General features: G+C 36.2%; 4 protein-coding genes, 1 long non-coding RNA gene and 2 pseudogenes across 10 annotated transcripts; 1 reads left to right on the top strand and 6 right to left on the bottom strand.

Moving 5' to 3' along the window:
• Nucleotides 1–6,458: 6,458 nt before the first annotated feature.
• Nucleotides 6,459–10,441, bottom strand: LOC147496368 (polyadenylate-binding protein 2-like; annotated as a pseudogene). Its single transcript, XR_015194712.1, has 6 exons — nucleotides 9,989–10,441; nucleotides 9,553–9,840; nucleotides 7,907–8,689; nucleotides 7,736–7,813; nucleotides 7,559–7,648; nucleotides 6,459–6,868 (listed from the first exon to the last, which is right to left on the bottom strand). The product of XR_015194712.1 is annotated as a polyadenylate-binding protein 2-like (transcript).
• A 775-nt stretch (nucleotides 10,442–11,216) lies between these two features.
• Nucleotides 11,217–25,342, bottom strand: LOC147496367 (ADP-ribosylation factor GTPase-activating protein AGD3-like). Its single transcript, XM_086559380.1, has 19 exons — nucleotides 25,009–25,342; nucleotides 23,881–23,957; nucleotides 22,582–22,682; nucleotides 21,981–22,051; nucleotides 21,695–21,757; nucleotides 21,328–21,372; nucleotides 20,847–20,912; nucleotides 20,716–20,763; nucleotides 20,517–20,612; nucleotides 20,388–20,429; nucleotides 19,372–19,587; nucleotides 19,171–19,302; nucleotides 18,845–19,075; nucleotides 18,623–18,709; nucleotides 16,867–17,202; nucleotides 14,281–14,420; nucleotides 14,104–14,197; nucleotides 12,509–13,011; nucleotides 11,217–11,721 (listed from the first exon to the last, which is right to left on the bottom strand). Exons 1-19 carry the CDS (start codon nucleotides 25,051–25,053, stop codon nucleotides 11,607–11,609), a joined length of 2,508 nt encoding a protein of 835 aa, XP_086415506.1. The 5' UTR covers nucleotides 25,054–25,342; the 3' UTR covers nucleotides 11,217–11,606.
• Nucleotides 25,343–27,535: 2,193 nt separating this feature from the next.
• LOC147496366 (transcription initiation factor TFIID subunit 7-like) lies at nucleotides 27,536–29,234 on the top strand. 2 transcript variants are annotated; one of them, XM_086559376.1, is made up of 3 exons: nucleotides 27,536–27,737; nucleotides 27,894–28,668; nucleotides 28,846–29,234. In XM_086559376.1, the coding sequence occupies exon 2, from the start codon at nucleotides 27,915–27,917 to the stop codon at nucleotides 28,596–28,598; it is 684 nt and encodes a 227-aa protein (XP_086415502.1). In that variant the 5' UTR covers nucleotides 27,536–27,737; nucleotides 27,894–27,914; the 3' UTR covers nucleotides 28,599–28,668; nucleotides 28,846–29,234. The 2 variants fall into 2 exon arrangements, with proteins under 2 accessions (XP_086415502.1, XP_086415503.1); XM_086559377.1 differs by lacking the exon at nucleotides 27,536–27,737 and having other exon boundaries at nucleotides 27,753–28,059; nucleotides 28,153–28,668.
• A 2,449-nt stretch (nucleotides 29,235–31,683) lies between these two features.
• LOC147496365 (sialyltransferase-like protein 1) lies at nucleotides 31,684–34,052 on the bottom strand. Its single transcript, XM_086559379.1, has 4 exons — nucleotides 33,321–34,052; nucleotides 33,157–33,229; nucleotides 32,874–33,050; nucleotides 31,684–32,129 (listed from the first exon to the last, which is right to left on the bottom strand). Exons 1-4 carry the CDS (start codon nucleotides 33,362–33,364, stop codon nucleotides 32,118–32,120), a joined length of 306 nt encoding a protein of 101 aa, XP_086415505.1. The 5' UTR covers nucleotides 33,365–34,052; the 3' UTR covers nucleotides 31,684–32,117.
• A 149-nt stretch (nucleotides 34,053–34,201) lies between these two features.
• On the bottom strand, nucleotides 34,202–37,303 carry LOC147496364 (pentatricopeptide repeat-containing protein At1g10270 pseudogene; annotated as a pseudogene). The gene has a single exon (XR_015194711.1). The product of XR_015194711.1 is annotated as a pentatricopeptide repeat-containing protein At1g10270 pseudogene (transcript).
• A 15,321-nt stretch (nucleotides 37,304–52,624) lies between these two features.
• MGP2 (MALE GAMETOPHYTE DEFECTIVE 2) lies at nucleotides 52,625–57,928 on the bottom strand. Its single transcript, XM_086559374.1, has 11 exons — nucleotides 57,729–57,928; nucleotides 57,584–57,651; nucleotides 55,881–55,967; nucleotides 55,692–55,769; nucleotides 55,529–55,620; nucleotides 55,222–55,423; nucleotides 54,809–54,899; nucleotides 54,605–54,663; nucleotides 54,028–54,176; nucleotides 53,500–53,581; nucleotides 52,625–53,414 (listed from the first exon to the last, which is right to left on the bottom strand). The coding sequence occupies exons 1-11, from the start codon at nucleotides 57,844–57,846 to the stop codon at nucleotides 53,022–53,024; spliced, it is 1,419 nt and encodes a 472-aa protein (XP_086415500.1). The 5' UTR covers nucleotides 57,847–57,928; the 3' UTR covers nucleotides 52,625–53,021.
• A 2,893-nt stretch (nucleotides 57,929–60,821) lies between these two features.
• LOC147496362 (uncharacterized) lies at nucleotides 60,822–62,725 on the bottom strand. 3 transcript variants are annotated; one of them, XR_015194709.1, is made up of 3 exons: nucleotides 62,706–62,725; nucleotides 61,875–62,000; nucleotides 60,822–61,398 (listed from the first exon to the last, which is right to left on the bottom strand). It is a non-coding gene; the product is annotated as an uncharacterized LOC147496362 (long non-coding RNA). The 3 variants fall into 3 exon arrangements; XR_015194710.1 differs by lacking the exon at nucleotides 62,706–62,725 and adding an exon at nucleotides 62,389–62,407; XR_015194708.1 differs by lacking the exon at nucleotides 62,706–62,725 and having other exon boundaries at nucleotides 61,875–62,371.
• Between the last annotated feature and the right edge of the window lie 8,725 nt (nucleotides 62,726–71,450).

Here is a 71,450-nt window from a genome sequence, read left to right as displayed (position 1 = left end):
GTAACAGTAAGTGCCAAATGTTGATTCGCCATTTATAGCCTTCCAATTGTTTAGGAATTAGGACCACCAAAATCCACAATTACTATTTGAATTTTGAAGTCGTAACATAAATAAGCCCCAATTTTATCCTGGTAATAATGTGGGTCCGCCACTGATTAAAGGAGGATCTCTGAATTCCGTCTCTAGTTGGCTATATACGTATAATCTTTTCTTGAATTCTCATTCTGCAAGTTCCATTAATGAAATGCACGATACGTATAAAGATATATTCAATCGATGTTACCATTTGACCCCGCAAAATTCGAAAAGGAAGAACCGCGGAGATCCATGAAACTTTACATGTCATTTTAATTTCACCAAGCATTACAAAAATATTTCTGGTGGGTAAATCGAGAAACACTCGTTTCAATTGGAGGTTTTCACTCTCATAAAACAATAGGATTGGAACTCGGCAGACAACAGGACACATAACAGGAATCATTCAGGATAAGTTTGAATCAAATGATGTCAAAACAAAGTTAGGGGTCTCTTCCCTCCACCTTGGTGACAGGACTTGACTTGAGACCCGAAACCGTAGCAGTTCATTGGCTTAAGAGGTGGGATCAATGGCTAAATGTGATGTCTTTCTTCAATATGACCAAACCTCTTGAGACTTCAAACTTCCATCACGTTTGAAAGAATCTTCAAGTTTTTTTTTTGCTTGTAACGTGTAATTTAACAGGCTAACATCATGAAGGACAGAGTGCAACTGTGCAAGTTCCCAATGTAGAAATTCATAATCAGCAAAACAAAGCATTGCAATTTGGTAGTGAAATTAATTTACTTGGGACTTAAGTAATGGTTATAAGAACAAAATATATGAGATAAACTAATCTCAAATTTAATTCTTTTCGACTATTGGCCCGCCATAGTTAGGTCCATATATCGACCCCTCTTTCTCAACTCCTCAAGAAAGGGAATTCCCGAGGTTGCAAAGAAGATACCGCAATTCCAAATCCAAGATGTGCCCGCAAATTTCCTACTTGATGAATCTGAAAGAGATACCTAGTCTCAAGCAAAGGAAATAGATAAGATGAACTCGACCAAGTATCTCCATCTTCATATTTGTCTCATCATAGTTGAGTGTTGAAGGTGCAACTGTCTATCGATTTTTCACATGAATTAATTATGGTTTTTATTTTCTTAACAATATGGGAATGAAGTTTAATAATATAACCAGTTCTAATCGTAAAATGTTATGGTAGGTCGGGTTTGTTTTGAATGACATCCATGAATTCCCTTATTTGGTTTGCCTAAACAGTATTAGGCTCTTATTATATTTTGTTAGTTAATTATCATACCTCATTCTTGGCATCCCGAATTCAAACACTTTTATGTGTCTTCCCTCTATGAGGTATCTCAGATTCGCGAGTTGATTTGAAACCTTAATTATTGGGAGATTGCTTGCGCATTGTCCCTTTTACCTAGCCTTACTGATTTTCATCCACCCATCTGGTTGGATAGATGTGGGCAACATGAAGGCAAGGGTGTAGATACTCCACTTAATCCTGTAATTTATTCATCTTTTTAAAATTTATGTGTTTATTCTAGGCATCTGTGTGTGTGCGTGTGCGTGCATGCGTGCGTGAGTGCGTGTCGATAAGGCTGTGGGGCTATGGCTGTCGGTTTGCAGTGAATTACAACTTGTAAAGCACTTAAAAATTTCTGTTCAAAAAGGCCTATATAACTTTGTATAACGCTAGGGTAGTCTCTACCAGTTCCTCGAGCTCTCTGATAAGCAATACCTTAGAATTTGCAATAAACTTTTGACAATAAGAAAGAGCCCAATACCTTAAAACTCCTATAACCAAAATCCACTGAGCATATGCTCCTATGTTGCACGGGTACGACTGAGACACGACAGGGACACTCCGGAGACACGACATTTTTAGTTAAGAATTATGCTCCTATTGCACACAAACAAATGCAGAATAAACCACTTGCTATGTTAAGATTTCCTTCCCTTTGTCTTATGTAGAGGATTTCACCATCTCTCAAGAACAAATTTAAGTTTTTCCATGAAAATCTAAATTTTATCGACGTCCTGCTATTAGCATCAAACATATTTCAAATAAAAAACAAATATGTATGTATAAGCCATTTTATCCTATGTTTCATTACAACTCTTTGACTATATAATTTGTAATGGTTGAGTCAGCACAATATGATCTATCTGAATCTATACAATCGATTGTAATTCTTCTTTTTGTATGGTTCAACACAATCATCATGGGGGTAACACCGTGACACTGCAATACATTATAGAGTAAAAAATAATTTGCTACAAACGGGTTCGTAGCAATCTCATATAACGGGTTAGTAGGAATATGAAATTAAGGATGTCAATTTGGATGATTAGACCGAAACAGTATAAAAATTCACATGCGCGTCGCAGGATGAATCCACAGGAAGTTATAAATTTAGTTTAACCAGTGAAAACATGAAGATATCAATAGATGCCACAGGTCTATATAGTCAATCTGAGTTTTTAACCAATCCAAAATTAGAGTTACCAAGTTATCAAAAAAAATTGGTTGACGTGTAAGAGACCAAGTGCAAGTTAGAAGCAACTAAAAAAAATGTTGATCTCAGTGTGACGACTGCTTAAGTTGTCCATTTCCCAAAAAGAGAAACAAAAAACCGCGTAAAGGGAATTTATCCAGAAAAAATCCCAATTGTCATAAAAAGTTGATCCTTATTAGATCAATGTTCAACTTAATACCTTCTCAATATGAGTAATGAATATACATGCAATTTATTTTTTTAACATTTCAAAGAGTTATGCAAGACATTTTTGGGTATCTACGGCTAATAAAGGTAAATGCTGGAGCCGAGGTCCATCATTTATTTTTCATTTCATGTCATTTTTCAATATACAGTGTAATTTCTATCCACGATGGAATTCCCTAAAACAACAAAACTTCAAAACACCCCAACTATCCAACAGGAAGTCAAAACCACACCTTAATAAGTTTCTTAGACAAATGAGAAAAAAGACCATACCTACCTCGACTGCTTGCTTTATTCTCTCCTATACACAGACCACTTCAATAAGTTGGTATTGTATTCTACACTTCCTGAACTCTGAAGTTGAGAAACCATCTGTTCGTTGCCAGCTCTCAATATATTGCTATGAATCAGCATGAGTACCTAGGTGTAAAACATTTCAATATCTCCATAAATGGTGCCTTCATATTAAGATAGTGATTTGATCAAAAATAAAATGGAAAAAAGATTATAAAACCAAACAAACATGCCAAGCACTCACACAGTGTAATATACAATTTAAAATTAGTACACATGACATTTAATATTTAAAATGACGACTGAGATGTGATATACCTTGGGTATAACCTTCCTTTTCTTGTCAAGCTTCTCCTTCTTAGCCTTAACACACTCCGCCTCGGCAAGAAGTGTCATCCTCCTAGCAGTCTTAGCATATGGGTTCACATGCATGCACGTGGCGGAGACTGTTGGAAAGCAGAAGAGATCCTCAAGGGGCTCTACATATAGCTAAATTGAAACCAGACCTTGTATCTTACAACTATGTGATCAAAGGACCAATCCAGGAGGCCGTCTTCAATTCTGGGATTTTCGTTTTAATTTTGATTGACTCTTCTTAGTTTTCGCAGACTTTTCTTCTCTTTCTTTATCCGATACATGACCTTCTTGTGCACCTGCAAAGACAAATTCTTCTGTCTTTTCAGTGTTTCCTTGTTTCTCTTCTCTCCTTCCATATACAACACCAGAAATTCACTATCCAAACACAGGTCCTAAAACACATATCGAAGAAGAAAAAGTATCAATTAACTTGAGATCATCAATCGACTGGAGAAATTGTATGGATTCAACTACACTAAAGCAAAACCCTTTGCCTTTCAAAATTTGTTAAACATTAAGGATTGAGAAGAGATAGAAATCAATTTCTAGAAAAAGGAGAAGGAATATGTGAATTGCCAACACGATATTGGTCACAACCAAGTACCTTTAATTGAGGCTTTCCCTTTTCAAAATCAAGTCAGGTCTCCCTCTTGAATCAGGTCTCCCTTCTATGTAGGTGCGTGAGAGTCCAGAGCATACTCTACATTTTACACCTTGAATCCTTCTTTATAAGACTACAATTAACGGGTAAAGTGAAGTGCAAATGTAAACCACCAGTTCAGAGCCATTCCATGGAGGTTCCTCATTCTTATGTTTAAACTGATTAGTAATAACCTATTGGAACTGAGGCAGTATTCACCTACTTCAGGTTACAGCTTAAGAAAACAATATAATTTCTCTATAGCTTTTGACCACGATATAAAATTGCAACATTATTAAATCAAGTAGATTATGGAATCAATCCTTTCAATGTTGGGTCGTATACTCTGTAATACATATGTGCTTACATTGGTTGTCCTTACAAATATACACTGTTGTAGCATTACAAAATAAGTTCACATACAGTACAGAAGAGCATGTATATATGTGGACATTGTGGAACATAAAAAATGCTTCAGCATCAAAACAATTATACCTGACAGGCTTTCTGTTTTCTCAGTCAATTTATCCACTTTCATCTGCCGGATCCTGATCACAACCTTCTTCTTCTTCTTCTTCTTTGTAGGATCAAAGGAAGCAAGCTCCAACAAAGTGAATTGGTAAAAATATGTTAGTAAGATCGATAACATACCGAAGAGCAATGATCCTGAATGTTATTGTGATCATTGCTCTATCAAAATTCACTTCAGTATGTTCCTTTAATAATATCAAAATATTAGTTGTGATCATTGCTTTGTATCAGATTTATAGAAGACGGGTGGGGAATTGATTGGCAAAGGTCTATTGAGTTTGACAATTTTCCGTTTTTTTTTTGACTTTGTGAGAGAGTTTGGGGTTTTTGTTGGGGTTTACCTCTTCTCGTTAGTGGAGAAAGACCGGCACAAAAAAAGTAGATGAATTTTTTGGCTCCTGATTTCACGTAATTATCTCTCCCTATTTTATCGTAATTAGTTTTGCCCACGTGGACACTCTCAAAACTCTCCTCAATTGATATATACTAGCCAATTAGTCCGCTAGTGGCCGGACTTGCTACATTGATAGTTCACGATAACAACTACAATACAACATTACCTACTGTTACCTGCCATTAGTTGCATTACCTACCATTTGCAGAGTATTGACTGACCTTCCTCCTCGTAAGCCAATGTAAATGAATCCTTAGTTTTTCAATAGATTAGCTGGTAAATTGAATATCGGAGAGTGAGAGCGATTAAGGTTTTAATGGAGACAACAAAGGGTTTACAAATGCCATGACCACTGACCAACAATAAAAAACGATCATTTCACATGATTTTCGACATCAGTGTGTATAATTAGTTTCAAGTAATGAAAAATAGTATTTGAAATCATTCGGGCCATAGATAAATGCATTTTAAGATTTTAATTCAATGCAACGAAATACAGATATATAAACCATGAGAGTCAAATATAGAGTGGGGTGAGTGCTGTTCACTCCTTTGCACGTGAAAGCATGTGGAAATCTTAGTGAATAGTTGATGTATAGCTGTACAATAGTTGATGTATATTACAGGTTCGTCTGTGTTCATTATAGATTAAACAGTAAAGCTAAAAAAAAGAAATCGTGTACAAAGCTATTGAGACAAAGTGCAGAGACAGAAGGCACAAAAGAACGCCTAAGAAAAGACTAATATCATTTACATATACAGAGTAAGTAAAGTTAGAGCCACTGAAGTTCTTTATGTCTGGCAAGTTCTTTGTTGTAGATAGTGACAAAATGTCACAGTTGTCAGAGCAAGAGCAAGAAGAGATTTGTATGAATGATTACATTAAAGATAATTGAAGAAGTTCCTTGTACCAGACATTATAAAATCTAAAGTTTGTCTGGGGTTTAACTTGTAACCTTATGGTTCGACAAAGACCATGTTGCGCAACTTCATATTTGTATTGTAGAAGTTGAGCCATTACTTGATTTAGAAGTGTTTTGTAAGTAGCGGTAACACAGACTGGGCGATGGCTTGTGGCATATGCCCATTAATGTAATAGTTATGTGATATTGGTTGAGACTTGAGAGTCTAGCTTAATTCCCATAATTAAATGCAGATTCCGTATTTTTTTGCTTGGGTTTTGAGCAGCCAACATGACACCTTTGTCTCTTTATTCAGTCTTTTTTCACACTTCATGTACTAAATCATGTTGCTTTGAATTTTGAGGCACTTATACCAGACGTAACTTGTTGCAGACATCTAGGCCAAAATACAATCAGATCCTTGTGAAAAAGCCTGGTGGTGATGCCTTCTGGCCTTAACAGAGCATCCGGAACCATATTCTAAGGATCAAGGGATTGGATTCTGACGCTACGCTCACAGAATAAGTGTGGTTGATTGTGTATGCAATTGGTATCAATAGAAACTTCAGGATACAGCGCAATTATGTTGCATTTGAGACTCATCTCTTGAACAAATTTTACATCATTTTTGTCGGCCTCTTGCCAAGATATTAACTCAAGTGATAACATATAAGAGTTGGTAAAAACAATGCACGTATGGTAGAAAAAAAAAATACACAAAGTTTAAATTTTGTTTTCATACCCACACCCTTTTGGCAACTTCAGTTGCGGCAGCTAGACCAGCATTCCCCACTGTCAACATAACACCAGTCGACAGTATCACCTAAAATTGTCGCCTTTATGTGCTTGAATAAGACACTACGTCTCAAGGGCCGGCCTCGACGGGTTGACATTGAGGAAGGGGTCCCTTTTGTATATAAATCCAACAGTGATTTTCGATCATAACTTGTTTCATTTCCTTTGAGCCTTCTTTGCAAGAGCCTGACATCAAGAAAAAGGCTTTCAAAATAAGATCAACAGATGATCATACAACTACTATAAGTTACTTTTATTTATGGGCCATTTATTTTCCTTTTTGTTCTTGCTATAAAATCTAAAGTTTGTCTGGGGTTTAACTTGTAACCTTATGGTTCGACAAAGACCATGCTGCGCAATTATGACCAAGTAAACATTTAGGTTTCTCTACCCAAACTTGAAGCATAAGCAATATTTTGAATGGCATAAAAAATTCATAGAAAATGGGAAGGAATCACTACGTACATATAAGATATACCACCATTTTCCACGAAGCACTTAACATCTTCATTTGTGGAAGAATAATGACTATCCGTTTAATAAAGCATACATACAAAATTAGATTTAACTGCAATCACAATCATCTAGTAGGGCAGAGAAAGGCTCAGGTAAAATCTTTAGATACAATAGTATACTATTATTCAAGTTGTTCCTTGTTTTGCAGATCAGTCCAGCGCCTAAACTGGAAATTTCTCATACTAAACTTATTGCAAGAAAAAATAGGACACTAAGTGATCGAATTGTAGTGTATCTCCTGAATATAGTTCTAATGGTCATATCGTGACAATTTTCAAAATCCTAATAAAGAATGAACAACTATGAAAGCAGGTTATAATATGTTAAACATGCTACATAAATCTTGGGTTCCCTACATACCTGCAGCCTAGCCTTCCTCTCTTCTTTGCGCTGGGCCACAGCAACGTACAGAGGTTTTCGTCCAATCATTTTTCCATTCATTTCGTTCACCTAATAAGAAAATGCATACTTTTAAGAGCTCATAATGTATTATGTATGTATGTGTGTGTAAGTATGGTGGGATCAAAGACAACATACTGCTTTAGCAGCATCCTTAGGAGTAGAAAATGCAACAAAACCATAGCCCATGCTCTGCCCTTGCATATCGCGCTTGATCTGCAGAAAACCAAAGAAGGATGTGGTTACATACATCATAAGAAAAACGAATGAAATAACATGAAATAAATTTTCCATAACGCTAGGTCATACCGTGTGGGATGTTATCGTCCCAAATTGAGAAAACAGCTCCTTCAGTTTCTCATCACTAAAGTCATCATCAAGATTTTTCAAATATAAATTAGCACCCTGTAGTTTATCGACTTTACCACTGCTTTCTTGTTCAAATTTGGACTTCAACTCAGCCTTTCTTTCAGTCTTGCTCTTAGCCAGCCCAACGTACCAGACCTTATCATTATGACTGTATCCGTTCATTTTCTCAATTGCAGAAGCAGCATCAGCTGACTTCTCAAACTTAACAAAACCAAAACCTTTAGATTTTCCACTGTTCACATCCTTCATAACAGAGGCATGAGTAATGGTACCATAAGCACTAAAATTTTTCTTAAGGTCCTCATCAGTAAGTGTTTCAGAAAAATTCTTTACATATAGATTGGTATCTTTTTCGGATCCGTCTGCTCGATGTCTCTCTTGTTTACGGACGAAAAGACCAACAGAGATCTCTATATCATTCATCAACATTCCATCCAGACCTTTAATAGCATTTTGTGCAGCTTCCTCCTGCTCAAACTGCACATATCCATAACCTTTAGAGTGCCCATTCAAATCAGTGGCCACCTTGCATGAAAGAACCTTGCCAAATGTAGAAAAAGAAACATGCAAGTTCTTGTTATCTATTTCCGGGTCCAAATTCTTGATAAAGACATTAGCATGCATGTCCACTTTTGCGGATGCTAGGGTCTCGATGTGACAACATAATCCTGATGGGCTTCCCATTGAGAGGTGTGAAGTTCAATATCTCCATCGCAGATTTAGCTGCAATGTACAATTCAAATGATCAGACCGGAAAAGACCAACATAACTTCTAGTATGAGACCTTCATATATTGATTGATCTATCAAAAGAACATGTCGTCTTATAAAAAACAGAGAGAATATTAGATAGCAAGGTTGGGTAAGGAACAAAAGGTTAGTCCAACAATCAAACAATAATTAAAATAACCGCATATGGCAGAAACTCAATTTGGCAAACAGACTGCTCAAACCTTCAAAAGTGATTTATTGCGCACACCATCGAATTTATTCAATCAATTAAAACATAGATATTAAACGAGTAGTATCTATGCCCTTAGATGATATTAAGAATATTGTACAGGTATCTTTTTAATTACGGATATTAGATGATGCATAAGACACAGAGGCAAACTTATTTCATACCTCCAGTATGAAATTTCATGTAAGGTGTTATGTTGTACACACGACCTTTCAAAACAGTCCGGATAGAATCTTCTGTTTTGTGTTGTTTAACTTCATCGATGGAAATAAGCCTTTTACTTGATGCTCCCTTTAATCCTGAACAAAGTAACTTTATTTGAGTAGCAATTGGCGCTATCACTAAATTCTTTGGCATGCTATTCAATTCCCTGAATCCAAGGTTTAAGGGCAAGTACTTAGATCATAATGCTAATTCGGACACTCATAAACAAAACAATGACCATATATCACTAATCAAAATTCAAGTCGTCATACCAACCCACCAATGCTGGCCTAAAAAAGTAACAACAATCCATGACATCCACTAAATCAAACAATATAACACAGAAGCACACAGTAAAGAATAATAACAAAAATATAAAACTTTCCAGAATTATAAAGAAAGAAGAAAGTAAATATTATTACCCTCTTGAAAGTTATTATAATTGACGTAACCATAACCAAGAGAAAATTTTCTGATCTGATCTCTACAAATCCTAATAGATGTAACAGTACCAACTTGTGAAAAAAGTTCCAAAAGTTGATCATTAGTCACTCATGGATCAAGATCACCAACATACGAGGCATTACTAATAAACAGTCCTCCTCCTCTTTGTTGCAATGGTTGTGTGGTGTTCATTGGTGACACTGGTGTCATTGGTTGTTGTTGAACACTACTTGTCATTCTTCTCAAATTTTAAAACAGCCCAATGCCTAATAATCGAAAAAATAAAAAAACTTTTGATTATTATGGTTTGGGATGAAGGAGAGAAAATAGGAGGCTACTATTTCCAATAGAACTCTTAAGAAAGTTATAAATTTCCATGTTTACAGAAAATTCAAAGTTGAATTACATATTCACCAGTAGATGATTCTGCTTTATAGACTTTATATTCTCCAAGACTGATTTCTTCGTCGAGTAACTACTTGAAAGTCGCATTCTTCTTCATCACTTGATCTTTGTATTTGTGGTAGCTTCTCAGAAGAAATTATTGTCTGTTCTTGAGCTTGCATTAGCTCTGAACCTTTGAGAACATATTCTTGTCCATGAACTGGGTAGATGTAATCGTTTTCTGATAAATCATCCCACACGAATCCATTCTTATAACTCCTATAATGAAACGAAACAGAGAGAATTTTTATTAAACAAAAATTTGAAGGAAATTGATGCTGAGAGAGTTCTGCTTTAGAAGAAAATGGTTCCATTAATGAGCTCTTCTTCATATTTCATGGTAATGGCGGTGAATAAGAAGCGGTAGGTTTTTTTTTTTTTTTTTTTTGGTATAGTGAAGAGTTTTGTTTTTTTATTTTTGTTTGGATTACAAACAATTGAAATCCGCAAAAAAAAACGTAGATTTATTTTTTTAAGAAAAATCTGATGTGTCAATCTCAGAGGAAAAAAAAAAAAAAAAAAGACTAACGTGGGTCACTGGGAGCATTTCCCACTACTCAGTATTAATGGTCTTAGATATAGAAACAACAATGATCTTTGATCGTAAAGTTGATTCTCTCTGGTCAGGACAATGACATGAATGCATTTCCAAGCAAAAACATCGGATCTTGGTTCCCACTTGATTTCCAAATTTAGGAATATCCCCAATGGGTTTGTTTAATTTGGCGTCTCTCACTCAGACACTTAAAGTAGGATTTGATACTGAAGGACTCATTTTTTGTACCCGACTAGTCCACTACCCACCAAAACAAAGATTCTTCTCTAGAATTCTCGAAACCAGCTTACTTAACGGTGCATTCCACGAATAACCATGGGGTATTTTTCCGTTTCTTCATTGGTGGGAAGCAGACCAGAATAAGGCAATCTGACTTGTTCAAGTCCTTCCCGATTTCAACCTCCAGTTTGATTTTCCTCTTTCTAACAAGTTTGCAACTTAACCCCATACGTCAACATCTTCAATCAATACATTACCCATTTAAATTCACGAGTACACATTTTACATTTGATAAGCTAGTTGTACTAAGCCATTTTAGTTAGTAGCCTTAGTCGGATTACGTGCAAGAGTCTTTACTACGATATCAGGAGATGAAGAAAAGCTTATGCAGCAGCCAGATCTTTACTCGGTGTGAAATCACTATTTTGCTTATGAGACAATTTCTTTTGGTATTGAGAAAGAGTACATACAACATTTTGAATATCGCAACCAGACAGCAATCTAAAATAGAAACAAAATTTAAAATCAATCAAACAGCCTGCAAATACACCCCAATACTTAACAACGACGTAAGTAAAGCACCTCCCATTTCAGACGCCCGGCAATTATAGCTAGCATGAAGCTCTCAGAACGTTGGGAGAAAGAGTCAGGCAATCATAATTTACCCCAACAAGGTCCACTGTGCATGGACACTCGAAACCAAAAGACAACTTGTGACTACTTCTAAGTTCATGATCATACCAAATTGGAGCTTCATCACATACAACGAGTCTGAGATGCTGTCGTTAATTTTCAATGACCTCGCAGGCAATGCTATCTGTTTGTATCTGCTAACATTGAAAGTAACTCATTGTCATTCAAAGACGATTTTGCTGCATGCTGTAGAGGAGTTCTTCCTTCCCTGTCTACAGCCTGTGTATTTGCTCCCCTGCAGCAAAATATGGATTACATTTGTTATATAACACTTGAAAGCCATTCTTGCAAGTTAACTTGTCGCTTAAATTTTTGAAAACAACCATGTAGACCTAAAGAGTTGTCAGAAAGCATAGCAATACTTCATCATGTTAGTGCCAACCACCTGACTTAAAATTATCATGACATATTTCCCTGTACAAAATTTGACTACTCATCAATACTATTAGTACATACTATAATACAACAACCAGTACCCAGAAAAGCAGCTCCACTTTGCTCCCATAATAAGGGTTATAGTGTTATACTTTGTTCTTCAAAAGGGCAAGGCAATGACATCACATAGACGAGCCTCTTCTTAATGAACCTCACTAGTTCCCCCACACTCTTGCCTCACCGTAACTCAAAGAAAACATTTTTGACAGAAGAGAGCCAATTTTATTTCGTCATCAGCAAACATTGATGGGGAATTTTTTTGGAATCCTTTACTATTTCAGCAAGAAGAGGGTAGCCTTAACGATCATACAGCGTAATATGTACTTCAATATGCATATTCACCATGTTTAGTTGTATTATTGGAAAGCAATGTTTTCCACAAAAGTGATCCTTAACAGGTAAGTTGAGATTATTGGGGAATTTTGTTTCAAGAAAAAGGACCTTTTAAGTTTCCTATTGATGGAAAATTGGATAGGCTGAAGACGAAACGAAATATCTTATTAACAAAAAAATTGTCGATAAATTTGTATGTAAATAGGTGCTAAATTTAAGGAGACCTTTTTTTTAAATATGGGTCATATACATACCTTGTGAGCAGCAATTTAGCAAAGACAGATTTGCCACGGATAACACAATGGTGGAGCGCTGTCTGGCCTCTTGAATCTGTAGCATTTATATTTGCACCATACTGTAACAGGAGCTCAATCATGCCAACATCTGCAGTTTCACATGCAATCTGCAGCAAGGAGCGACCTTCAAAAGATTCCTCCACATTCCGATCCTCAGTCGTACTGATTGAGTTTCTAGAGCTTGTGGAAATCGTCTTGTCCGGAGATGTCTTCTCCGAGGAATCCTCTTCCAAACAACTTGAATTACGGTCAAGGCTTGGCTCATTCAACAACAATGCCCTTGCTAGAGAACTGCTAAAAGACATCCGTTTATTTACTGCATTGACATTGGCTCCAGAACAAACAATGTGGCGGTACACTGCTTTCTTGTCATTGGATCGGACACTGTTCTGCATCTGTTGAGAAACTGAAAAACTATGGTGCTGACCCTTTGGCTTCCGAACAAAAAGTTTTTCTGCGTACTGCAAGCAGATGAAAACAAACTTCAATCCTACATGCCTGAAAGACCAAGAAACTGTATTACAGGAGAAATTTTGTTTCTAACATGATTAAGTATACTAAACCAGATCTTAACAATTTTAGCAGGTACTGAAATAGAAGATTGCAAATACAGTATATAGTTTACAAAAATAGAGCAGGTGCCGAAACAAAGGTTTGCCCAGACAGCAGACTACTATGTGGAGAAATTCTGTAACATGTACAGATGTAGACATCTATGGTAACACAGAAACAACACCACATGGACAAACTCATGGAAGGTCTTCCATGTTGCCATGCTGATGACTTTCACACAAAATGACTAAGTGAATTGGTATTGTCACAACTTACAAGGTTTGACGTACAATAGACCACATAAATAATCAACTTTGATATGGTTACTTGGGTTTTATGTAAGACAGTCTACACTAGTGAGTGACCTTGGACCTCAACTACAAGTCAAATGGCCCATCTGAACATGGATGGGCTGTTTGATACCAAAAAAAAGGCCTTAACATGTTAAGTGAGTCAGATCGTATCAATATCACATCTCCAAGATGGTGATCATATAAAATCTTATATGCCAGCAACTCTAAGTGGAATAGGGATGACTTTATGTGTAATTGGAATATGCTTGTGTCAGAAAGTGGGCTGTAAAAGGAGGAGAAGGTACCTCTAGTAGGTCAAGTACCTCTTTGGCCCTTGCTACGAGATCCATTTCTTGTAATGTTGTTGAAAATGACCAAAAATTACGACGAACTTTGCATGTTGTTTCAAAAAATACAATGCATATTTTTTTTTATTAAAAAAAAAACAACGAACTATCAATTTGTTTCAATTAATACATTCCGATAAATCTCTCCCATCAAATGGTAAAATCGTTAAAGCTGAAACTTTTGTAAACCCTTGTGAGAAATTTATTAGACAAGCACAGCGTAAAAAGCTGTTTACCTATCTAACACACAAAGGTTGAAGCTGATTCAGCATAGAAGGTGTAGCCAACAAAACCAAGGGAAGAGAATTCATTCAATTGAAAACAAACAAATTGAAAGGTACACTGAAAACTTGAAAAGTACCTTTGCATGAATAAACTTCTCTTTTATTGAAATAGGCTCAGAATGAGAGGGCTTGCTCATAGGAAGCTGCTGGTGTTTAGTGGACTTGGTGAAACTGCATAAAACAAAATCATGAAGGTTCAGCCATGTCACACAATCTACTAAATTTTGACTAAAACATATTTAAGTAGTATATACCTCACACCACTAGACTGAAAAGCACTTCGAGAATGCAATAATTCCTCCCAGACTGAGTTAGCATATGTATTACCCAACGACTGAAACAAAGTTATTACAGATAGGTCCCAGACTCTTACATCAAGTGTCAGCGACCTGACCTGCATAAAAAAATCGAAGTATGGATATCCACTATATTAATTCCCAGAGACCAATTACAAGAGCTACTTAAATAAATCAGTACGAAAATTTTATAAATACGGTAGCATCAACATTAAGTGCTTACAACCATTTCAAGAGTTCCTTTTACATGAATAACGGTTTCACTAGACGAAAATCTTTAGATGCCAAAGTAAAAACTTGACATGAACGAAATCAAAAAATTAATTAGTGGATTCCTTGTTTTCCTTTACTCGTGCTTCATAATGATATTATGAAGGAAGCAGCTAACACTGACACGATAAGGTTTTGCGAGGATAATGCTTCAAAGAGATTTTAAGATTTTCTTTACGATAAAATAACTTCCCTGACGTGAATTTATAAAGAAGACAACAAATTAGAGTCTGCATGCAGATATCAGTGATCACTTTCATGTCGGCCTCCTTAGAGAGAATTTCATTCCCTTCCATGCTTTGTCCCATTGCATTCATTGCTCATGATTCTAAATCACTTCTCTGGTAGATCTTGCTAGGATTACCTTGTTTCTACTCTCCTTCCCATCCCATCTCATCCATGGAGGTATTGCTGGGAGGATATTAGTTCCATCCAAAGTCACTTTCTTCACTTGGTTCGCCATCCTAAGTATTGGGCTATTGGCATCCAGAAAATTAGTACCTTCTTAACACTCCTCTAGACGAGTGCTTATGCCAATTAGGTTTACTATAATACTCCATTTCAAATGCTTTCAGTACCCCACTTCACTTGCTTTTCCTATGGTGATCCAGGGAATGACATTTGTCAGAAAATCACTGACCACCGACCTTGAATACAAAATACACACAGGTCTCTGGAATGCCACTAGCCTACTACACTTCACCCAACCCACAATCTCCACGCGTTTTCAATTGAATGATCTAATATACATTACTTACTGAAAATATATTAGATATAAGTTCTAAGTATATTCTCCTGAGGAACTATAAGGCGCTTGCGTTATGTGCAGGTGTCCATTGGGGGTTCGGGGGCAACTCCCCCAATCCAAGTTCTTTTTAGGAAATTTCTATTGTTGTATTAATACATAAACTGAAGTGATACAAGGCTGAAAATAACAAGGCCGTATCCTCTATTTCCCTCTTTTCTCCCCAAACTTCTTCTCCATTAACAACACTACAATTTTACTTTAGTTTTACAAATAAGATAGAAATTAGAGCTTCATTTGGTTTTTTTGACCAAACCAGATTGGTTCCTAATTGTATCTTGATTTCTCAGTGAAAAAAATTGTTTTAATGACTGAAAAAATAGTTAAAGTCATAAAGTTATGACTTAGGTAGGTGTCCAAACTGTTGTCATCACTCATCAATGTATGATACATAAGAATTCCAGTAAAAGTTCAAGAGTGCTATCCAAATCACACAGTTGAAAATGCATGCGCATAGCACAAAATATCAGGGAACAAGTAGAAATTTATCGTGATTATGAATCTATTATGTGAGTGTATCAGCTGACGTTCGGAAAATAGCGTTGAACCTTTTACCGATTACAAACTTATATTCTCTCTTCTCCAAACTAAGATTCATCTCAAGCCAAATCTGACTGCACATATTATATTTCGAAAGCTCAACACCACTAAGGTCTAAAGGTCACAAATATGGCTTAAAAAAGACGGATAGTGGTGGATTTCAACAAAATCATTTCTGAATGTCAATGTTGGCAAAATATTTAAAAGTTAAATCAAAGCAGATTCTGCACTGAGGATGAGAGCAACGAGGAGTTAGATTGAGTGCTTGCTTAGATGACGAGGATGATGTAAATAGTAACTTTTTGTTGGTTTAATTGTAAAAACAGAGTTTTGTGGAAATGGTATTTATAATTTGTAATGAATTAACTTTATTTAAGTAGGTACTTCAGATACCATCTGATGCTTCTCGCATATTACCCAAACATGACATTGACACAGGTATGGGTGTAGTTGTGCAACATGGGATCTTGTAAGCACTTCGACAACGTGCTTTTGTATACATGGCATCTTGTAAAATATACAAAGCCCAAAAGCTTTTATCTTTGATATGTATGCCATATCAAAGAAAAAACACGCTTTACTTTTTCTTAGTTGTAGCTTTTTCTTGTTTTGCTAGTGTTTATCTTTCCCTTTCTTGTATCTGAGTGTGATTTCTCATCCTATGAAGTATGACCTTATGATTATATTATATATATACACACCACATTTACCATTTTACCGATCAACAAAAAAAAAGACATAAAACCTTGTGTTTGTTCTCCTACATAACAGGGTGGCTGTGTTCATCCATTACAAAAGCATCTAAGTCATGAAAATAAGTAAGAATTTCAGTGGGGGTAACTAAATTAGCAATGATTTGAATTAACAATATCTTGTACATCCACGAAGGAGTCAAGTTTAAAATATAAGAAGTGATCAAACTAGTTTACCTTTGATATATGTACACCAAGATTACGATGAACACCTGAACACTCAATGCATATAAGAACACCAAGGTTCAAGGACGCCCAATCTGGGTCTGAAGCACCACAATCAGCACATTTATTGTTTCCTGGCACTCTTCTAAGCACATCGATTGGTTTTTCAATTTTTACGCTGCAACGTCGCTGTTGTGAACCTTCAGATGAACACTCAGTCGTATGATGGTTCCTTTCAGTAATATAATCTTCAATTGCTGAGGGATCAAAATCAGAGGAACTTTCGATTGAGCTAGTCTCACTAGCAGACCGATGATGACTACTGCCAACAGGACTAACAGGGGGACGCTGCAACATAATAATGTGTCTTAGTAACTTACTGAATAAACTGAAAAGGAAACAAAAGATTATCTATATGCAGAGAACGCCAAAATGGCTAAATGCTGAGAAATTTATAGATCTAAAAGTATAGGTGGATGGTAGGGGTGTGCAAAGAGCCGAAGGAACCGACTTAACCGAAACGGGTGGTTTTGATCGGTTTTTATATACTGCAGGTTCAGGTCGGGTTGGGTGAGTTCGAAACTGACAAGTAAGGTTCGGTCATCGGTTTTTAACATTTTAAACCTGTGAGAACTGAACTACCCGACTTTATTATGTTATGTTTAAATATAACTTTTTATGATAGCCTTTGATGTCCAAATCCAATGGTTGGATATGGACACAAAATATAACTAACACCTCACCAACCCTAAACACACTTTCTACTCCACTCTCATCCCCTCACTAGCCGCCTCCCTCTTTTTTCTTCCTCTGTCTCTTCTACAATTAAAATCTCCTCCTCTTCTTGTCCTTTTCTCTCTATTCCACAATTGAAAGTTTGAAACTAATTATTCTCGTTTCTTCCTCTCTCTCTCTCAATATAAAACTTTCTTTTGTTTCTTTCCTTACTCTCATTGGGTTTTCTTTGGAGGGAAATTCTTGGTGTAAAGAAATTTAATGGATTATATATTGAATAAAGATAAAATAAATTGGGTTTAGCCATCTTTTCAAAAACTTTATCTAAAGAATCAAATTTTTATTCATTTAGATTTTTTTTTGCTTAAAACTAGAGATTTCTTTAGATCTGTTTTAAAACCGAAAAAACCACAAACTGAACCAAATTTTCCGGGTCGGTTTGGATCGGTTTTTCATATTGTCAAACTGACTGAGTCGATTCGGTGGTCGGTTTCACTCCAAATCTGAGCCGAACCGACCCATGCACACCGCTAGTGGAAACTTACAGGGTAGTTCTTACATGGGGGCAGAGATCTAGGAGCAGCAGAGGAGGGCGGAGGGAAGGGGGAGGAAATTCTTCTGGGAATCGAATTGGGAAGGAGTGGGTGGATTAAAATTACCTAAGTATACTGATTCAAAGGAAGGGAGGGCGGAGAGTGGAGGAGTGGATTCTGGTGGCATAGAGTACAGTTCAAGCTAAGGTGCTCGGTAGTGGTGATTGTCTTTGTGTTGTTCTTTTGCTTTGGGTTTTTGGCATTTTATTTCTGGTTTTGTTTTGTCCTAAATCAGTCCTTACCGGTTGTTGTACTTTTTTGAGTTTCTTTTCTTTTGGGTGTATTTGGTTTGGGGTTTTTGCCAACATGATTAGTTGCTGGCTAATTTTGCAGTTGTTCATGTAATTCTTATGATTATGTCAATGAATAAACTTTTACCGATTAAAAAAAAACAACTGAAAATGACATCAAGAATATCAATAAGCATTCTTTGAACTTACCAGCTCAGGCGATTGGAAATTCAGCAATGAAGCAATAACTCCAGTTATCTTTTCAATCCAGTCCATTTGATCCATCGCACTCTCTGCCTGTGTTAACAGAAAGTATGTCAGGATCTCTTTCAGTAGAATAACACACCCATTTCACTATCCAAACAGTGTTTCATGGGACTTTAGCATGAAGATTTCAAACTGAAGTGCACATGCTGACCTCTAAGGTGGTACCTGCAAAGTGTAGGTCTTTGATGGAGAAATGATCCTGAAGCAGAACCTTAGGTCTGACTGTTCGGCATCAGCTTTTATTGTAGAAGTAAGAAGGTTCACTGTGTGGCGAGCAACAGACTTCTCATCATGAACACCTCCATGATAATGCGAAGAAAGCCAACGACTCAACAAACCGGAACCAAATTCGGAGGGACTATTATTCCTCTGACTGGATAGTTGACCTCCACCTACCTAGAAAAACATAGACATGTTTAATAATGGAATGCCAAACTATGTCTTAAGGAAAAAGGAAGCATTCTGCAACCTTGAAACTGGTGATAACTTACAGATGGTCTACTTGATTGTTTTCGATAATAGTACAGCATTCCTCGGCTATCAAGAACAAAGAACCTTCTCTTCCAGTCACCTCTTAAGTTTGAGGACCGTTTTGAGAGATAGCCTTGTCGAATGGTTTGAACCTGAATCAGATGTAGATGTTAAAATCAGAGACCAACAAGTGATGATTCAAGAGTTCACCTGACACGTACCTTCCCCTTAGCAGCAGATTGCATAACTGCCTCGATCACTTTATGGGAACTCCTACCAATGCTTTGTATGCCATCTCCATTTGGAGAACCACGCGAACTATTACATGACCACCGACTTTCTTGGTCAATCTTCCTTTTATACTCTTGCATCCTTTCAGCAAGAGCCGCTTGCTCATAGTTCGACCTTTCTCTCGATTGTTGTGCATAAGTCAAGACCTTCAATATAACAGGAGCCCAGGGGATTTATGACAAATAAATATGTAAATAAATAAATAATGGGTACAAAGATTGCAGAGGTTGTGCCTACTAAAAATATTAAACAAAATTAAGGAAAAAAACACACAAGCACACAGGTTGCAGGTAAAAGGAAAACAGGATGAATAATTGAATAATACTTCTTTGACTTGGATAATGTACTTTTCAAATGCCAATGAACGAGACCTCAACTTGTTAGACTGATGATGCTTAATTGATTGATGCACCAGAAAATAAGTAAGCATGGGATTATTGGAAGAAGATAACGCTATGGGTGAAGGGTAATTAAGTACAAAGATGATGGTTAAGCTGCAATCCCCACAAAAAATATAGTAGTACACTCGGGAGGAACTAGGACAGAGGAAGCAAAGGAGAACCACTATGAATTAATGGACGTCAAAGCATCAACCGAACCAAAAGTTGGTGATCAGATGTGACAGCAAATCTTTAAGTCCTAGGTTTTGGATCAGCTATTCTAGTCGAGACTTGGGGTGAGCAAATAATGAATGCAAAAGGCCTTCAGTAGTTCAGTCACTAAGCAGCGAACTTCTACTCTATGGAGGATCATCAAGACAAAATATCCAAAAGACACTCATAAGTTCCTGTCACCAAGCACGTTGCAGACCATGTAAACTTTTTTAAATACTGTATTCCAAGACTGGGAATTCCAACATAAGCCTGATAATGCATATTATAAAACACAAAATAAAGAACATAATTTGGAAACAGACAGAAAAAATTAACAGCAAAAAATATGAGACCTGGTTAATATAAGGCTCCATCTGATTCAGTAACTCATAACCCTACATTAAAAGCCAGGACTAAATCAGCTAAAGAATATTAACCCCAACTCAAAGCAAGGAGAACTGAAACTCTGGAACGGGGCACACCTGTTTGAAATAGCGAAGATGGGCATCCATTGTCCCGCTAACGGCCTCCAAAAATTCGAACCTCTTCTTTGCCTCAACATTGGAAAGAGCAGTAACCTGGATTAAACGATATACAAAATAAGTAAAACAAAGTGCAAGATTCTGAGAACCTCTAAAGAGGATAGTTATAATAGTATAAATGGAACAGTAACTTCAATACCAGATTGAAGCGAGCTTGCTCAAATGCAGACCTAGCACTATGAAGGTCCTGTTAAAGAATGGAGGATACATCATTTTGGCCAGCATATTTATCAGCGCTATCAAATTAACTAGAACAGACTCAGGAAATACCTCCTCTAAGGTAGAAGCTATATCCAACCTTGTGCTCTTTCTAAGTGACAGAAATTTCTCACGAGCCTTTTGCAAACAACGAGAATTTAACGTCACTTTCACATTCAAGGTATATATTTTTGCTATCAATAAAAGCTAAAGTTTTAGTTTACAAGAGCTGGGGAGAGATAAAAAATGGAAACAACAAAGACATAATTAACACTCATGAAAGAGGAAAAAGACAACAGACAGGGAGATGAGAGAGTCTCACACTTCAGATATAGCATGAAGAAAAGATTTAGAAAAGATTATAAACAAAGTGATACTTATAAAAAGTATAGATACAAATTCAACCATCCTAGTTAAAACCACTACACATACTTCTATAGTAACAAGGAAAGCTAACCTGCAACTTTAGAAACATAAAACTGAAAAATTAATCAAGGAAAGTACTAATGTTACTTTACTATTTTATATTGGGAAAAGATTCAACAAGACAGACCTGGTCATAAAGAAGGCTAGTCTTGTCAAAACGCTTTCGGGCTTCCTGCAATAAGTGAATATCTTATTAACACAAACTGCAAAGAAGCTCACTTAAGTTCAGAAAACATGTGGTGCGATTCTCCATGGTCAAAATCAAAATCAAAATGAAAATGAAAATAAAAATAAATAATAAATAATAAATAATAAATAATAATAATAATAATAATAATAATAATAAATAAATAAATAAATAAAAAGAAGAATGTTAACAGCATAAAATCGATCTCTTTGCTCTTAATGGTAGATCCGTAGATCATATTTGAGTATCATAGTAAGCACATGAGGTTACAAATATAAAACATAAGTTTCATTGCAGAAAACAGTACCTTGACTTCATGCAAATCAATGTCAACAAAGTGCATCAACCTGTCATTTAGGATGTGCTCAACCTGACAACCCAAAATAAATTAGTAACAAAAAGCAGGAAGAAGAATTCCTATGACTCACAATGACAATGATATACCGCTGTACAACAAATGAGCCAGCCAGTGAACAACCAAATATATTACAGCAATCTTAAAGTGCAAGGCAGCAGGTACTCTCTTGACTCTTCTTGTAAAGCTACACATACATCATTCATGGATTGACCTACAATGAAGTGATCGTTCAAACCTGAGAGCGAAGAACTTCCTTGTATGTTCCGATTTCTCTTAAAGCAATTGTAAATTTGGTCAAAACAGGGCCTAAAACAAAAAAAACTGTATGAGCATAACAAGCAAATGCATTTAAGAGGAAGTAGAGCAGCAGTACAGAAAGCAACATTAGTGAACTCATAAATCACTTCGCACTCAAAATTGAAAATCAAAACACACTAACTATAAAACAAAAGTGCAACAAAATAACACATTTAATAGGATCGCCCATGTTCACCATTATGTTTTAAAACACATATGATAGCCATACGACTGTTTTTGCGAGTGAAACATCGTAAAAAGGTCATATGCCAAAATAAATAAGGGTTAGAAGATCCTATTCATCTGTGAGATAAATTTCCTCTTCCTAACTCATCAAATTTTGCTCTCATGATTCCAAAAGCCATCTATATCCTTCTAAACTATCAGCAAACAAAGAACCTTTACAACAATGCCTTCATAATAAAGATGGGCTACTTTACACTGACACTAACCCAAACATCCTTTACCAAGGATTGCGACAGAAATTGCATAATTTGTGGAGAACATTTCAAGCATAAAGAGAAACAACAAAAATATACCTCCAAAGGCAACGCCAATAGGATCGTTATGCCCCCCTCCAAATGTTTCAAGAGCACTTGCGAAAGCAATATCCCCATCATAAGCCTCCCCAAGCCCTTCTCTATGAGTTCAACAAAACACGATTGTGTAATCATTGGAAGAAGAATATACAAAATAAGCGGTCATACGAATAACATACAATCTGACTGATTAAGAAATGAGAGTCTTATATTGACACATTTAGATGGAATAGTGAGCATTTGCGTTACACTAGTATAGACTAATAGTGTCTACTCCTCAAGCAATATAGAGATATTAGTACATTTAGATACAAAATAAAAATATCAGATCTGATTGTTTTTGACAATTCATCATTTCAACCAAGCGCAATACAACAAGGTGGAGCTACCCTAAAATGATATAATCTTTATTCCATTCTCAACGTATCACCGTATTTTGCCAAAAAGGTGGTACTAAAACTAAAGGGTACTAAGGGAGGGAAGCTTATGCTGGATGTTCCTGCTGAAAGTTGCCTGTTTCAATGTATACAATCTGTTTTTAGCAGTCGAAAAGGATAAACAAACAACAGGCTGCAAACCAAACCCGTGAAGCTTTTCTTCGGACTTACATTATGATTTACAAAATTACAAGCGGGGAGGATATGGCATCAAATTTTAGGTTCTCTGCTTAGCTGGGATTTCATTTTGCATACTGATTACAAGTCTTTTCGCATTCACAGACCAACCTCTATGGACGGGATACATATAATAAGATTATTAATTTTTCATGCAGTTTCATGAGATGTGTTTAGCAGGTCTCCTCAACCTGAGCCTTCAAACCTCACCTTTTTACAGTAACACTTGTGCCTAACTGCCTATAAACCATACTATTTTCCTATATCAAAATCTATGAGAAAAGGCCGAATCAATTAAGGTCGTATTCTCTTTTCTCCCCAAACTATCTTCTTCATTAGCAACAATATGAATTTACTTCAACTATTAATATTAATCTAGAAAAAAACAATAGCAACAATAATATAATATTAGTAGTAGCTAAATAAAGAAAACTAGGAGTCTAAGAATAAGCATGTAATTTCAGAAATAAAACATACACATGGTCAGGCCTTTGTGCAATTCCATCAGAAAATGACAAATCATGTCATTGGACTAATAAAACACCTAGAAAAATTAATGGTCATGAAGATTAAAAAAAAAACATTGTTGGAAAAAAAGGGAGAGACTGGGATTCAAAGTTGTCCTGAACTTGCGAATTGATTTTTGACTAGGCATATATAAGAAAAGGCACTTAAGTAGACGTACGTGTACTTTCGACATCCTTTGTTAAACTTTTGACTTCTCTCCCTTAATGATTCTGCACTTTCCTCCAAACACTGAATCTGTACAAACATAGCAGATACACTTCTGTAAGTTTCAGCACAAACTTAAGTACATAAATGTAAGGAAAAGTAGTAAGCAAATTTAAGGTCCACATTAAGACACCCAAAGTGACCCTGACAGAATCAGCAGAAAGGTTAACCCCAAAATCAAATGTGAGAGTTCCAGATAACCAAAAATGCACTTAACATTCTGAAATATAATATGTTAGACATACACAATACTGGTTACTTTTGAGTCCATGGGGGCCAAATGCTAAGCTACTAATGCTGACAATATACAGTACAGTAATACCCCGGAAAGTTCATAGTTCTTCAGAGCACAAAAAATTTCAGTCGAAATTTATGGTGGAAACTTGACTAAACAATCAATAGAAGGGTACGTAACATGAGAGAAAAATTAACTCGAGGTAAAAAGATTGAAAACAATCAACATCCTTATAGCCCTTTACAAAGTTGCGGAATCATGCTATTATAGTTTCACATGATATCACAAATTTAAGATTTCAAAATTTAAAGATCAATAAAATTAAACATAAAAAAGAAGGAAAATACTATATTATCACAGGATTTGAGTGCCAAAGGATGGAGAGAACTAAATAATACATACTTACTAAAATCTACAAAAAAAGAAAAAAAAAAAGAAAAAGATAAATGGACAAATATCAGTTGAGGCATGTATTAGATACTATTAGGTCTTACAGTATTGGCATATTTGATATTTCAGTAGCCAAAATTCAACGAGAGATTGATTAATTTAGGCATTCGCTTGTACTATATATAATCAATCATTGAAGATGGAGCATTGACAGTTGCACGAAGTTGGGAACAGTAATCGAGCATTTGACTCTATTTGAGAGACCTTGGGAAGATTAGTGACATTGTACACTATTGTGCATCCTAGATATAGAAGAACGTGGCTGTCACCTTAGCAAATTTTAAATGATCCAATCCTTCATTATTTTTTTTTTTTTTTTTTGTCATTCACTGCGTTATCCAATTCAAAATAGATCTATGACGACAACAATCAAACAAATAAATGGCGGGGGCTGACCTGTTTGCGGAACATAGGAGAGTCGTCGAGTTTCTGGAAATTCATGGTGAAGGAGTTTTTGGTAATAATAATAATAATGCAATTCTCCTTCTGAACATCACACCATTTTTTACAGCTATGGTGAAAACCCTAGAGAGGGAGGGGAAAAAAATGGTAAAAAACAAAAAGGAAAAGAATGAATGATCAACTTTTACTTTATTTTTTTCTTTCTTTATGTTGTTTGTTTGTTTGTTTTACTTTATTTGGGGTTTAGAAGAAAGAGCGAATTTAGAGGGGGTTTGTTGCTGCGATAATTCCTGGCGGTCACTCATCAAATCAAACCCACACAAACAGATTCATTTTTTTATATATATTAAAAACAAACCCTTCTTTCTTTACAGTGGCTCCTACTTTATTAAATTAATAATATCATCCTTTTGAGGAGAATGTGAAGATGACAACTTCCTTAGATTAAAAATATATCTTGGTAACCATCTCATACATCTACGTTATGTTGTGTGCTTGAAATAGTATTCCATGAACATATATCAGTTGTGGTAGCAATATTGTCAAGAAACTCACGGCAGAGCTGGTTAGCGCGTTCAAATTCTAGATAGCTGGAGATTGGAGAGGTGCTACAATTAATATTACGGAGGAGGTCCTCGGCCTCGGAGATTTTATTGGCTGAAAGTATGCTGTAGGTGTTACTGTTAAAAGATAGAGTTGGCCTCGATGACGAGATTGTAGCGGTCAATGTCTGGGCTATGGTAATGGTTATGCTTATGCTTTTGCCAGGTGTTGTTGGTAAATGAGTTGCAGAATAAGCAATCAAACAGAGCAATGCCATCTTCGTAACGGCCTGCAAGGAACATGGACTTTAAGGAGGTTATCAAATTGGGTACGGTGTTCGAGTTAGTCACGATGTTGGAAGCAGCAGCATCGAGATAGCCGCTTCTCAGTAAGGAATCCACAGTTCTCTGGAGACTGAGGGAAATGAGGAGTAGCGCCTCAAACGCAGTGTGAGAGATGGTACGGTGTTGAATTGCCAATTTCTCCATGTGAATATATTAGAGTAGGCTCGGGACACTCATATATGTCAATGCAACAAGCGGTTCTACAGGAGGAGTGGTGGTGCCGTGGTGGTGGGGAAAATATAGAGGACGAACGGCAGAGGGACTGGTTGAGCTGACGGCAGAGAGTCATGGTGTTAGGCAACCTCAGTAGAGTGCACATCTGTTCAGATTCATTACTAGCCGTGAGAGAGAGAGAGAGAGACTTGCACTGTTTGAGTAATGGGTGTTGGTTATCAAAAAGAAGTAATAAGCGCTGATTTTCAAAAACAAGTAATTGGCTAATTGTTTTGTAAGGGTAGAATTCGAGCTAAACAAGCCGAGCTTTACCATGCTCAAGCTCGACTCGCTAATTACACGAGTTTTAAATTGAGCTCGAGCTCGGCTCATATAGTTAAACGAGTGAGCTCGAGCCGAGCTTAAACGAGCCAAGCCCAAGCCAAGCTCCGAGCCCTCGGTTATTTTACACTATAAATATGTTATTTGAACTAACGAACCGATCTTCATCAAGCTCATTTGTTACACGAGCTTTTATTTGAGCTCGAGCTCGGCTCATATAGTAAACGAGCGAGCTCGAACCGAACTTAAATGAGCCAAGCCCAATCCGAGCTCCGAGCCCTCGGCTCAAATTCCACCCTTATTGTTTTGGGTGGTACAACCCCAAAACAATTAGCCAAGTAGCAACACAGTTATATAGTTATTCTAATTATAATTACATAAATTACTCCCTCTCCAACACAGATCTCACCTGTGATAGATCATAGATGACAGTAAGTAATAATACAACATGAACTTCGCACTGACATACAAAATCAAATGCACCCAATGGCAAGACCTGCTTTCGATAATCCCCTGACTGCATAGTTGAGGGCTTGAGGCTCGTATTCCATTTACAACCGTATCGACATAGTGAGGAAGCCAGCTTCTTGGACTTCCAGAGGTAGATGCAGCTACAAACTAACTGATTTAGGCTTGCACACGGATGAACGAATGATAATATGTTATCACAAAAAAGAAAAACCAATTTCTTCTCTAAGATTCTGATGTTTTGGTGTGCCTCACACAGACCAGGTCACCCAATTTATTGCCATCCATTTTGTACAACGAGACACCACCCATCCTACCTATATTAATATCCCTTTCTCCCATGATACTCATAGAGAGCCATGTAAGTAAAATTTATAAAAGAATCCATGTTTTGAAAATATTTATTTTCTGTTTTACTTCCTACCTATTTTACTATCTCTTTCTCCCATGATACTCATAGAGAGCCACGTAAGTAAATTTTTTAAAAGAATCCATGTTTTGAAAATATTTATTTTCTGTTTTACTTAAATACCGCTGAAATTGGTCTACTTTGTAATTTTATAGAAATCTATTCGGTCTTTTCAGTTCTTATGAAAAACAAAAAACCAAACATACGCCTTTATTTGAATGTATGTCAGGGGTAAATAAGTAATTAACAACTAAAAAAAATAGAATGATATGATCTTCTTCAAACCTAACGGAAAAAAAATTCAAAAGCAAAACAAGAAAAAAAAAACCCGTCACCCCGCCGGTACACCATTGATAAATTCTTTTCCTCTCTTAATCTTCAAAGTGAAGAAATAAAGAACCGAAAATGATAAGGGCGTGTGTTTATCAGTAACATACTCAAGTTTGAAGCTAGTTAAAACAAAGGTAATGATCTTCCCTCATCTTCTTTAAATACACCTTGGTTTGGTACTGCAAGGGTTGCGATTCCATTTCTAAATCAAAGGGGAAGAGTGTTTTGTTATCGATTAAAATTAGGATTTGTATCAGAATCAAATCGTTGGTCGCACTCTCTTCTAACAGGATTTTAATGCCTGAAACATAATGGAAGAACAGTTTATACTGAGAGTGCCACCTTCCGTCACCGAAAGGATTGATGTCCTTCTAAGTGAGAACGCTTCGTCTTCGGAAGACAAGTCATTGGATTTATCCTTTTCTGAGGATGGAAGAACTAGGACATTTGTCATTGGTAATGACCAGTTTCCTGCTTCTCTCTTGGATATTCCTGGCATTGTGGAGTCATACAAAACTTATGATGATAATGTGCTAATCAAAACTGCAGATATTGGTCAAATAATAATGGTAAAAGAAGATGGTGGTAATGGTCCAGATGGAATAGAGTACCGGCATGGTCTTACCCCTCCAATGAGGGATGCTCGAAGGAGAAGGTTTCACAGGGAACCTGATCTTAATCCTGAGTTAGTTCAGCGGGTTGAGAAAGATCTGGTGAATATTATGGCTGGTGGAACACGCTGCTTATGGCTCGACAAAGGGAAGCTGTTAGATGCACTGCATAAAACTGCCCATGCTGCTTTATCAAGCTGTCCTGTGAACTGTCCGCTGGCCCACATGGAACGAACTGTATCTGAAGTACTGAGGAAGATGGTTAGGAAGTACAGTAGTAAAAGGCCCGATGTCATTGCAGTTGCTGTAGAGAGCACTCTGGGAGTTCTCGCTGATGAGCTAAAGGACAGATTATCTGGCGAGTCTGATGTCGGTTTTGGTTGATCAGAATTGGATGAAGTGGTCAATGCACATCCAAAAAAGAACAAGTCAGCTAGGGCTTATAAAGAATCGGGTAAGATAAATTCCCACCCTGAAGAAGGGTTTATGCAACAAAATATCGAAGGTCCTTATATAATTTTGAGTTTAGCTAGATGCTATATTGATTCTAAACTGAGGAGTCACTCGAGTTTTTCGTCTTTGTACATATAAGTCTGTCCTTATGCACCATATGTTAACATGTCTCATGTAGAATGTGAATGTTGAAGTGGTTGAGCAAGAGGAAGATATGGATGGAAGTGCACGTAACACACAGGAAAAAGGTGCTTCTGTACCTAAAGCAAAAACTAAGGTTCCAGTGGCTGAGAGGCAGCCTGAGAGAAGCGAAAGTGAAGATTCTGACGATTCAACGTCAACTTGAAAGCCAATTTTCTTCCTTTTGTTATCAATGTGTATGCTATCTTTTTGAAGTGCCTGATGCAAGCTTTCATGCCTACATGAATCGCATGTAGAAGCATTACAAATGTGGTTGTTTTTTCGACTCTGTGATATATGCCATGTATGAGTCTATGAATAGACGTTCTTAACAATTAGTGCATTTGGTTGTTCTTATAAAAAAAAAAGTTAGGATTTGTGTTGAAAGTTAGCAAGAAGTGTAATATTTTTGATGGATTGGTTTCGAGGATTCATAAAGAGCTTCAAGAGGGGAAATATTGTGCTGAAATGGAGATTTGGAAGTTGGACTGAGAGAAAAAAAAATTACATATTTTTTTTATATGCCATGTATGAGTGTATGAATAGACGTTCTTAACAGTTAGTGTATTTGGCTGTTCTTATAAAAAAAAAGTTAGGATTTGTGTTGAAAGTTAGCAAGAAGTGTAATATTTTTGATGGATTGATTTCGGGGATTCATGAAGAGCTTCAAGAGGGGAAATATTGTGCTGAAATGGAGATTTGGAAGTTGGACTGATAGAAAAAAAAATTCCAGACTTTTTAACTGAATTTATTTGATTTTGTAGGTATATTTACTATTTTTTTAAAAACTGAAGCTGTTTGATTGGATACACATAACCCAAAATTTGGGGGTTTGATTTCATTATTCTTATCAAAAGTGCAATGAAAGTTTTGAATTCCTTTCAAAGATATTCAGCGACATGACTACAAGTTGTTGCCAACAGAATTAGTTAAGATAGCAGCTAGAGCCGCAAAATTTACTTCGCGTAAATTAACAACACTAACACAAGGTACTAGGAAGTTAAAATTACTTTCAAATTTGTATAGGCATCATATATATTCCATTGAACTGTTGTTGTTGCATTGGAGGTTTGATTCTTGGTGGTTGGTGTAGAGGTTTGAAAGTTATCTCTACCAATGCCGGAGAATTGGCATATTCAGAGCTTTGGATTAACCATATGATAACCTTTAAGTTGATATGATCTCAAAATTTTCTATGTGGATTATTATTAGTTTAATCTTGTTTTTTTTTTAAAATATGTTTCCATTTAATAAATTGATTTTCAATCAGTTTCTTTATTCTATTTTTTATTCTCCTTAAAAAATAAAGCTAAAGATTTGTGAACTTCTTTTGTTATTATGTATTGGATGTGGGGCAATTTGCTTATGTTTGAGCATCTGTGGAGAAAAGAGAAGGCTCTGGCTCTTAAGGAGTTGAAGGTCACGAAGAAATTGGCTGAGGTACTGAAAAGATTGAGCTTTAGTTTCTCAAAAGTGAGCGGAGGAGACAACTGAGATTGAGAAATTCCGGGCTGATGAATTGGAATTGGCAGGAGTATAAGCAACACAAAAGAGGGAATTGAAGAGGAATGGTAGAATGAGATCAATGTTGTCCGACTCCAACATATACAAACTAAAACAAGAACTTGAGAAAGCCGAATAATATGCATTTAAGTTGGTTGAGGAATGGCAGATGGAACCACTGATTAATTAGATTGGTGTTCTGTTAAAGAAATCATACTGCACGCTGTTAGAATATCCCCACATGGCAATATGTTCAGTGAAGTTGGTACTGGTACAAGATGTTTAATAAGTAGTTTGCTTATCAAGTTATCATACTGCAAAGTGAAAATAAATAGTTAGATTTGAATTATATGTGCATTGTAGGAATGCATAATGTATACATGTACTACAGAGTGCTTCTTCAAATATATTATTTACTTCAGTGACAAATATATATAGGAAACGCTAAGAGTTTTAGCCCGTCGAATAGAAGTTCACGTGTGCCTCTTTGAAGAGTTGTGGTTTTAAATTTGTTGACAGGCAGGACACTAGGACAGCGCCCACGAATTTTAGTTTTTTAGCACATATCAGCTATCTAGCCAAGTCTATGAAAATTACTAGATATACTGGACCTTGACGCACTGCGTATGTGTAAACTGTAAACTATGTTCAAAACATTCCAGTTCCACACAAAACATTTGGTTCACACAAAGCATATCATAACTACTTTGAGAGTCACGCTCATGAAGCTAATCAGTTAGAGAGATTTGCATCAATCTTTGACTACTTTGATGGAGCAGTTAGAAGGACAGAGTGGCTTATTGCAGGACATAGGCTGAAGTTGCATCTCTTAGAGCAAAGGTGGAATCCTTAGAGATATTAGTAGAGAGACAGAGAAGGAAACTAGATGGGGGATTTTGATACTGCCAAACAAGAGGCATTGGAGAAATCAAGAATGGTTGAATCACTGACTACTAAGCTTGAGATTGTCAAAGTGGAGATGGTGCAAGCTTTGAACAATAAAATACTTGTAGGTTCAAGTGTTCAGCAAGTTCCTAAATGAGCTGGAATCATCTAGAAATGAAGAAGAGAAAAGTAAGAAGGCAATGGAGAGTTTCGCGTCAGCTTTACATGAAGTTTCCTCGGAAGCTATAGAAGCTAAGGAAGAACTTAACTTATGTCCACTCACAACTTGAAAATCACATATTGATGATTAAGAAATATACCCAAATTGGTTTGAAAACCAAGGAGGCCTGCAAGAAAATCGAGGTGTTATTCTTCTATTCTTTTTCCCTCCTGCATTAAGCACATAAAAAATGGCCCTCCTCTAATGAAAATATGCATTTGGCCCCACTTTCTGTCTGAAATTCTGAATAATTCGAACTCTCGAAGTGGCTGACGAAATTGTTACCACGTGTTCATTGTACAAATGCGCTTTTGCATTAAGTACATTAACCAAAATACTTTAGCCTAAGTAAGTTTAAAAATAGCAGGCCGACCACAGGTCGGGCAGCGAGGCTAGTTTGAATATACTGTTCTTGTGCTTCCTTTCTTAGGCTCTTAAATGGCAATAACTCCCACCTACTGTACTTTGAGTTCTTCGGTTCTTCCTTCTCTCACTCATGTCTGCCAAACCTGAAACTGGCCCATTGACCTAAGCCCGCATCACTCCATACTTTGCAACTACCAAAGGGTCCCAAACCACCAACCTGACCAGCTTGACTTCTCTTCAAGTGAAGGGCAGCACCCCTCACTACAAGGCGGAAATCCCTCTTTAGACCAACATACTTAAGCATACTTCTGCATTGTTAACACATGGAAGAAGAGATGATAACCCACTAAGTTAATTACACAGAAACATGACTGCATTTACATTTAATAATCTATTAATACACAAAATAATCAAAAAAATAAACATGAAAAAGCTTGCTTGACATAAGATACGCTCGCCTCTAGATATTCTCATTTTCAAATAAACTAGCGCTTGTATTATTTACTATTTTCAATTTTGATACATAATGTTAAATCTCATTATGAAGAAGGCAAATCTAAAGGAATCCCAAGTAGCTAAGCAAGCCAAGAAGGTAACAGAAAACCCGGAAAGAGAGTATGTCATTACATGACAAAAGTACCACATAAAAATGATCCTGGATTACCCAATAGAATCCCAAAGTTTCCGTGCTCCTTACTTGCAAAGTTCCCATTTGCAACCACCCCTCACTTTTTTCTCATTTTTAAAAACAACCGTCTTTTAGTAGTCCCAAGCTTCCGATGTTCCAAGACAAGATTCTAGGCTACATTAGTGTGTCACGTAAGGTGTACATAACAAGATGAGAAAGACAGCTGAATACATTGAGAGCCACCTAATAGTAAGAACTTGGATTGGATAACGTATTACTGATAAAAGGATTCAATTACTTCTTCAATTCGCTAGCAAGTAACTTAAGAGCAAAAAACATTTAGGTGCATACTTTCACCCAGTCGACAAGATGAGCAGAAACAAAAGTTTCAGTTGGTTAAAATTCACCAACTTATAACATTTACCTCATTAACAGGAGCTTCATTATCTCTTATAACCGCATCATGCCTATCGATATCTTCCCCAAATTCAGTCTTTAAAAGACCACAGGAGTTTCCGACAACAGCACATGTCCGGAATTGGCGAGGGTGAAAAGGCAGCTTTGATGGTAAAATCAAATTAAGGTGCTCCTCACAGCTCCCCTATAACCAGTGAAAATAATATTACTTAATTGATATTACTAAAGTGTACTCCTAAATGAAGCCGAGTATGATGAGAGTAACAAGGAAAGTTTTGTTCCCAACATACAACTGTGCAATCCTCTTTGCAGCATAGTCTAACCATCCATCTGGCCGAGCATCTAGGTATTCTCTCGTCAAAACTGTTGTCATATTACGATACTGCATCATTGTTGCTATTAGAATGCATTATATCGCGCAAATGCACCTATTACACTGCAGGACTCAACTAACCTGTTCCCACAATAGAATTGCCTCACAGCCACAATAGAATGCATATTGAACTATCGTCAGTAGCTCTGAATGTAAATGAGAGTCTTCAGCTCACGGCCACGTTTACTTCCAATAAGTCTTGATGCACTTGCTTCTACAAGAGCCTCTTCATTCAACTGCCTAAACCCTAAATCTAGGGAATAAGCATAATTCCCAATTATAGGATGAAATAGGAAGTCCCACACTCAAAGATTCCTGAAACCTAACAAGATATAGAAACTAATTGCAAAGGGCATTACCCTGTAAACGAATGTACTCCTAGAATCTCATAGGTGGTAAACATAACAATACCTAAGAAGCTGCCAATAACAATAAGAATCTGAAATTTCAAGATTTTCACAACTGGAAATATCACAACCAACTAACTGTTGTTATTTCCTTCCCCCTATCTTCCATTAGGATACAGGTGAGCTGTTTGTAATTGTACTTCGATAGAAAGTTAGGTTCATTGGAATGTTTTAAATTATTTTTTAGGGGGAGGGGCTCAAATTTTGTGAGTAATTTTAAGGGATTCTTGTTGAATTTCTGAATTCTGACATAGTTTGGAACTTCGAATCAAAACGTATGCCGCCTGTCATGAAATGCGTACATGCCTTTGTCACTTGACTAGAGATTTAGTTACGATCAAATACATGCCTATCTTGACATTCATTAAAGGCATTCTAATGCAAAGCTCAAAAGAAAAAGTCATCAAAACCAACCACGTAAATTGATCAGAAGAAACAAACTGAAAGGGCGACAAAGCTTCAACTGCGGTGAGAAATATCTTAAGCATTAAAATCACTTTGGATTACCCAGCAAATCCATGAAAAGTAAACTGGTGAAGTGTTCACAATACAACAAGGGTGAAACGATGTTTATATCTTTAAAATTATAGAACAATAAGTAAGGACCCAGAAATCAAGCATAAACAGTTTCATCAGATTGGACAGCTAATCGGGAGAACTTATTAGCTACAAGGACCACCATACTAAAAAATGATCATGAACAGTTTCTCTCTCTCTTTCTCTTCCAAATTAAAACAAAATTGACAATAAATAGACCACTAATGAAAGTACAATTCGTGCTCAAGTTAGACTTTAACTGGTGGATACTACCTGTAATGGCAATCAACGCACAGCTGATTGCGGCACATGAGTAAAAGTCCCTTGGCTTGTGTCGTATGGCTCTTGATGCACGGCTGAGGGTGGTACATGATCATAAGTCTCTTGACTTGCCATATAAGATGTTTGTTGAGCCCCTGAATGTGGTACATGAGCACAAGTCTCTTGCCTCGCCCCATAAGGAGTGTGCTGCTCACCTGAGGGTGGTGCATGACCGTAAGGCTCTTGCCTCGCCATATATGGCGCTTGCTGCATGCCTGAGGGTGCTACATGAGCATAAGTCTCTTGCCTTGCCCCATAAGGCGTGTGTTGCTCGCCTGAGGGTGGTACATGACCAAAAGTATCTTGCCTCGCCATATATGGTGCTTGGTGCGTGCCTGAGGGTGCTACATGACCATAAGTCCCTTGGCTAGTAACAAATGGTGTTTGCTGTGCGCCTGAGGGCGGTACATGAGCGTAAGTCTCTTGCCTTGCCCCATAAGGCGTGTGCTGCTCGCCTGAGGGTGGTGCATGACTGTAAGTCTCTTGCCTTGCCATATATGGTGCTTGGTGCATGCCTGAGGGTGCTACAGGACCATAAGTCCCTTGGCTTGCAACAAATGGTGTTTGCTGTGCGCCTGAGGGTGGTACATGAGCGTTAGTCTCTTGCCTTGCCCCATAAGGCATGTGCTGCTCGCCTGAGGGTGGTGAATGACCGTAAGTCTCTTGCCTCGCCATATATGGTGCTTGGTGCATGCCTGAGGGTGCTACAGGACCATAAGTCCCTTGGCTTGCAACAAATGGTGCTTGCTGAGCGCCTGATAGTGGTGCCTGAGAATAAGTCTCTTGCCTCTCCCCAAAAGCTGTGTGTTGCACTCCTGATGGCGGTACATGTGCATATGAACCTTGGCTTGCTACAGATGGTGCTTGTTGTGCGCCAGAGGGTGGTACACGACCATATGTCCCTTGGCTCGCAGCAAATGGTGCTTGCTGTGCACCTGATGGTGGTACCTGCGCATAATTTCCTTGCCTTGACTCAAATTGTGCTTGCTGCACACCTGAGGGTGCTCCACGAGCAAAAGTCCCTTGCCTAGACTCAAATGGCGCTTGCTGCACGCCTGAGGATGGACCCCGAGAAACATTTGCTTGCCTGGCCTCAAATGGTCTCCCTAACACTCTCTGAATCTCATCAGTCCTCCCTTCCTTTCCAAAAGCTTCATCTACAGAACTCCGCAGTGTAGGAGTAACACCAACCCTATACCTCACCATGTCACCAAGTAAATCCTGAGCTAGATCCAATTTGCCATCTCTGCACAACTCATTAATGACAAGCTCATATGTCGACACATCTGGTTTCACTTCCCTCTCTCCCAACCGCTTGAGAAAATCAGTAACCTCGTGGAGCTTACCCTTGGTAAACAATCCACCAAACACCATACTGAAAAAACGGGGATTACCCTTTATATTGGATTCAACAAGCATTTGGAATTTCTGCAAAACATCATCAATCCGTTCTTCTTTAAAGTAAGCTTCGATAAGAAACCTGTAGGTATTGTAATCCAGAATCACACTCTTCCCGACCATTTCCTGGAACAGCTTCTCCGCCTCCTCTAACATACCATGCTCACAGAGCCTTCCAAGCAAATTATTGTAACCTGCGCCATCCATCTGGAATGCTTTTGAAGCTTTCTCTTTACCAACCTGCCTAAACACCGTAAGAGCCTCTGAAACCTTCCCCAACCGGAAATATTCATTCACCATTATGTTAAAGGTTTCACTATTAACAGCATGAGTATTAGGTGTTTTGTGATTATCCAACATGGTTTGAAAGAGAGTAGTAGCCTCTTCATTCTTCCCATTCCTTAGCAAAGTCTGCAAAAGAGCATTACAAGTGGCAGGGGTCATCTGAAATTGGCGATCAAGAAGACCTTGGTAATTATCCATAGCTTCTTTCTCCATTCCTTTCTTAAAGAAGCACTCCATATAAGTCGCATTAACAGTTCCATCATAGACAAGACAGCGTTCACGAAGCTCGTCAAAGAGCTCGTTGGCTCTCTCCAAATTACCCAACTCAAGGAAGCCAGAAATGAGATTATTATAAACAAGGGAGTCAGCTCCATGACCCTTATTGAGCATTTCTCTAAGAAGGTCCATAGCATCAGAAATCCTATCCGCCTCAACAAGCCCTTTTGTCAAATGGCGATAAGTAACAGACGAGGGACCAAAGGGGGCATTAGCAAGAATATGAGCATAGACATCGAGAGCAACGTCGACTCGACCAGCATCACAATGGGTATTAATTAGAACATTATAAGAAACAATATTAGGAACTATATTGGACTGATTAAAGAAAAATTGGAATAGAGTAATTGCCTCTTCATACCGAGCAGCGCGATACATTGAGGCCATGATAGCATTACAAGTGAATACAGTAGGGCGAGTGTTGGAAAAAACAGCATGTCTAGCATGGGCTGATGCGGTTTCGAGGTCACCAGCACGTATTAAAGACTGGACTCTATTGTGAAGACTAAGACGAGGACCAGTGAGTGCAGAAGTGGAGTCGGGTAAACGAGGGGCATTTGGATCTGGGCGTGGGCGTGGGGCAGATGGGTCGCGACGAAGAGCGTGGAGTGGGGGTTCGATACGGAGACGACGCTTGCGTCTACGACGCTCTATTGCGGCTTCTTCGGCGGAAGAGTACGCAAATGAACGCGTAAAAGTGGCAGTGATGGAGGCTAGGGTGGTAATTTGTGTGGGTTTGGAGAGAGGTGATGATCTTCGAAGTAGGGATTGGAGGAGGAGACGGTAAACAGTCATGGTGATTTGCAAATAAAAACAAGCGAGAGTGGTTTAGGGCTTTGCAAGGGTTTTTCCTTGAACTAGTACAACAACAATTTCGTCAAATACCGGAATTTAGGATTTTTTCGGTTAACATTTCTTGAAATTTCATAAATTCCAAGAAAAAATTCCTCTTTTGAAAACATTTATATTTTTTTTAGAAAATTGGGACTGCCGTTTTAGTTGATAACCTATTTTAATTTTCTAACAAATTGTTTTAAATGAAGTTTTAATTAAATTTTTAAAACCCATTTTTTCAACCGGTTTTAATTTTCTAACAAATTGTTTTAAATGAAGTTTTAATTAAAATTTTAAAACCAGTTTTAAAATTATGATTTCCCGTTTTAATAAATCGTGATTCCCGTTTTAGTCGCTAACCTATTGTAATTTCATAACAAATCGTTTTAATTAAGTTTTAAAAACCCGTTTTAATTTTCTAACAAATTGTTTTAATTAAGTTTTATAAACCCATTTTTTAACCCGATTTTAATAGTTGACTTAATTTAGAAATATGATTTCTGTTTTAATAAGAGAATGATTTTCGTTTTAATTAGATATGCTATATTTTTCCTTTTCAATAGGGAAATAATTCCATTTTAATAGGAAAGAGATTACCGTTTTAATTAGAAGTGTTAGAATTTCTTTTTTCTAATAGAGGAGGAATTTCTGTTTTAATAGAAAATTGATTCCCGTTTTAATTAGAAGTGTCTAATAAATAGGAAAGAAATTCCCGTTTTAATAGGAGATGATGATATAGAATTTTAATAGAGCTCAAAAAATAACCTTTGTGGGAGTTTTAATATTAAGATACTAGCTAGTGCCCGTGCCTTCGGCACAGAATATCTTTAAAATTTCTTACAGTGCTGTCAAAAGTAAAAAAACAATTGAAGGAATAAACATTTCAATTCATTTGTTCTATACGATAAGAGCTGTCGTATAATAACATGGGTAAAGTACTTCAAGAACAAACTTCTACATTGCTTTTTAAATAACTACAACATAAATGATTTTACAAAAATATCGTATTGTCTTTCTCCAGTCATATTCAACAAAGTATTTAACAAACCCTCCCAATTCACAAATGACAATTCAATCTTGGAACCTTTCTCACATTCACATTCGCTCAAACTAATCCAATGCAAAGCTAATCTTGAAACACAAAAGACATACTCAATTAGTACGGAAAAACAACACTCCATTGCAACGGTTGAAAAAATAAATATTACAACATAAAAGCATCCCAAAGCATGTAATTGACTATGAACATTCAACATTGGCCTTTACCCTAAAGATTGAAAGATTAAGCACAACATATTAGTCAAAAACTGAGTCAAAACTCAGGAGTTTTGGGCATAATTGGAAATGTAAGGGTGATCACTTAATAATATTCAAACTCCAAACAAAAAGGATCAAACAAAATCTGAAATATAGTAAATTAGAAAAATATTAGATATATAATAAGTATTTTAGTCCACTCTCACTGTTTCACATGGACCATCCAAAGCGAACAACAACAAAGTAAAAAAAAAAAAGGTTTTAAGCAACTGCTCTTCATTGCTTGTAGTACATCAAGATATTTCAAACCATCCCTTTCTAGCAAAAGCCATCACTCTAGCACTCATGCTATTTTAGCTATCAATTATGCAACTTTTAATTTCTTTCATTATTGCCAAAGCTTTGAGCTCCCTTGATTAGTTCAATGCATATTTCACAGATCTGTCCTACAAACTAACAACTTATATGTTATGACAGTTGGAGACACACCCCCATTTCCCCATTTCTTTTTGGAATCAATAACACCCTAGTTACCCACTAAACCATAGCAAAATAATAAAAGATAAGAAGTATCATATAAAGGAGAACTTATATACCTTGATAATGAGAAGTTAGCATCTTCCAAAACTTGAACACGACATATGACCACAGGCATGAAACAAATCAACTTAAATGTTTGCAAGAAATAAGCATAACTTGTACAAATTGTAAGAAATAAATCTTTGAGTAGCTTAATAGTTTGCGGATTAATGAGGAGCTCTAATAAAAGAGCAAGAAGAAGACTCGAAGCTACCCAAATTTTAATCCATCTTTCAAATGGTCTTTGTGCTATTCCTAGATAGAATGGAATAACGTTTCGGGGTACCCACATCCGAAATCAAAGGAAATTAGGCTATACTTATATGTGAACTTGAGTCCCAAACCAACTCAAACTATATACAACATATCAATCCATTTAAAAGAATAATGTAGTCTAGCACCCATCACATGGAATCTAAGAAGGAATAGAAAAGAATTTGACATGCTTTAAGGAGGTTCTTACAATTTCAGCATCATGCATAATAATATTAATGTCAAACAACCTAACTCACCAAGCGAGAAGAGGGTTCAATGATACCCATCAATATAAACACTTTAGAAGTATTCTATCCCCTAACTTAAATAAAAAGTATTGAGGGGATGTGTGAATGTATCAAGAGTATAATTATCTTAAGCATTATAACTTGAATAAAAGAATTAGTGACAAAGACTATAAACACTATAGAAGTATTCTACTCCCTAACTTGTCCTTATGCTCTCTCGTGTATATTTTTCCTTATTCATTTTTTCTCCCGTTATTATTGATGAGCAGGGACTCCGGGAGTCCCGGGGCATAAAGGATCAATAGGTTAAAATATATCACTAACAAACATTATTTTTTGTACACTCTTCTTTTTGCGATAATTAGATAAGAAAGCAGGTATTGGTAAGTAAATAAGTTACGAATAGGGCAGGGAATCGGGTCTGGTAGACCCAAATCCGACCCGACCCAATTATCGAATACATCGGATTCGGGTCGATTTTCATATCCGTTTATGTATTCGGGTCAGATTCGGATTCAGGTATGTCAGGTTCGGGTTCAGATATAATTTTTGGGCTTTTTTCAATTTTTAGTGTTATCCAATCAGGTCGGTTGGGTTCGGATATTAAATTTCGGATTTAATCGGGTTCGGATATTGTGAAACTATTCGGATTCGGATTTGGATATAGCCATATCCGACCCGAACCCAACTCGATCCCTGCCCTAGTTACGAACCTTCTTCTCTTTCTGAATCTCTGATATAAGTCCAGTGATTCCGACCAATGACTAAGAACTTGTCAAGTGAACAATGATAAAATCGTGTGTAGGTATAACTATAGAACCATTTTGTTAAATCCTTTTTTGACGGCACTTAAACAACCACACTTAAGTCGAAGTCTCACGCCACTTAAAAGAACAGTTATACGTGAAGCTCAAAAAATGAAACAATTAAGAAGAAACAATTTCTTTGTTACCCATTTCTTAATTCAATCCGTACTATGCTTTGGAATTTTTAACCCTAGTAGCTCAATGTCATATAAACAGATTGTTTACACGATACCTATGCTAGATAATAAACTTGTATGTGTACCATTTGCATATCAAAATAACAAAATTGTACACAAACTGACATACCATTTATAGCTTCAATATCCTCCCCAAGCATCACATGCCCACTACTCATAATCTCGCCTTCCTGGAATCAAATTTCACAATAAACAATACTCCATAAACATACGACAGCGACATATACAAATAAATTATTAAGTTATGAGTACACCAAGCAGTAGAGTGCAATAATTGTCTCTTTCCAATCAGGTGTGCACTACGTTAAAAAGAGCTATCCAGAGTAGCTTTAGCAGTTATACTCGAAGCCCCCTTCTTGAAGTTAAAGAATTGCGAAAAGAGGAAATAGTCATTAGAATTAAATAGAGAAATTCGAAAGCATTACAACCTATTTTCATAAATTTTTTTTGTGAAATATTAGCAAGTTATTGACTGTGTGGGTATAACCGTAGGATCATCTTTTGACGCCCCTTAAACAACAGCACTTAAACAACCATTATAAAAGTTGAAGTCTAACCAACGCCAAAATAATATTTGATGTCCATTTCTTAAACAACCCCTAAAAGAACAGTTTTTATGAAGCTCAAAACAGCCCCAAAGCAACGCCATTAAACGCTCCAGCGACGACGCTAGCACGAAGCTAAAAAAATGGTACACATTTCTTTGATACCCATTTCTTGATTCAAAAAGAAAAAACAAATAAGAGAGTTCAATAAAATTCACCTCAAACGGCTCTAGATCTCTCGAAAGCTGTTCTTTCCCTCGCAAACTAACAACACAAAATCATCAAACCAAGCAATAGCAAAAGATTAGAAGGAGTTGTGGAAGTGGAGCAAGACCTGTAAAGGTGGAAATGAGAAGCTTTTAAGAACCAAGTTTGGAGACACGAAGGGTTTTTTAACAATTAAGAATATAATTAATTTCTAATCCAACTCACGACTATCATCATGGCACTCGTCACGATCCTCCAAAGACAGATATATTTTTTCAGGAAAAAAGACGCAAGAACACAAATTTTAGTGAGGCCTTTGACAGACTTGGAATTTTTTTTTCCTTCAAGAATTCTTTAAACAAAACATTTATCACATTCGATTAGATGAAGAATATCTCAATCAATTTAGACTATTGGTATTAAAATATATGACCGAATAGACTTTCAGGTGAAAAATAATCAAAACACATTTAAGGAGATTATTAATTTATGTATAACACACACCTTGAAGAGGTAAATGTCAGCCAAAACCCTTCCTGCGACTAATTGAGGCGTGCAAGGCCCTGACAAAGACAAAGAAAAGCCAAAGGAACTGAAAAAACAGAAAAATGAATGAAGAAGAACTGAAAAAACAGAAAAATGTATAGTCAAAAATGAAGTTTGTGTTATAAACAACAATGATTTGTAAAGGCAAAAAAACGTTTTGAAGATAACTTATCTGTATGAATTTGGGGCGCGCAAGCTTTCTCTATTTTTTTTTGGAAAAAAAACTAAAGATACTGGCGTTCTATTTGGTGAAGAAGATGACACCTTGTCCCTTTTAAGATTAGAATTGGGTTATCTTAGAGGCGTGAGAGAGAGAAGAAAAGAGAACAGTTTTTGTTCAATGGGTTTTCATTTCTAATCATAGTCACGCTGTAATCAAGGAAGAAGTAGGAGGCAAAAGAAGAACATATTGGTTTCTTCTTCACTTCGTTTCGATGAGAAGTGATGGGTTGGGAGAGCGAATGAAAGGGTTTCTTCTAATAAAGGTTTTCACGATTAATATTCCATGATTAATATCTCATTTAATTTCTAATCCAACTCACACGCTTTGGTGACGCTATTGTAACCCTTGATTTATACCCCCTCAAATTGAATCCCAGCCGCGAGTCAGGAAACAGCCCTATATATTTTGTTAAGTTAACAAAACACAACATCTCCATTCGGTTCCACCCTCGGGATATTCAACAAAAAAAAAACGGTGTAAGCACGCATCTAATACTTTGCACCAAACATATATAGTAGGGAATGAAGCATCAGTAATTCGGTATATACTTTTTCTAGTAGTTGGGAAGGACAAACCACAGCCATTTGTTGATATCAACCCCTGCATTTGTTGTTCGTAGGTAGATTAAAATCTAAGGTATTCTTTTCCAATGACCGAATTAGTGGCCAAGGCGCTTAAATTACCCTTCTCTACAATCTCTCCAAAAATTAACTATGCGAGTTTTGAAATTCACTTCAAAACAACCATCATGATAAGTCATCAAATTGAGTAACAAATTAAGAAAACCTCATATTTCTAGGAAATTCTCAGAGTTTATCATCAATTTGATTTTTTCATGGATAATGCCATATTCGGTAATTCACAACCCATGTATATGCCACAATAGGAATCCTATAATACAATTTTCAGCTAACAAATATCATGGTTAATTAACCTAGAGCGCAATTTTTCTTCACACAACCATCACAACGGAAAAAAAATTTGACCATTTCACCGGAATAAAGTGACACCCCAATAAACACCCGACCATCAGCAGGAAATTCTCTACCAATACTCGAAGCCCCAGTAGATAAAATGAGGGTGCAATAATAGTAGACTTTCTCTTGATGATAAATCATAATAGAAAGATGTGTGAGTGGTTGCCATAGGTTCTGTGAAATTTAATTAATAGGGTATGTTCACAGGTCTGTTTTGCGAACAATATTAAGCGTGCATGTGTTGCATATTTTTTTATTAAAAAGCGCTGACTCCCACCTACTCGACTTCAGCTAGTAAGTACATACCTTCTTTACACACAACTTCAAATATCACACTCATTTCTAGAGCTAATGCTTAGTCCACCATACAGATCATCAACACGTACAAAGGAAATCAAGAAATAGACGTACATCACCTTGAAAAAATAGGGTTTGCCAAGGAAGCACTTATATTTATATGACGTGTGTCACACTACCACATCATTGAATTAAGAGTAAAATAAAAGGACCATATCAAAAGCAAATCAATTCAACCAATTGTAAGGAAAAAGTAATCCCAGCCAATTTGTTTTACATACATACACACACACCTTAGAAAGAATTTTTATACACGTCTCATTTTGTTCTAATCATCCCATATTTATTGTAGACTTAATCACCTTGGTCTGATTGATATAAGAACCACAAAAGACATATATATATATATATATATATATATATATATATATATATATATATATATATATATATATATATATATATATATATATATATATATTCAAACTTACGTCATACATATATAAATTTAAGTTTAGATTATAGAATTAGATATATACCTTTGGGGATGACCATGATGGATCACATTCACATTCAATTCATATATATAGGCCTTTCTGCATCCACCTCCAAAAATCCTGAAAAAAAAATAATAATAAAAAATAAAAAAATCATTGATCTGATGGGAATTCATAACTTTGCCAATAGTTTGGAAGTACTTGACAATTTCCTGAAACATGTACTCTGCTAACACCATTTTACCTCATTGTTATCTAACCAATACTTATGGCTTGTCCTTGAGATATTATCTGAAATGACATTTAAAAGAGTTTTTTATCTTTGTAATTGATTACTATAAATACTATGCTACTTTCCTGGATCTTGGTTTCATTCAAATTCCTTTCAATCAAAACAAAATTTAAAAGCACCAAGTCAAACAGAGAAAGAAGTAATAGTAAGTAATAGTATCAGGTTCCACTATCAGTAGCAGTAGTGGTAAGTAATATATATAGTTTATAATCCATTCACTTCTTAACATGCAGTCAACAAATTCCCTGCCAATTTGTCTAACTACATCCCATGCATTAAAATTGACGAACAAAAGACAATTAGTCATGACTAACACAATGTAGTAATTAATAATGATATTAAACTAAAAGAATTCATACTCCCATTTAATCACCTTTCAACTAAAAAAAAACAATCTATATACTAATAGAAATCCCCTGAAAACAATCAATCGTGTAAAATAATGAATCTGTTGTTAAAACAGAATATTCAGTGCTTAAAATATATATGTAATCAAATAAAATGATAAAGATAACTACATTACACCACCATAGCTTTTTGTAAAGAAGAAATTGTTCCATTCCGGAGTTAAAATTTTCTTGTAATTCTAATTGAAATTTCCAATTATTGTCATCTACAGTAAATGCTAGTTCAAATCAATTAGCCCACATCTAAAAGATTAAAAGAAACATGAAAAATTAAATACAACTCCAAAATGATAAAAGAAAGAAGACATACCATTACATCTTTGCAAGTAATGTGAAATCTAGAGTGAATGACACTACACAGTACACACCTTCATCCTTATCCTTATCTCCCTTACTTTCTGATAAGAGCCCAAAACTGTAGTTTTAACCCTGTAACAGACATACTTTTAGACCAATTATGTGAGTAATAATTAAGAGTTAACACTGATTACGTGTTTTTATGCATTTCAGGCTTCAAAGTCCATTATGTGCAGAAATGTGCCACTTTAGCGAGATAAAGGAGCAAAGGTCGGTTACTAAGGAGTTCCGTGATTAAAGGCCAAGATTCAAGAAGACAAAGCCTTTCTAAAGCCCGGTCAAAAGCTGAAAAGTCGACGCTTGGCGTAAAACAAAGACACAAAGTCAACAGAACTTCCGAAGGCCATATCTTTGGACTCAGACCTCAGAATGGGGCCTATCTTATGTCAAAACGACCGGCTCGGAAAGAGCTTTCCAATGGTCTAAGCCTTGATCCAATCAGAGGAGCAGAAGTGGACGAAAAGTCTGTTGAAGCCAACTGCAGCTGAAGAGGCATTTTTGGACTGAAAGAATTGGGTTTTGGGCCTGATTCTCTGGCCCAAAACATGGCTCCAAGCCCATGCACGATTTTTGGATCTGAATGTATAAAAACAAAAGCTTAGCTCTTTGTTAAGGGTAGATATTTTAGAAAAGAATAGTAGATTTTTAGGTTAGAAAATAAAGGTAGCTTAGAATAGAAAGTAGCCATTAAAATAGCTTCTAGATCTAGTTTTTCATGTAGATTAATTAAGTTTAGTTCCATTTCAATTATTGTATTAGATTAAACCTTTGAATCTTGTTCTTCATTTTGATTAGATCAATAAAATAGTATTTTTATCAATTTCGATTTTGTCATTTCCATTTCTAGATCTAATTTCAATTCATGTCCTTATTTCATTTGAGTCATTAAATTAGATTTCATTATTGTTTAATTAAGTAAATTTCAATTCTTTATATCATGTTTAGTTTAAATTTAATCGGAAATGATTGCGTAATGATTCTCGGCTAAACCTCCATTAGAGGGGGTTGAGAAGCCTTGATGAAAGCTTGATTCCGATTAACATAGATTCGTCATAATTTCCTTTCCACTCTAGAAACGTTTAGTTCACCATGAGAATGAGTTTAATCGTTCACATGCTAGTTATTAATTGGTAGAAATGCCATGTGTAATTAGGGATTAGGAAGAACCAATTGTTCTGCGAAACAGTTCAATTCGGATTACGACGAGTTGTAGTTAATGGGATTAAGTCGAGTTAAGGTGGAATCAATTCCCCTCTAACTCCTTATCATCGAATCAACGTAGCATTCCCTTAGTTATTCCCATCGTCGACTAGTTGCATTTCGTGGGTAGTTGCATCGTAGTCTAGTTGCCTTTTTCGTAAATCTCTCATTAGACTTTAAGTTAGATTACTTACACGTGAGAACACAACATGCGGAAGGACTAGGAGTGGAACGAATCACTCTACTCCACTATATCTCATAGACTTGAGAGTAGAATCTTTGATAAAACATAGACCCAAAAGATCAAATTTAGTTTTACTTGCGTTTAGAGTTCATCGCTTTAATTCATTAGTAAGACTATTCATTTCACGTTTATCACTTTCCATGACTTACTTCTTCTCCCCTCTTCCACTCCCAATGTGCTATTGATTTTGTGCATTACAAAATTCATATTACTTAAAAATTAGAGGTCACATGGTGAACTTTCACAAATGAAACTCAATAAGGTTGGGTCTTAATTCTTGAACAATGCTTTTATAAGTGTTATAACTTCTAAGTGCATCACAGCTTGTTCACTGTCTTAACAAAACTAAAATAGATGCAAATGAGGCATGAGCATCCCAAGTAGTCCAAAGTAACTAAAGCAATCAAGAGTACCCATAGAAGCAAATGAATGATTTTTTTTTTAATATTTTTTTTTAGAATTAACTTAAGGGTTTATCGGAATTTTGGAATAGAGAAGAACGCACCTTGATGGATCACCTCCCCCTGTGCCGCCCCACGAATCTCCATAAAGACACTACTGTTTTGTCCATCAACCCATCAGAAAAATCATTCAAATTTCGGAATTATACTATGGACAATAAAATGGAAAAGAGAAAACCATACACACCTGAAGTGAAGAGAATTAGGAATTGCTGAAGCATGCATAACAAGAAAGTGTTTTTTTTTTTATTATTATTAGAATCTCGTTAGTTTAGCCTTTTTTGTCCGAATCATTGCTTTCTTGATTAACTGCCTCAATTCTTAGTATTATTAACTGCCTCAATTCTTTAAGACTTTAACTGACCCAGAGTCCAGCGGCCGCAGCAAGAAATTATTGGAGAAAACAAATGTTTCAATTGCCTTTACGTGCTTCCGTCTTTGTGGTGTAAAATTTGAAACAATTTTCTCTCGCAAAGACTCTAAATCAGTGAAGCATCCATACATACACTGAAAAGGTTACCGAAAAGAAAAAACAGTATATAAGAATACGTATAAGAGAGCCAAAGGCCAAACAATATGCAATAGTCCTAGATACTTTTATCAACATCTCTATAAAGCACAATCAAATGCCAGATCAATTGCATAAAAAGGGAGGACTGTTCAGAACTTGGATATAGGCCTAAATTGATGTTAGGCCTAAAGTATTTGTATCTCGAGACGCCACACTTAATATGATAGAAAAAATCGATTGCTCAAAGAATTAAAAGAATTCTAAATGGCCAAAGAACAGACCATAGGATGACTCGACATAGATGATCGACATTGTCAAAATACATAAAACCAAAAATGAAATAGGAAAAATTACCTTGAGCTAGCCCGCCGATCGTTAATGGAAAAAATTTGTCAAAGAAAAGAGAAGAAGACCGATGGGATAAACCTGGATTAATATTGAGAGATGAGGAGTTGCTTGCTTCTTTTTCTTTTTTTAGAGCGACGAAGATTTTGTAACTTTAATTCTAATCGTGGCTGGCATTTAATGGCAAGACTGAGTAGGAGAGGTTTTGCACACAATTAAGAGTTTTATTTATTGTCGAGATTTGGAGAATGAAAGGTTTTTGTGAGCTTTGGAGTTTGGAGAATGAAGGGTTTTTTTTTTTTTAATTAATTTTAACAATTAAAGTTTTGGCGAACTTAACCGAAGGGTTTTTTTTATTTAATTTCACAATTAAGCTCTTTAATTATTCCTAATCCACGTGGTGGAACGTGGCCCTCGATTTACACCGTACCCTGAAACTCAATCCCAGCCGCGAGTCAGAAAACAATCCTGTTTTGTTAACTTGATAGATATAATACACACACACACACACACACACACACACACACACACACACACACACACACACACACACACACACATATATATATATATATATATATATATAGAATTAAAGGGATAATACACTAAAACTCTGTGCAATATTTTAGTAGAGTACTCATGTCAGACATGCTATAAGCCCATTTAGCTAGATCATGAGCCTCACTATTCTTAACCTTACTAGCAGTACTGATAATTACTTTAGTAATGTTTTGTAAATACCAAGCCGTATTAGACTCCTGGGAACTCAAACTGTTGAAGACATTTATGTTGTCACCCTCAAAAAGAAATTGTCCTCCTCCTAAGTGTTTTGCCAGCTGCACTGCTACACCGGTTGCAAGAAGTTCACTCTCCTCTGCTGACCTTGCTGTAAATCTCCTCACTGCAGCAGCAATTAAAACTCTTTCTTCATTCCAAGTCATAGCAGTAGCAGCTAATAGAGGTCTCTTATTAAAAGCACCATCAAACCTAACATTTATAGAATTAGACATGTGAGAGAGGTTAATAGTGGATATATTACTAGTATTACTTGTTGATGTAGAAGCATGTGCGCTTTGGTTAGTGTTTACATTCCTAATATAGTGTTCGAGTGAATAGAAGAAGTAGGGTTTAGATTCTCCTTGTCAAAAAATTTTGAGTCTTCTTTCCCATTGAATCATTGTAGCTTTAAGTATAGACCCCCCCTATTAGCTGCTCCTTTGTCAAACTTTTCCAGATTCCTATTATCCCACATAGTTTGCATTAGGGTGCATGCATACACACCCAAGTTTGCTATGTCAGGGACCTTGCTTTCACACCATTCCATGATCTCATCCATCCATCTTCTAATGGACCATCCACTATTGACCTATGTTCTTAAACCAAGAGGTGAAGCAAACCACAAAGCTTTTGCCTAATCACATTCAAAAAATATGTGTTCCATAGTTTCCTTATTCCTGAAGCAAAAGCCACACATGGTATCATTGTTCTTTATCCTTTTCTATATCTTTTCTCCAGTTGGCAGTATGTCCATATATATTTTCCACATGAACATTTGTTCTCTAGCTGCCACCCTGGCTCTCCAAATTCTTCTGATAGTTTTTGCTTGAAAAGTCGAGTCATAGTCCTCCCAATCTTTCGCTTTTAGCATATGAAAAACATATTTGACTGAGAATTTTTCTTTAGTATCAAGCCACCATCCTCCCCTCCATCCTGTGGTCTGATGTGTGTTCCTTTGATAAGCCCTGTTACTATAGGATAAAAAAAACTTCATCAATAAGCTGATCATTCCATGTTGATCATTCCTGATTCATGAGATTTTTCACTTTCCAATGTTTCTGGATCCCCACTGGTGGGTGCAAATCTTTTATCAGTATAGGATGATCATGGAACATAAGCCAAGGATCGCGTCATTGAAAACAGAGGTATGAGCATCATCCCCAATGGCCCATATAGATCCTTTATGCACAAGATCAAAACTTTTATTAACCCCTCTCGAGAAGTAAGAGGCATTAGATAGTAATTTTTTGTTTTGTCCCCATACCTTTTTTTCCATAAGTAGCATGAAAAGTTTTAAACCATATGAAATTCTTATCTTTTAAAGCTCTCCAACTCTGTTTTCCCAGCAGAGCTTTGTTCATATCAAAATATTTCCTGAATCCTAGTCCTCCAAGGGACTTAGGCTTGCAAAGTTGATCCCACTCAATAGTATGGATACTCTTGGAATCATCATGTCCATGCCACTAAAACTCCCTACACACTTTATCCATATTGTCACATACAGATACAAGGAGGGAATAGGATGTCATGGCATAAAGGGGCATAGCTTGAGTTACAACTTGAATCAAAATTGCTCTTCCAGCTCGAGATAACAGCCTGACTCTCCAACCTTTTATTTTATTATGTACAATATCCACAAAGTAGTCAAAATCAGCTTTCTTACTGCCAGTGAGTAAAATAGGAACTCCTAATATATACTTATCTTTATATGAAAATTCTCTCGTATTCCAGTATTTTCTCAAATTTTTCCTATGTTTAGCATGTACATTCCTACTAAAATAGATACTAGATTTATCAAAATTGATCTTTTGGCCAAAGGCCAAATAGTATTTATGCATAATATAAAATAGTAAATCATCAGCATACAGTAAATGAGCAATGGGAGGAGCATACTTTCTAATTTTAATACTATGTATAGCATGATTATTTTCAGCTTTATTAATCATGTGAAAATTCTCAAATGTTAATTGTATTGCATTTCACGTTTTAATCACAACTACGAGTGGTACAACAGACGGTTGTAGATATATAGCAGTCACACTATCTTAAGATAGAGCTCCCAAGACATTCTATTGGTCGGTTAATGAAGTTTTTTTTTTTTTTTTTTTTTTTTTTTTTTTTTTTTTATTTTTTTTATTTAATATCAATTTCAACTAATCAACACACAAACTATTCTCAACCTACAATACCAATATTTGGTCTCATATATACTTCTTATTGATTCATGGAATATATGGGCACATAGAACCATACGTGAAAACTTTTGAATTTTATTATCTTATAAATTTTAGCCAAATTATTAACTAAGTACATTGACCAAAGTCGGGACTGACAAAATCCATTATTTAAGCGTGATAATTAATTCAATTTTCTAGTTTTTACCCCAAGACTACAACACATCCGAGTCAGCCAAACTTGACTGTTATCTTTTTGGTCAATATATGTAAAAAGACTTCATTGTCCTTTGCCCTTTTAACAATTTTCTAGCTTTACTCCCCCAGAATTTAGGCCAATTAGTTTTACCTCCCTTAGACCTCAGCACATCCAAATCAACTGAGTTTGACCGTGATGTTTTTAGTCAAGACAAATGAAAAGACTCTAATGCCCTTTTATAGGTATAATTGTATAAATATTCTGTGACTTTGGCAAAGACAAAATTGGAATTCAAATCATCTAGGACATATGTCATGATTTTGTGAACTCTATCCGACGACTACCACCAATCCTTATCAAATGACATCAACACCCTTAATATTATGAAATTACATATTGTAGCATCATCTTCTCCAAGCCGTACATCAATATCACCACCACAACTCCACCACGACCAACTTAAAAGACACAATTAAACCTCACTTTTTTTAACCTCAATTTAGTTTAAATATCAACTATGGGGTATTCTCCTTCACCAAATTCGTCATTTGGAAACCAAATTGAAAGGTGGAAGTGTTTGAAGTTTGTCCAATACAACATGTGAAAAGCTAATGGTCTTCTCCTACGTTGTATGAACCAATAAGTTGTAGTTTAATGTTTGGGGGGTTAAGTCTAATTATACAAAATACAGGGGGGGGGGGGGCTTAAGTCTAATTAAAAACTTGTATTTTACAGTTGATCTTTTATGCAATTCCAACAGTTGGATAGACTAGAGGAGATAATGACATGTGTCTTAGCTGAGTTTGACTTCTAAGAGGGTCTTTGAGGAAGTCACGAGATATATATGTTATTGTACAAACAAAGGGCAATGAAGTCTTTTTACATGTATTGACCAAAAAGATAACAGTCAAGTTTGGTTGATTTGGATGTGCTGTGGTCTGGAGAGAGACGGGGCTTAAGTCTAATTAAAAACTTGTATTTTATAGTTGATCTTTTATGCAATTCCAACAGTTGGATAGACTAGAGGAGATAATGACATGTGTCTTAGCTGAGTTTGACTTCTAAGAGGGTCTTTGAGGAAGTCACGAGATATATATGTTATTGTACAAACAAAGGGCAATGAAGTCTTTTTACATGTATTGACCAAAAAGATAACAGTCAAGTTTGGTTGATTTGGATGTCTTTGTGGTCTAGAGGGGGTTAAAGTTGGAAAACTGTTAAAAGGGCAAAGAGCAATGAAGTTTTTTATATGTACTGACCAAAAAGATAACAATCAAGCTTGGTTGATTTGGATGTGCTATGGTCTCGAGGGGGGGGGGGGGATAAAGCTAGAAAACTGTAATTAATTTATCGTATATCAGTTTTAGCAAGATTATATTGTAAATAAAGATTTTAAGAGAGTAAACAATTACGATCTTCTGGTCTGGCCCTCAATTCTCTTCTAAAGAGGGCTGAGGTGAGGTTTAGGGCATCACAATTTGAGCATTGCCCATTTGGCAGGCCCGGTCCTCTTGCACTTCGACCCATTAGCTAGTGAAACTGGCATTACTGGATGTCTCACGACTTGTCCTCGTAGATGGAACATTTGCACATCTATTCCACGAACAGAATTTACCATACAATATCTGTTAACCACTTAACATTTGAGAGTTGGGAGAGGGAGAGGGAGAGAGAGCGAGAGAGAGAGACTTGCATTGTTTGACTATTGAGTGTTGGCTATCAAAAATGAGTAATAGACGTTGATTTTCAAAAACAAGGAATTGGGTCATACACCCCTAAAACAATTAGCTAGTAGCAACAGTCATATAATTCTTCTAATTAGAATTACATAAATTACTCCCTCTCCAACACAGAACTCTAACTTTCTTACAAGTAATATACTACAGTAAGTAATACAACATGAACTTCTCACTGACATACGAAATCAGGTGCACCAAATGGCAAGACCTACTTTCAATAATTCCCTGACAGCATAGTAGCGGCTCACATTCCCTTTACAACAGTATTCGACAGAGTGAGGAAGCCAGTTTCTTCGACTACAAACTACCTGATTGGGCTTGCACAGTGATGAATGAACCAATGAGAACATGTTATCACAAAAAAGAATAAAACCAATTTCTTCTTTAAGCCCCTGATGTTTTGGTGTGCCTCACACAGACCAGGTCATCCAATTTATTGCCATCCATTTTGTATAACGAGACACCACCCATTTGAATATAATGATCTTGTGCTTCTTTTCTTAGGCTCTTAAATGGCAATAACTCCCACCTACTGTACTTTGAGTTCTTCCTTGTTTCACTCATGTCAGACGAACCTGAAACTAGCCCATTGTCACCTAAGCCCGCATCACCCCATACTCTGCAACTACCAAAGGGTCCCAAACCACCAATTTGACCAGCTTGACTTCTCTTCAAGTGAAGGGCAGCTGCGTGAGCTCTGGTTATCATTTCTCTACTCGGCACATCTGTCCAATCTTGGAATCTTCCAGCTCTCATAGGAGAATGGATCCTGATAACCTGCACACATACACCCACCAAGCAGCCATTTAGCCTCAACATTTAATATGCAGTGCAAAGGGAACTTGTGAATCAGGAGCCTTACACCAAGGCACTCCAATAGCTGGTAATATGCTCGTCCTTGCAATGGATTGTGTCCTTTTCTTGGTGTTGAGAAGTAGCGAGTCCTTGAATGGAAACAAAAAACAACAGTAGCATCTCAATAACTGAGTCTTGTTGATTTGTTACCATTTTAGTATATAAATGAATCAAGAAATTAAATTTCAAAGCCAAGTAGACAGATGTGTCTCAAACAGAGATTTCAAGTCCAAAGATGGTAATGCAATTATATATTTGTCATTTCCCACTTACATATTTATCACTTATTAACAAATTTATGTCTATATACCCATGCCGTTTCTTGTGACAGTTTGCATCTAGGTAACCCTATAGTTTGTAGTAACCCTATAGTTCGTAGTAACCCTCAAAACATTTCCTTTTCCTTCCTGTTCCATGAATTTGCATGATACCCAACAAAAAACCATGCCAAGAGTATGATTCAGCCAGTAAAATAAAATACAAAGGCACCAAGACATAAATGATATATAGACAGGAAAGTTCTGGGATAACCAACCACTCTGTATAGCCAGGATCAACTGTGAAACCATAAATATCGACAATGTCGCACATGGAAAGTGCTAATTCTATAGATTTCATTCCAGTTCCTTTGGCACCTCTCCTCAGCACAATACCTTGAAAAAGATAAACTGGATTTGGGATGCCCTGGGATATGCATTAAACAAGTTAGAGAATAAAAAAATTGACAAAAGTTTACTCCTTCAACACAAAAAGTGAACCAAGACTCTAAGAGTTGCCTTGTAAGGTCTTCATAAAGAAAAAAAATTGAACTGGAATCATCAAAAATCTGAACTACTCTAAACATGCAAAGCTAAACCATCCTGCTAGTGCAAGAGCAAAGTAGAAAATAACTATGGGTAGAGGCGAAGGAAGTCCAGCATCTCACACCAGCATATTGATACAAGCGAAACACGTGAATGAGCATAATATTCAGAATCTGATTTAACATTTCTTTAGTACACTAATCTCACAACTAAACCATATACTGCCAACAGTGCCAAGTACCTAACTTTCTACTAACCGTTCCTAAGAATTTCTTGAATTAAGTGGAACAATTGACTCTGGGTGTTCACCTTTATCATCAAGTTGAAGTCTTTATGAGTCACACTCTTAATTATGAGCACCTCATCAGCTGTGGGAGAAATAGAAGAACAAACAACATAAATCAGTGTATATTTCCCATAGACAATTAAAACATTCCTTTATAATCCAAATATAAAATGTGTGTTCCCATAAGCAGAAAAGTTTACCAAACTATATAATTGTTACAAGCTCACCGGATCCATTGAGAATAGTAACCATGTTACGAGCAGCACCCCTCACTACAAGGCGGAAATCCCTCTTTTGACCAACATACTTAGCATACTTCTGCATTGTTAACACATGGAAGATGAGAAGATAACCCACTAAGTTAATTACCTACAAGATGAGAAGGACAACAGAATACAAAGACAGCCAGCTAACATCAAAGTAAGAACCTGGGATTGGATGACATATTAGCATATTACTAAAAAACAGGACTCAATTACTTCTTCAAATAACTTGAAAGCAAAAAAATTCTTAGGTGCATACTTTCACCCAGTCGACCAAGACGAGCAGAAACAAAAGTTTCAGTTGGTTAAAATTAACATTAAAGACTAACTCAGTATGTAGAAATGTATTGAAGCCAGCACCAACTTCAAACGTTTACCTCATTAACAGGAGCTTCATTATCTCTTATAACCGCATCATGCCTATCGATCTCTTCTCCAAATTCAGTCTTTAAAAGATCACCAGAGTTTCCGACAACAGCACATGTCCGAAATTGGTGAGGGTGAAAAGGCGGCTTTGATGGTAAAATCAAATTAAGGTGCTCCTCACAAAGGGAGCGGTTGTAGCATTTATCAGCTCCCCTATTACCAGTGAAAATAATATAATTAATTGATATTCCTAAAGTGTACTCTTAAATGAAGCCGAGCATGATCAGAGTAACAAGCAAAGTTTTGTTCCCAACATACAACTGTGCAATCCTCTTTGCAGCATAGTCCAGCCATCCATCTGGCCGAGCATCTAGATATTCTCTTGTCAAAACTGTTGTCATATTACGATACTGCATCATCGTTTGTATTAGGAGATATTATATTGTGCAAATGCACTATTACAATGCTGGACACAACTAACCTGTTCCCACAATAGAATTGCCTCACAAACATCATAAGTATACTCCAGTGGTTCATAAATTTTGAACTGCTCATTGTACTGTGTGAAGATACGGAAAAATTAGCCATACATCTCTATGTTAACGGGAACCAAATACAGAAATGAACTGAATATGAAATGCCCAGAAGGGAAGTACAAAGAAATGCTAACCCAAGTGCTGTTTGTGCCTTTGGGAAACTTAAGGACCAGTTTACAGTGATCAACAATGTGTGCAGTCAGTCCAAATCCTCTGTTAGCCTACATTCAGTTTAAGGTCAGTATACATCCTTTAATCAGCCGAAAATTGAAAAGTTAAGAAAGTTAGGTGAAACAGTTGTGCTTCTATGCCAATCCAAACCGCTAATTCAAAGAGAAGCTTCTTATTCCTACGCTGATAGGTATATTTATTCCCAAAAGTGACACCCTAAGCTTCAAGCTTCAGGTTCTTTTATAATTGGTGATACAGATTATATTAATACCCTATCAAAGAAATGTAGAATCAGATACCCAACGAATACAATGATTCACAAAAACTAGAAGAAAAATGAAAAGAAACAAAGGGAGCACAGCTATAATAACACAACAGATTATATTAACATCAAATCAAGCTTTAAGTACCACTTACTTCATAATAGCGTGTCAAAAAGAAGTAACAAAGTGTATTCAGCTAAGCTTAAATGTTATATCAGAGAGTTACTGACCCTTGAGTAATACTTCCTGCATACGGATGCTTAAAAGCAATATAATGTCGCTGCACAGGTTCTAACAGATCTCAACGATAAAGGAGAGCAGTTTTGTATAAATAATGTCAACTAGCTTCTTCATGCCCGCTATTACTCGTTACTTGGGTTTTCTGTTGAAGACTTCAATAATAATCCTATTCATTAAACTCGTTAGAAGTTGTCCTATTTGGAGGGCAAATAAGCCCCCATAGAGTCAAAAGAACTATACTTCCCTTCCATACACAAGTTTGTACTTTCTTTTTTGGATCAATAAAAGGTGCATCTTTATTCCAAAAAGTGTTACATAGTAGCTCAAACTTAGCAAGTTGCTAATGGCAGGGATTGGCAGGTAATTACAATCCCCACTAGACAACTCAATAACAAGAAGTGACTTTTAAAACTGAAGTCTCCCAATTACACATGAAATCCTGATATCTAAGTTCCCTAAAGATATTGATGCCCCTTTACCAATTGTATAGTAGGTCCTTTATGTCCACCATGATCTTATGATCTTCTTTCTCCTTGTTTTCAAACACTTTGTGATTGTGCTCATTCCATATCCCCCATACTATTGGGTTTAAAAGGTGCTCCGCAATCCATTTAGCTTCTGGTGTAAGGTCCTCAATGACGATATCACTACCAAGAGCCACCGTTACATTCTCCAGAAAATTTCAAGGTCTTTTGAATGAAAAGACAAACACTTCCCACACTCTTTTTGCTACCAGACATATACATATGTTACAATTAATGATTGTATTACCTAATCCCTTAAATTCCCTTTTCCATGGTAAAGGTGGGCATCGAACCCAAGACAACCTCCCAACTCTTGACATTACATATAAATCTCTACGGCCAAAACAGCAAGCAGCTAATAGACCCTCAGTTAAGCTACCCAAAGCATAAAGAAGAAGTAATGTTACAAGTGTACTTTTGAAGCATAAAGAACAAGTCTGTATAGAATTCATCCAGATCCAACCATAATGGAACATTACAAGGAAGATATACTTATACTGATCATCTAAAACAAGTACCAAACAAAGGGTTTTAGGAGGGTAATGCTTCAAAAGGAGATGTTTTTTAAAAAAATCTATGGGCACAAGATTAAATAACTAAGACTCATTGAAAACATAATGAAGTGAGCATAATGCTTACCACACATTGCCGAACAGTGGACTGGAAATCCGACAAAACCCGAATATGAAGATTCCGATTCTGGTTTCCTGCATCAATACATTCAAATAAAGAAATGACAAAGAAAAAGAAAAAAAACTGAAATGAAATCGAATTGAGTTAGTACCAGTGAAGAAGGAGGTCTGAATAGCAAGAACTAGTAAGGAGAAAAAAGCTGCACAGGCAACGAGTACAAGAACGCTCGTGGGTCTTCTGTTTGAACTCTTTATTGGCCTCATTAACATTTCTTCTTCTTCTTCTTCTAGATCACTCCTTAAAACTCTGTTTCAATTGCCCAATATTTTGAAGCAAACATTTTTTAGACTCAACTTCTTTACGATTGGGCTTTATATTTAACCCAAGTCCAAGACTAATTGGGCTGGACCTGGTTTCAACGGGCTTGGAGGCAGAAAATGCATTCTTGAGTCAAGGCCCATCACCAGTCCTCTAAAGTTTGCTACTCATAATTGGTTAACAGTACTGGTCAACTTAAGTCAATGAGTTTGTTCAACTTTTGGTCATTGGGAATTTGGGATACCAAAAAAAAAAAAACAGAATATCAATTTGTGGGTTTTTATATTAAGAATGCATCTGGTAAAAAGTTGAAAATGTACTGTAATTTCTACCCTCTTCATGCAGTTTCATGAGTCATGACACCCTATCCATCTACTGAACATAGGAGCATTAGTTATCTTTGAAATCAATTTTATCCTTGTTAACAAACACCAACTGATCACCTTATAATTTCTACTTTTAAGTAATTAGTTTCATGTGTGCCAACTGTATTTACAGTTCAACGTACGTGTTGATCATAGTTGATTGGCTCATATTAAATTGGGGTTGACCATGCATATCCTTTAATCCACTTGATGCTTCACTATAAATATTGCAGGACATCTAGCAACCTAAAACACTACAATTTCATTACCAATCACCATAGACAAGGAGCTAGATAAAAAAAGTGTTGGAATCTCTTGATGATTAGTATTTCAAATTACTATATTTCTAGTAGGAGTCATTCTCTGATTTGGAAGCCGAGTGTCTATTCCAAACTAGCCATTAAGCCCGACCTATGGTCGGGCCTGCTATCTTGATAGATGAATATATGGTTGAATAAAATTTTTAAATATGTATGTATTTTATGAAATTCATTAAGAACTTTTAGTTCAAAACGTTAAGTTGTGATGGAAGAAGAATCAATAAACTACTATTATTTATCAATATGGTTGAATAAATTTTCTAAATATGTATGTATTTTATGAAAGGGCTTAAGAACTTTTAGTTCAAAACGTTAAGTTGTGATGGAAGAAGAATCAACGAATTAGAACGATTTTTTTATTATTAATTGAACTATTATTTATCTACTATTTACGTGTATCAAATTGAAGTTGTAAAGCATGAAGAAAAAATGTGATTTCATCTTTGCAAGTGTTTGGTCAGAGTATTATTTATTAATAAGTTTTTGTTCATGTATAAACTTGCACTGGAGTTTCTAGTAATAATTGGCAGTTGTCCCGGTGCAATTTGCCACCACTCCAATAATTGCGCAATTTCTTTGCTCAACGGATACCCTCCACCTCCTGTCACGCATACTCTTTCCTTCTCCATCATTATCTATTTCTTTGTTTTTCCCAGTTTTGCTGAAAAAGCATTTGTGATTTGCTAACAGTCTTTGCAGCTTTATCATAGGAAGACCCACGACCGGGAAATCTTCGAGAGTCATCTCACCGAGAGTGGGTGGCTTCTCCCGAGCTTTATCCTCTTGATTCTTGCTAGGCTTTCATTCTTAAGGTCGGACTCTCAAAGACCATATTGGGGTCTGGATTATTTTTCCAGGAAGCACTCCAAAAACCTATTAGAGCAGTATCTTTTGGTAACTCTGGACTATCAGACGTCGTGTTTAAGGTTTCTTTTTGTTTAAGAATGGAGATAAGAGGAAGAGAGAAGTTTTACTATTTAGCTCTCACTTTTTGAGGATTCCTTTTGTTTAAGAATGGAGATAAGATTTAAGAATGGAGTTTTTATCTATTTTGGGTTACGAACAATTGAAATATGCAAAAAAAAAAGGCGTAGATTTACTTTTTTTTTTAAAAAAATCTGATGTGTCAGTCTCAGAGAAAAAAAAAGGGGCTGACGTTGGTCACTAGGAGCAATCCCTGGTATTGTTGAAATCCTTGCATATCTAGGGCAGTTTGTCAAATCCGAGGGAAGTATCGGATGGAACTGCCTGGATATAACACCATGAAGCCATATCCCCATATGAATGAGAGGTGCCCGTCTCTGCCTCCAGACTACAGGAGGGTGCAAAGGAGGGTGCAAAATTGTTGAAAGTCTTCATCTCCTTATTGTTTCTTGTGCATATTTGTTTCTAGTCATAGGCAGTGATGCAATGTTATTGTAGTCATGTAGTGTAGTGTTAGTTGTACAAAGATGTAAAAGGTGCCCAATGGACAACAACTGCCTGTACTAAAATCTGGTGGTTACACTGAAGTAATGGACTTCCTCGTGTCCTTTTCTTGTTCTGTACGTTATTGATAGTTCAGAATTGAAGATGGTAGCCTTCTCGAAAAGACTGAAGCTGCACTTTTTCAGCCACATCAGCCCGAATCGGAGACTTGATATGATACACATTAAGTTTTTGTGCTTAGGTGATGTGGCTAAACAATGAAGCAAAGTGAGCATATCTGCATATGGAGCGCAGATTTTGTTCTAGTCATTGATCAAGACTGAAGGAACGAAGTGGAATTGTATCAAATGAAAACCAAATTTCTGTAATGATGTTCAAAATTACCCCAACAGCTATGCTAAAGGTCCTTTATACTTTAGTTTTCTGATTCCCAAAGTTTTACAGCGTTGTAGTTAATGGGACTGGTTGTATTTTTCTTTGTTTCTTTGAACTGACATGAAGGGTAACGTAAGTTGACTCGTCTCCTCTTTATTTTGTTAACTGGTAGCGCAAGAAGCTTTTTTGTGCTTTTCTTTTGCATTTCTAGCAGCACTATCACTATGTTTTGCTTTGTAGCCTACTGTAATAGCTCTGCCTAAAGCCAAGGAGAAGAGACTAATAAGAGATACCAAAACAGTATTTCAGCCATAATAGGATGTTGAACCACTAACGCTCCAGTTCGGGAAACTTTGTTAAATTGCCAACTTTTTTTTGCAACCTACATTTAACCGTCCTAGCTATTTATCTACCTCTGTAATTGTAATTCGGCTAGCAGTCAGTCAATAGTGGGTCTACTATATTTTGCAGCTCGTCCTCGGAGGGTAAACTTTGAAATAAAGCTTCAATAGTTATGCCAAATTATGCTTGGTATAAATAACTCGCTGTAGAGTACTAATAACTAAACACTGTAGATTGCTTTAATATTTAGTATTTGTGTCTTAAGTACTACGTAGTTCAATTCGGATGTTTACATGAATCGAATGATTCTACAATGTTTCCACCTTCAAGCATAACTTCCATGTGAACCGGGTGACCAGGTAGTGCATCGCAATGCTGAATTGTCTTCTCTATGCATGCTAAGTAAGTTAGTGATAAGGTCTTTTTGGTCTGGAGAAACCACTTGTTCCTCTACAACCAATTTCTTTTCACTTATGATGTCCATGATCATGTTTTGAATCCTTGAGCTTGCCCGAATGCTGCGATTGAAGGTGGTGAGACTGATAACAGGCCCTCTGGCCTCTACCATCTCTTCAAACCACTCCACCAATTTCTCTCTTCTTGTTCCATGCTCCAACCCAAACAAAAGAGAGCAAATTATGTTGAATGTAAGAGTTTTGATGAGTGGGAATACCTGCATATAATTTTTTCCCATGTTATATATTCTGTTTCTGAAAAAGAAAAAGATAAGGGTTCACAAAGCCAAATGTTTACTGATCATTAGTTTTATAAGATTCTTGTCAAGGATAAAAAGAATGAAGCTATTCGATCATACAGGAACCATTCAACAAATGGCTTTCTAGTGGCTGCAACCAGATAGAAACGACAACATAATCTCAATCTGACCTCAGCTCTTGAAAGGTTGTGATGAGTGCTGGGAAGTGGACCTGTGTCAATAATGATGAGTTGACAAAACAGCTGCAAATCGATTGGATATTCATTTTCTGGCCCAGATTTTCTTCTTATTATATTTCAGAAGAATTGTGCTTAATTATTATATTCCTTCTTATTATATTTGAAAATGCGTTAATTGTGCTTATTCATCAGGGGTATATTTCAGATTTTCTTCTTATGTTGTTATTAAATATAATGATTTGCAAAGGAACATACCCTGTTACTGTTCAACGAAGAAATGTCATATAGCGGAGGCCAATCCTCCTTCTCAGCCAACAAATGAGCAGCATCTTTAAAATGTTTCAAGGCGTGACTCTCATCAAACATCCATGGGAATATCATCTGTAGTAGTAAACCAAGATGTCAATAAGATGAATCCAGTAAATACAGTAAACACCTAATAGTATGTCTTTGAGGCGGCAGAAATTATACAAAAAGAAAATAAAAAAGAGAACAGGATGCCTTTGGGTAAACAGAAAAACTACTTTTTATGTGAAGGTTATGATTTTTACCTAATAGTATGTCCAGCTGCTTCTATTAGCTCCCATGTAAAATGCATATGATAGTTTTATTAATGGAGATAATCTAATGTGACAGAGCCTCTTAAAAGTATCACCAAATGACCACATGCTTCTATTCTAGGGGAATACTCATGAGACACAGTCACCCTGGCATACTCATTATTTTCAGAGAGATTTTGAGAGATGATTTGGAATAACAATTAGCTTACTAGAAAATTTTACTCAATAAATGAAGATCGTTCACATGCCAATTTCAAGCAGGATCAGATAAGTAGATTCTACAAACAACGATATAGAACCAACACCTCATCGGCGTCATCACCCATTATAAGATTCTATGCTGAAAAAGTTTGCATAAAAGAAACAAAACGTGGACTACAATAGTAACTAAAATATTAAGATCAGTTCAGAAAATTCTATTTTTGTAATTTTGGTTATTGGCCCTATGGAAGTGGCTAAACCAACCAAATATAGTTAAGTTTTAAGTTCATTAATATACAACCCCTATTCGGGTTCGGAAGAGCACCTCAGTCCCTGACTTTGTGTGTTACCTGGGCTTGAGTCGAATGGCTTGCGACATGGAAGGCATTCACGTGGCCCGCGATTCCTAAGAACTCCCACACCCCAAGATCGGAGACTTTAACTTGAGTAAGGAGATTGGTGGAGCTGGCAAATGAGTTGCAAGAGTCTGCCTAGTACATACTCTTCTGTGGAAGCGACATCAAGGTACAATAAATTTGTTCAGAATTGTTGCTGAAATTGAATATGTAGTTCTTTCTCATTCAATGGTAGCTTGATGTAAGGTTGTTCAGGCGTAGGGTTTTATCTATGAAAGAAAATGTTTTTAGTTTGTTCATTGTTGAATTTCTTTCATTTTTAGGTATGTCCTAATTAATAATTTGTTATGTAGGTTCCCTCCTGTCATCTTCTATACACCAAAAGAAATTGGAGGACTGGGTATGCTGTGAATGGGTTTCCCATTCCCTATTCATAATTGCCGACATATTTAATCTCTTCTTTTCAGAATATATCTTCCTGCACATTTGATAATCCCATATAGTCTTCTTTGAGAATTGTATTTTTTTTCATTGTGTGGTATTGCAATCGATTATGCTCTAATTTGATAGATATATCAATTTTTTTTCTGTGCAAGTGTAATTGCATAATGTTGTAGTGGAGATTCACTTTTGATGTTTGTGCTTCCCTTACAATTTCCATCGTCATCTAGACTATCCATGTGGTTGACCTGTAATAATTTTTTATTTAATTTTCTCAAACATAAAATGAATCAGAAGAGTAGGTGTAAACCAATAAAATAAAATATGAAAAATAAACAAAACATCTTTGAGAAGGAAAATTCTATGTAGAAAATGTGATTGATCACAATTAAAAAAATAAAAAATGATGGCATTATTTTGAAGTAATGCTCTTTTGTCGCTCCCTTTTTTTCTTCCTTCTTCCTTACTATGTTCCTTTATCATTTGTTTCTTTGTTTTCAAATAGCTCATTGATTTTCAGAGTTGCTTTGTTTGTCCCTTGTTTAATGTATTCAAACAGATACTTGATAGTCCTTGTGTTGTTGTACTGACCTGTTGTACCTATAAAATTGAATGTATAAATTTGAATCCATATTGTAAATTTAAAAAATAAATTTTATTACCTTGAATTTCCTCAATATAGTATATGTTTCTACCAGACGAAATGATATTTTTCTTTTTCCATATCTGAACATTTGAAAATATAATAATTGTTTGATTCACAATTGAAGAGGTATTGAAAATATTAACATGTTTGAGAAGTTATTAATGAATATTTTTTTTACAAATAAACATGTAAAATGTAAAATTAAATATCACAAACCTTATTATTGTTGTTCCAAACATATTGCGTTGGAAAGTGAACATACGAATATCCATAAATTTCATTGTCACTTTGATAATCCATTTTCTTTGCAATTATTTTTCAGCCTAAAAAGGAGTCCGAATTTAATAATAAGTACAAACGGATTAAAAATAAATTTATAAATAAGAAACAAATTTTGTTTGCAATAATAAATTAATCATAAATGTTGTATGAATTATCAATTATTTTCGTCAATGCATAAATCTATAACATATTGCTTCCTCTTCCTCGAGTCTTTTATCCCTTGACGGAGCTTTATCATTTCTTCTTCTTGTAGTTTTTCTTTCGCCCATAATGATAGCATTAGTTTACGTAGTTCTAAGATTTCATTTTGTTGTTCTTCAATCTCTTGGCGTTTTTCATTCAGCTCCTTGTAGTTGAAGTCTTCAATGTCAAAAAGGTTTTTGTCTTTTAGGTAATTGATTGCACTCCATGCTGCTGAGTTTTCAGACTTTTCTTTTGTTGTTGATGGAATTCCAGATATGGTTTCTGTTTTGGAGTCATCAAATATGGTAACCTGAGATATATATAGATTGTCTTCAAATTTTGAGGTGTAAGTTGCTTCTTCTATGTGAAGTGAATCAAGTATTTCCTCAAGCATTTTTTTTTGTGACGTAGAGTATTTATATTCGTAATCCATATCCTGCAATATTTAATAATAATAAATGTCAAAAAAATATATATCAAGGGTAAAGTTATGATATTTAATATATGGTTTTTTAAATTTATACACTTTACTAATTATGGTTACACCCTTACGATAAGACACAGACTTTTAATGTTAGCTAATGATAATTTACATTAATGTGTGATAAAATGTATCAAGCGAAAGTAGTACCATAAGTTATATATAGTTTGATAGGGAGTAGGAGTATTTGACATATCATGTATAGAAAAGCCATGACATTAATGTGAGAGAGACATAACAGATTGCTCTCTTCTTGAACTTTAGCTGTGTCTATAAAAAAATGACATTCCCAATTGATAAACATGAAAGAATCAATCAACTAATTTTCTTAATTTAATGTGATTTGTTACTTTATAAATTTTGCAAATAAGAGGAAAATGTTGTACCTGTACGATTGCTTTACTGGAATAATAGAATAGCCTGCAATATACAAAAGAAGAATTCAGAAACTATCAAAATATTTTGATAAATTGTAGAATTTATTATATGTATAGTAGTTGCGTTTTCTAATAATACCTTTGTTTGGAGGAGAGAAGGTTTGGAGATTAGTGGAGTACGGTATTTGTTTGTGATTTATAGTTTTTTTTGGATAAAGATTCGTAGGTATTGAGATAGTAATAGAGTTTTAAGATTTCTAAGTCTCTTAGTCTTGTGTTAGTTTTAGACTTTTAATTGTATAAGACTTTTAATTGTCTAAGAACTAAAGATAAGAGGATTAGGATAGCTTTCAAAGGCTAGAGATGGACAAATTCGAAATGGGTTAGATAAGGAGCTGTTGAGGCATTTTTTATGATGTAATCTTTTCATAATAACAATACGAATGCTGTAATTGTTCTTACAGAGTAGGCATTTTTAAAACCTTTCGGTAATATATGTGTGATTAAAGTTGAATGAGTTAACTTAGCTTGAACTCCTTTCGTGTCCAGGGCTGACTTGGACCTTGATATTTTTATTTGGCTGATTAAATTGACTTTAGTGAAAATTAAAGAACAACCCAAGCAACTGGGTGTTAAAAAACAGGATCGAGTCATATTAATCTGATAGGTAAGACATAAATTTAGATTTTGTCCATTAAAAGGGACTGAACAGGTAGAACCTTTGGACAATCTCATAAATTTCTTTCTAAATTGAATAAAGTCTTTTATATCATAATCTCTTCCACGGCAGCATTTTCAATCGATATTCATTTTTTCGAGAAAGCCTTCATTCTTTAGCAAGTATGTAACAACGTCTAGTTCAATCTCATTTTGTTGGTATATTTCCAGTTTGACTTGTGTGAGGTGCTCCAATATATCTTCATCAGAAAGTTATTCTGGATGCCCATATCCTTCAATGTTATGCACTTTGTTCGTCGGATATCGTCCCTATCAACAGTTCATGAGTTAGATAATTATCTATAGACACAGATGTGTTTGACTCACGAATAAGTTTTTATGCTATAGTGTTACCGTGGTAATGCGTAGCATTAATATGATTTCGATCAACAGTGGAGGCTCTCTTCTTATAAAATTCTCGTTTTCATTTTCGTTAGCTACTACGCTTTTTCTCATCCATGTTTCAAAGAATCCTTCGCAACAACATTGTTTTGGAAGTAATCCCAGTAAAGCTACATCAGATCGAGTACTCGTAGCAAATTTCAAACATTTAAGACTACAACGCGGAGTAGCCATTGAATCTATTAGATACTGATCCTTGGAAATACTCTGAAAGCAGATTCTAAGTGTTAGTGTAACTACTATAATCAGATCAACATACATCCATTTGATAAATTTGAAACTTGCCGCAAAGGATACACCATGTTCAAACATTGAGATTTCATATAAACCATCGCAATGCCTAATATTATTATATTCAAGATCTTATAGGAGCTCTGCAGTTTTTTTGAAATTGTTGTTATGTAACTGTTTCTTTGGAACTTGGAAGCAACCCTCTGCTGGCCTAAAAAATCCATGATCAAGTCTTACTTAATGACGGTGGCCTTGTCAAGAATCTGAGAAGAATTACGAATGATGGTCATGCATGTGACAATCGTCTTGCTTTATATCTAGGTTACATGGACACGCCATATTTTGAAAAAAATCCGTGTCAGATACGTGTCCGTGTCGGACACATAATGTATGTAATTTACCTTGAATTTTGATATTTGGCCGTGCCCAACAATTCGTATCTGTGTCCGATACGGACACACCTACCCGTGTCAATGTAACCTAGCTTTATATATAATGTTTTGTACTACATTGTTCTCTGTTTCTTAGGAAGTTCAAATAAATGGTTTAATCTAAACTGAAGGCGGGATGGCATTTTCCCAAACTAAAAAACTTATTTTTGAAGGGGCATCCGGGGGGCAGCATTCCAGTAGCTTGCAGCCAATTCGAGGAGGCCACTCGCAAGGTAATGGAGGGAGGCGAGGTTAGGAATTAGGAGCTGGCATGAGGACTCCATGAAGACTACTTATGGGGTGCTTCACGCTAGAGTCTGGTCATGCCTCACTTGGTTTGCTGTCTAGGTTGGCTGTTCCTAATGGGCCTGGTAGTGTAAAGATGAAGAATTATAACCATTCTGCGACTGCTAGTCCCTTGTACAGAGCTTTTGGGGCCAATTTAAAGTATGGGTTGAAGTCGGAGGTTGAGGATTTTTTTTGGAGTTGCTATGATCACTTTGTGAATAAGGGAGGTCTTGTACAGTTTTTACCTTTCGTTTGTGCAAGGTTAAGGTGTCGCACTAAGTTGTTGAGTTTGGATAAGGCATGGCGGAAGATTAGATAGGGGAAATATCTTGGGACAGCAGTAATGATGATGGATGCTTTGGAGCAGTGTTTCAGGTATCCTCTTGACAATGTTTTGTCAACCATTATTTCCAGGGCATGCTTCAGCAGAGAGACTGGTTTCAAGTCCTATAAACCATTCAACGTAGTTGGGATCAAGCCTTTGTAGTTGTTAGAAATCAAGATTAAAATCAAGAGAACACAGTTGTTGCAATGTAAATGTTTCTTTTTAAACTTCACCCTCACCATTTCTTTTAAATAACTCCCAGGCAAAGGGTGTTTCGACCCCTAAGTCGTCCTCGTATCTAGGGCAGTTTGGCTTTGTGAGGGATACTGGGGTAGTTCGAGGTGTAAGGTTCAATTTTTGTAGAAAATGCTAAGTCTAAGATGTTAAGTATTCCGTTTTCTCTGTAGAGTAGCTTGAGAACATGTCATATTAAGTATTTTAACATGTTACGTATTCCATAAACATGTCATATTTGAACTCAATTGGTTTCTTTTCTTCCGCTAAAGGCATTGGGTTTAATTGCGTGCAGCAGCCTTTCCGATTTCTATGAAGTTTTTGGGGGTTAGAACTTGCTAGGAATTTCCGTTTCAGACTTGAGAGAGGTAATGGTGCTAAATGGTAACAGAGAATAGGAGTTTAGTTGATTTTACTTTTTTCACTATACTTGGGGTTTGATATAGTCGGTGCTTTTTTCTCCTTATGTAGCCACCCCGGTCATTTCTAACAACAATGGAGGAATACATAAGAGAGGCACCACGCATGGTTTCTGTTCGAGAGAGCCCCTTGGTCAAGAAGATACGCTATTCACGGGACATTTTTTCATGACGATTTCATTTTGATTGTTTGTTTTTTTAAACGGAAAGAAAGAAAAACCTATCATGATGACATGTCGTATTTTTGAGCATATATTTCATCCTCATTTTGTTTGTTGGACATCCCGAATCGGGGAATTACGGAACGACTACTTTTGACATACAAACCAGAAGAAGTTCCTTCTACTTCGCATCGAAAATAAGCCATCCGTTAGTGACCCAACCGTTTTCTGGCTGATGAGATTTCTTCCGACTTTGAGCTTGGCCCTCCTCATAAGAACCTCACTTCTCAAGATCACCGATCTTTGGAGATGTCTTGGTAAATCTTGTATTCATCTAGTGGTATATAGATATATTATGTTATATATGTTGTCAATTCTTTATTTTATTCTTCGTGATGTAGGGAATACATTCTATCGCATATCCCCGATGCTCTTGTTATAGAGGAAGCTAATGCATTAGCTCTAGCAATAATTCCATCTAGTAAGTTATTCTTATCTATATTTCTGTAATCTTGACAAATTTCTGATGTATGATTCTTGGCATTGCTTACCAAAAGGACAAATTTTCCCTCCCTTATAGATGATTCACATAATTCTAGCCTAGATCAAAGGAAAGAACTGGATCCCTCGGGATGGGAACTTGCTTTGGTTACTACTCCCAGCAGCAACATATCCTCAACTAATGAAAGACAATTGGTTAGTCCATGTTGTCTTACTTATTCTATTTCACATATTGATGTTGAAATGGAAATGGGCTGTGTGTGTCGGGGGAGGGGAAGACTAAAATCAAGAGAACACAGTTGTTGCAATGTAAATGTTTCTTTTTAAACTTCTCCCTCACCATTTCTTTTAAATAACTCCCAGGCAAAGGGTGTTTCGACCCCTAAGTCGTACTCGTATCTAGGGCAGTTTGGCTTTGTGAGGGATACTGGGGTAGTTCGAGGTGTAAGGTTCAATTTTTGTAGAAAATGCTAAGTCTAAGGACTACAATAGAATGTATTGAAGTGCTAAAAAGATAGTAATAAACTAAGCACATCTTAAGTGAGCTTCTTTATATCATTAAAGGGGAACAGTTTACAGCCTATAACTTCCTTATCCACTTTAGCATACTATCAAGCAATCAAGTTACTTTTTTGGAAAAATACATAAAAGTTTGCTATGTGCTCTCATAAACTAATTTCGTTAACGTATACACCGTCTCTTGCAGTGGAACGGTTTTCTATTTGAGTGAGAAATCCAACGGTGTTCTTGGTAGGATCATTGGTAAGTTATGCTCATGTGGGATAAGAATGCTGAGTTCACATACTGCAGTAAAGTTACATGATCTGCATTGCACTAAAATGACGAAATTAGTTTATCAGAGCACATAGCAAACTTTTAAGTAAACAGATTCCTTTTCCCTTTAATACACTTCTGCATTATTTTAGTTCTATTTTTATTGGAGTTGTGGACTTGTGGCATCTATGTTTGTCCTATCAATCATTTCTGCTGAAACGGATGAGTTTATCTATGCAGGAGATATCACCGACCGCTTTTTCATTTGTTGTTTGTTTGGGTGGCTTGATTACTCTTCCTGTCCAGGTAAGTTCGGTCTTATAGCTTGAGGTTTTATAATGTAGCTTTGCTTGTTGGTGTTTTGGAGGAGGCAGAAATTTGGTTAAGACCGATCAATATTTTCGCTAAATTTTATCTTAATATAGATACTCAGAAGGTTTATGAGATTCTTCTCGTAATACTGTAATAGAATTTTTAAGATTAGTGGGGAGTTGTATCTCGATCAATATTTGCCGAGTCTGAGTGAGGTTGTCCCTTGGTGCTTTTTTATGAACCTATATCTTTTTTATCTCGAATTATTCACCAAGTAGACTATCGCAGCCATCTGGGTATGAACTGTATTGTTCGTCCATATTGTTTCTCTCTAACTCTGGTCATTGATGAGAAAAAATGTCCTTAAACCTTAGTTATAGCGTAAGGTCTCAGTTAAGGTGCAATGCCAAAGATAAGTGTCTTAGCTATCCAATCAACAACCCAACCCCATCCTTGCACTTTTGTGGAAACGTGTGTAATCACTTCCTTTTTCCACAGTAGTGTGACTTTGTCGTTACTTCCACCTCCTTTAGTTTATTCTTCTGTCTGTCTTCCACCTCCACCATCTTGCCCCTTCTTGCCGTACTACACACTTCCATTTCTAACCCAGCACAACACTGTAGGACCCATCATCTACCAGCCTATCAGTTCTCCTATTTCTCTCAACATCACTTTCCCTTTCTTCTTGTTGAATCTTCCCACCCCCAATCAATTACTTCCTCAAGTCCCTTTGAAAATGCTTTCTAGCATTCTACACCATCATCCTCAGCAACACAACTGTGAAAAGATGTTTTACATGTTTGCATGAAATCCCACAAAATTGGATTTGAACCAATCTAGCAACTTTGATCATGGTAGCTGCGGTGAAGTAGGCACCCGTATCAACGTCTGAGCCCACATTTTTAAAAATTGTTCTGTTAGGTTCTTAGTAGCAGTCGGGTGTATCTTTTTTCTATTTTTCTTTCGTGCCTTGAAGGGCGGTACAAACAGATCAGGGATTCGCGAGCTAACTAATGATGGCACCCAGATTTTGTAGCTTAGATCGATGACAGGAAGAGTTTATATCTTTAGGCATGTCATATTTGATGAGAAAGATTTTCTATTAAAGTCTCAAACCAACAGCCATCATATAACACCCATCTCTGACATGTCTTATATACCTAATACTTCTATACCTCTGTTTCCACCGTCATTCAACTCTAACATTTTTTCTCATACTTTTTCACATTAAAACAACATTCCTCAGACTTCAAATACTTGACAAACTCCTATCACTGAAACTCAGAATACTTTTCTGACACCTTCTCAACCTTATTATTGTGACATATTTCATGACACACATTCTAATGACATTGCGCACTCCCAATCATAATCTCATATTCATAATCAATAACATATCTAATCTCAAAATTTCCTAGTACTCAGGCAATAAGTACTTCTCAAAATGAACATACAATTCCTGTCCTACAAAATCAATCTCATCCCATCAAGTAACACCAGCTCATATAA

This window comes from Coptis chinensis, chromosome 5 (genome assembly GCF_015680905.1).
Source record: "Coptis chinensis isolate HL-2020 chromosome 5, ASM1568090v1, whole genome shotgun sequence".
Taxonomy (NCBI): Eukaryota; Viridiplantae; Streptophyta; class Magnoliopsida; order Ranunculales; family Ranunculaceae; genus Coptis; species Coptis chinensis.
Note: the sequence above shows the minus strand (reverse complement) of the source record. Positions and strands in the feature narration are given on the sequence as shown.

What these genes read in the sequence shown, in the direction of transcription:
- LOC147496367 (XM_086559380.1), bottom strand. Translation starts at nt 25,053, where the DNA reads ATGAATTTCCAGAAACTCGACGACTCTCCTATGTTCCGCAAACAG. An exon ending in AGGAAGTTCTTCGCTCTCAG is followed by an intron (nt 21,758 to 21,980) that starts GTTTGAACGATC and finishes TTGGGTTGTCAG; the next exon opens with GTTGAGCACATCCTAAATGA. An exon ending in AGAAGTTTATTCATGCAAAG is followed by an intron (nt 13,012 to 14,103) that starts GTACTTTTCAAG and finishes ATCTGCTTGCAG; the next exon opens with TACGCAGAAAAACTTTTTGT.
- LOC147496366 (XM_086559376.1), top strand. Translation starts at nt 27,915, where the DNA reads ATGGAAGAACAGTTTATACTGAGAGTGCCACCTTCCGTCACCGAAAGG.
- LOC147496365 (XM_086559379.1), bottom strand. Translation starts at nt 33,364, where the DNA reads ATGCATTCTATTGTGGCTGTGAGGCAATTCTATTGTGGGAACAG. An exon ending in CAATTCTATTGTGGGAACAG is followed by an intron (nt 33,230 to 33,320) that starts GTTAGTTGAGTC and finishes ATATGACAACAG; the next exon opens with TTTTGACGAGAGAATACCTA. An exon ending in GCAAAGAGGATTGCACAGTT is followed by an intron (nt 33,051 to 33,156) that starts GTATGTTGGGAA and finishes CACTGGTTATAG; the next exon opens with GGGAGCTGTGAGGAGCACCT.
- MGP2 (XM_086559374.1), bottom strand. Translation starts at nt 57,846, where the DNA reads ATGTTAATGAGGCCAATAAAGAGTTCAAACAGAAGACCCACGAGCGTT. An exon ending in TCAGACCTCCTTCTTCACTG is followed by an intron (nt 57,652 to 57,728) that starts GTACTAACTCAA and finishes GTATTGATGCAG; the next exon opens with GAAACCAGAATCGGAATCTT. An exon ending in ACTTCAACTTGATGATAAAG is followed by an intron (nt 54,177 to 54,604) that starts GTGAACACCCAG and finishes TGCATATCCCAG; the next exon opens with GGCATCCCAAATCCAGTTTA.